Here is a 72,089-nt window from a genome sequence, read left to right as displayed (position 1 = left end):
AGATGTAGATACAGTGAGAGAAACAGATGTAGAGGCTGCGAGAGAAACAGATATAGAGACAGCGAGAGAAGCAAATGTAGAGACAGCGAGAGAAACAGATGTGGAGGCTGCGAGAGAAACAGATGTAGAGACAGTGAGAGAAACAGATGTGGAGGAAGTGAGAGAAACAGATGCACAGGCTTTGAGAGAAACAGATGTAGAGACAGTGAGAGAAACAGATGTAGAGGCTGTGAGAGAAACAGATGTAGAGAACGCGAGAGAAACAGATGTAGAGACAGCGAGAGAAACAGATGTAGAGACAGTGACAGAAACAGATGTAGAGGCTGCGAGAGAAACAGATGTAGAGACAGTGAGAGATACAGATGTAGAGACAGTGAGAGAAAAAGATGTAGAGGCTGTGAGAGAAAGAGATGTAGAGACTGCGAGAGAAACAGATGTAGAGACTGCGAGAGAACCAGGTGTAGAGACTGCGAGAGAACCAGGTGTAGAGGCTGCAAGAGAAACAGATGTAGATACAGTGAGAGAAACAGATGTAGAGGCTGCGAGAGAAACAGATGTAGAGACAGTGAGAGAAACAGATGTGGAGGAAGTGAGAGAAACAGATGCACAGGCTTTGAGGGAAACAGATGTAGAGGCTGAGAGAGAAACAGATGTAGAGACAGTGAGAGAAACAGATATAGAGACAGTGAGAGAAACAGATGTAGAGGCTCCGAGAGAAACAGATGTAGAGACAGTGAGAGAAACAGATGTAGAGACAGTGAGAGAAACAGATGTAGCGGCTGCGAGAGAAACAGATGTAGAGGCTGCGAGAGACACAAATGTAGAGGCTGCGAGAGAAACAGATGTAGAGGCTGTGAGAGAAACAGATGTAGAGGCTGCGATGGAAACAGATGTAGAGGCTTTGAGAGAAACGGATGTAGAGGGTGCGAGAGAAACAGAGGTAGAGACAGTGAGAGAAACAGATGTAGAGGCTGCGAGAGAAACAGATGTAGAGGCTGCGAGAGAAACAGATGTAGAGGCCGTGAGAGAAACAGGTGTACAGACAATGAGAGAAACAGATGTAGAGACAATGAGAGAAATAGATGTAGAGGCTGCGAGAGAAACAGATGTAGAGACAGTGAGAGAAACAGATGTAGAGACAGTGAGAGAAACAGATGTAGAGGCTGCGTGAGAAACAGACGTAGAGGCTGCGAGAGAAACAGACGTAGAGGCTGCGAGAGAAACAGATGTAGAGACAGTGAGAGAAACAGATGTAGAGGCTGCGAGAGAAACAGATGTAGAGACAGTGAGAGAAACAGATGTAGAGGCAGCGAGAGAAACAGATGTAGAGGCTGCGAGAGAAACAGATGCAGAGACAGTGAGAGAAACAGATGTAGAGGCAGCGAGAGAAACAGATGTAGAGGCTGCGAGAGAATCAGATGTAGAGACAGTGAGAGAAAGAGTTGTAGAGACAGTGAGAGAAACAGATGTAGAGGCAGTGAGAGAAACAGATGTAGAGACAGTGAGAGAAACAGATGTAGAGGCTGCGAGAGAAACAGACGTAAAGGCTGCGAGAGAAACAGATGTAGAGGCTGCGAGAGAAAAAGATGTAGAGGCTGCGAGAGAAACAGATGTTGAGGCTGCGAGAGAAACAGACGTAGAGCCTGCGAGGGAAACAGATGTAGAGGCTGCGAGAGCAACAGATGTAGAGGCTGCGAGAGAAACAGATGTAGAGGCTGCGAGAGAAACAGATGTAGAGGCTGCAAGAGAAACAGATGTCGAGGCTGTGAGAAAAACGGATGTAGAGACAGTGCGAAAAACAGAGAGCGACAGTGAGAGTAACAGATTTAGAAAGCGAGAGAAACAGATTAAGAGTAAATAAGAGAAATAGAGAGAGACCATGAGAGAAGAATTGTCTATGAATTTCGGGAAAAAAACAAATTACGTAAATAAATAACGTAGCACGTGATATGGAAAGGAGTTAATGCAGAAAATAACTTAAATTAAACAGTGGCAGTAGGACAAGTGTGCACAGGTTCAACTAGTAAATCGTAACTTTAGGACTGAGATGAAGAGATTGTTGATCACACAGAGAGCGATCGACACTTGGAATGGACTCTGGGCAAAGCGACAGAATCCAACATCAAGGGATGTGTATAGTAACAAATAAAGGAAATTGTCGGCCTGGGGTTTTCTGGAAGGATAAATTAAAATGGGATGAACGGCGTTCCTCATCCGCGAGTGCCATGTAATCTTGCGATGAATCTGCCGCAATGAACACGACCAGGGAGCTCCTTCTGGTGGCGATATGAGGTCATCGGCCCTCAGCCTGGGAAATCGTTTATTTCCCAAAATTACTGATGGATGTTCTTGTGCATGATTACCTCACATTTTTCTTCTTATTACTAATATTAATAGACACTTTAATGCAGACAGTCATATACACGGTGTTAATGACAACTTCAGTGTAAATCTCGGTGATTCCCTGTGTTTATTTTTAATATCCAAGACATAACTGATGAACGAAGCTCGCTCAAAACGATATGAAACCACACAGATTCCAACTCTGAGGTACCGCGTCTCATGATTCCTGCCTGTCTAATATACTGAGAGATTTGTTAAGTAACTGCTGCCATTTCAAACATGTCTCTGAGCTGCAGTAATCATATATTATCTATTATAACTGAAAATATTAATTGAGAATTTTGTTGTGTTGAAACGGGAGATTGAGACAAATTGGTTTTCTACACATTGCAACTTCATGGAACACGATAGAGAGAGAGAGCGACAGAGAGAATGGCAGAAAGAAAGAGACAGACAGGCGAACACCAGAGACAAAGAGAGAGAGAGATGGAGAAACAGAGAAAGCCAGCGAGACAGAAAGGGAAACAGACAGAAAAAGTAATTGGACCACAACTAATACTAATTGGTGCCCAACTGCGATACGCCCCTCAGTTTTCCAACAAGTGAAGCCTGCCCCTGACCTGAGATTACCCTATAATATCAAACTAGAAGGATCAACATATTTAAAACATTCTCTGATTTCCTGTCGAACTCTAAACCAGACACCATGTGCTCCCCGTGTTCCTTACTGATAGTAATGGTCGTGCTGCCCGGGGAGTCTATGTTTAAAGGGTCAGTGTGTGGTTCACGGATTATATTCACTCCCAGACTTTTGACATATTCTGTGTTTTGTTACAGGAACGAGTGGGAAAGCTTCAATGTCCCAGGATCCGCCTGAATTAACGGTTCAGGAAGGTCAAACCGTAATACTGAACTGTAGTTACTCGACAACCAACACAGCTCCAACTCTCTTCTGGTACATCCAATATCCCGGGAAGCTCCACGATATTTGCTGAGGAGATATAACCCGGTTACGGGAGATAAGGCTCCAGATTTCACAGGGAGGTTCTCTGCTGTTTTGCACAAAGAAAACAAAACGGTTCCGTTAAATATCGCCGCGGCTTTTGTCTCCGACAGCGCGGTATATTTCTGTGCCATGAAGCCCACACTGCTGCAGAGATACAGCGGATCCCGTACAAAAATCCACACTGAGAGTTCCAGTTAGTGCTCACCAGAGGGCGCTCTCACACCAACAAGCAACAATTCAGCCTCCACAGTGACAGCAACAAAACACAACACTCAACAGGAACAGGTGAGGTCCACTTGCGGAATTATATTAGTTTGTGATTTCAACTCGCATTTATAATAAATTTAACTTCACCAATCATGTCTGTGGAGCCTTAAATCCCCTTTTATACTTTAAAAAAGAATGAAAGACTTGCATTTGTATAGCGCCATTAAAGACCACCGGACGTCCCAAAGCGCTTTACAGCCAATGAAGTACATTTTGAAGTGTTGTCACTGTTGTAATGTAGGAAACGCGGCAGCTAATTTGCGCACAGCAAGCTCCCACTAAAACCAATGAGATAATGACCAGATAATCTACTTCAGTGATGCTGGTTGAGGGATAAATGTTGGCCAGGACACAGGGGATAAGTTCCCTGCTCTTCTTCGAATAGTGCCATGGGATCTTTTACATCCACCTAAGGGAGCGGACTGGGCCTCGGTTTAACGACTCATCTGAAAGACTTTCCAGTGCCTGTCTGCAATATTGTGCAGCCCTTTACACAGGGTTTATTTGATCAGAGTATGTTGCTGGGTCAGAGACAGTTTATACACAATGAACAGATTTCACAAGGTAGTGATTGTGCTCTATAAAACAGGCCCCAAGCACAGAGTTCCCCCAATGTCCATTGTCCTTCAGAATGTCTCTTTAGTGCCGGAATGTTTTCTGTCACCATCTACAATCCCGAGTTTCCGGTCACAATAAGCAGACAAGAGTTTCATTCCCACCCCGGGTCTGTAAAAGCGGAACCATTCCTCTATAAGGACACTGACTGTAGCCCAGCTCGGGGTGTTTCCATTTACTGGCAGCCAGCTCACCACCTACCGGCCTCACAGAACCACTGGGGAAACAAGGAAGTGAGGTCAGAGCATCCTGAGACACGAATGCTGTTTATTGAGGGCGGGGTTTAGAACTGGTGTCTTCAAATATCCAAACCCCCTTTTACAGAGCGGACAGCGACAATGCGGCTACTCAGCATTTGGGCTGTGTGGGGGAATTTCTGGCCGTTAATTATGGATCAAACGCATTTAATCTGCTTTAATTTCCAACAGAGGCACTGGAGCCGCGCAGAGATCTCGGGGGTGTGGGGTTGGAGGAGATCACAGAGATAGGGAGGGGCGAGGCCATGGAGTGATTTGAAAACAAGGATGAGAATTTTAAAATCGAGGCGTTGTCAGACAGGTAGCCCATGTAGGTCAGCGAGCACAGATGTGATGGGTCAAAGCCTCCTTGAAAACTGTAACATCACCACTGATACCTGGGAATCCCTGGCCCAAGACCGCACAAAGTGCAAGAGAAGCATCCGCGAAGGCGCTGAACACCTCGAGTCTCTTCGCTGGGAGCAAGCGGAAGCCAAGCACAGACAGCGCAAGGAGCGCACATCAACCCAAGCACCCCACCCACCCGCCCCTTCAACCACCGTCTGCCCCACCTGTGACAGAGACTGTAGGTCCTGCATTGGACTCATCAGTCACCTGAGAACTCATTTTTAATGTGGAAACAAGTCATCCTCGGTTCCGAGAAGAAGAAGCAGAAGGGTGAACAGGACTTGGAAGGAGTTCGGATACAGGTATCAGAGTTATAAATGTGCTCAAGTTTACAGAGGGTGCAAGGTGGGACACCGGCCAGGAGAACGTTGGAACAGTCGAGTCTCGAGGTAACAAGGACACGGATGGTGGTTTCAGCAGAAGGTGAGCTAAAGTAGGGGCGGATTTAAAATGCTGTTACCCAATTAAAGCTTTTGGTCCCTTTTACTAGGAACAGAATTGCACGAGATACTTCCTCACCTTCTGTTATACTTTCCTTTAGAACAGTGTCTTACTTTACTCAGTGTAACTTATTGCAACTGGAAATAGAACTGCTATTCTAAGGGATTGTTTGTGAAGATATAATAGAGCCCACGTCGCACCGTCACCTCATTATATTGTGGCAGGTGTTCGATAGGTTTGACCATGCCTTGTGTCTGTTTGCACTAACGTGATGTTAATAGACTTTCTATCTCAGTATTGTATTCTACTCTCAATTTACTTTTATTCAGGGGAGATTCAAGCAATTTCAGTATCACTGAAGGAGATGGTGTGAAAATAAACTGTAGCTGCACAACAAAGCTCAATAACCCCGATCTGCACTGGTACCAGCAGCAGGGGAACAACGTTCCATGTTTTATTTTGTATCGGGATAAGAGTGCAAAACTAAGGCGTATTTTGAGAAGGGAAGGTACGAGGCCGGCCAAACCAATACAGAAAGTAACTTATTTAACGATCACTTGAGCAGAAATCCAGGATTTTTGACGGCTGAGCAGCACAGAGTTTAAAATTAATCTGTCGCTGTTGAAAACCTCGGCGAAATAAAACTGCCACAGACAAATCCTCCAGTTCAAGGGAACCCACCCTTGTCAATAAGAATCATGCACACACCTATACACACACACACACACACATATGACCATACAAAAAAAAACACACACACGGCCACACATATACTCACACACAGGCAATATAACCCAAGATAAACACAAATGGTTGACAGGTTGTGGAGGATCTTTATTTATATTCAGCTGTGTTGTTTGAGACGGAAGATCTTTAAGAATTGTTCAGACAGCGCCCTCCTGTGTTCCTACAACCCTCACATCGAGCATTGGAACAACAAACACAGAGAAACACACATACTGACATAGACACAGAAACTCAGGCAAATAAACATACACAGACAAACAAACACAGATAAACACAGACACACACACTGAGACACAGACAGAGACAGATAAACACACACTGAAAAACATGCAGAGATAAACACAAACAGCCAGATAAACACATAGAGAAACACAGACTGACACGTTCGAGAGTAAACTGCGGTTAATGGGAAATTCTGAGGTTGTGATATTGTGACAATATCGCGTTCGATTTTCATTTCTACAAAAGGAACTTTTCTCATCAACAAGAAAACCCTAAAATCGATTCCTCATTAACTGTCCGCATCGCGTTCAAAACACGGGTAAAATGGGAAATCTTTTGAAGAATTAACTTTAATCGAAGGGATTTCTTCCTGCTGAGGCGTAGTTCCGGGAGGTGCCTAGTACATTGTGGGTGAGGCCGGTAACGGTCAGACTGAATCCTCACTCATTCCCGGGATCAGATGATCAGATGTCAGGGACAAAGCAGAACAGCACAGGGAGCCGGTGTGCCGGGGCTGCAGGCAGTGAAACATTTGCAGGGATTTGGGCAAAGAGCTGGGGAGTGGGACCAATTGATTGCTCTTTTAAAGAGCGAGTTAGACGCGATGGGCCGAATGGCCTCCTTCTGTGCTGTATCACCTATAATTCTATAAGTCACTCGCCATCCGGAATTTGACATATATCGCCGTTCCATTTTTGTCCCTGGGTCCAAATCCTCGAACTCGCCACCTAACAGCACTGTGGGAGTACCTTCACCACACGGACTGCAGTGGTTCAAGGAGAAGGCCCACCACCACCTTCTCAAGGGCAGCTAGGGATGGGCAATAAATGCCGGCCTTGACATCGACGCCCAGATCTCAAGAATGGATACAGAAAACTAAGAGCAACGGCGGGTACATTAGGACAATCACCATGTGAAATCTTTCTTGGCTTCTGTCATTCGTTCTTTCATTCACTGTGACTTTATTTTTCTCTTCCGTTTCTTGTTCTTTCTCTATTTCATTCTTTCTCTCCTCTCTCCCACGTTCTATCGTTCACTCAATTTCATTACTTCAATTTCTACTTTCGCAATATTAAAAACGTTCAATAGTTAAATTGCATCACGCGAATATTTTCTTTTTTGAACAAGCTGAGTGAGTTTTGAAGGGAGGGGTGAATTACCAAAGAGAAAACCCGCCCAGAACAATATTCTTCCTCTCCTCCTTTACTCGACTGAGTGACATTCTGAGTGATGCGGCTAGGTGACGTAGGACGAAGTAGAGAAACTACATCTGAAGAGTCATCGCTCCTGTTAAACTGCTCTTCCCCAATTAATGCATTCGGTACCTTGACTGGGCAAAGAATTACACGAGATACTTCCCTCACCTTCTTTTATACCTTCCAGTCGAACACTTGCTCACTTTACTCCATATAACAGATTGCAACAGGAAATATAAATGCTGTCCCAAGGATTGTTTGTGAATACACAATAGAACCCATGTCGTACCGTCACCTTGTTATATTGTGGCTGGTGATCGGTAGGTATGGCCAAGCCTTGTATCTGTTTGCATAAATATGATGTAATAGACTTTCTAACCGAGCAGGAACGTGCGAATTGATACATTTTGGCGGGAAGAACGAGGAGAGGCAATATAAACTAAATAGCACAATTCTAAAGGGGGTGCATGAACATAGAGACCTGGGGGTATATGTGCACAAATCGTTGAAGGTGGCGGTTGAGAAAAGGGTTAAAAAAGCATACGGGATACTGGGCTTCATAAATAGAGGTACAGAGTACAAAAGCAAGGAAGCTATGATGAACCTTTAAAAAACACTGGTTCGGCCTCAACTGGAGTATTGTTTCCAATTCTGGGCACCGCACTTTATGAAGGATGTGAAGGCCTTAGAGAGGGTGCAGAAAAGATTCACAAGAATCGTTCCAGGGAGGAGGGACTTCAGTTACGTGGATAGACTGGAGAAGCTGGGGTGCTTCTCCTTAGAGCAGAGAAGGTTGAGAGGAGATCTGATAGAAGTGTTCAAAATCATGAGGGGTCTAGACAGAGTAGATAGGGAGAAACTGTTCCCATTGGTGGAAGGGTCGAGAAGCAGAGGACTCAGATTTAAGATGATTGGCAGAAGAACCAAAGGCGACATGAGGAAAAACTTTTTTACGCAGCGAGTGGTTAGGATCTGGAATTCACTGCCTGAGAGGGTGGTGGAGGCAGATTCAATCACGGCTTTCAAAAGGGAATTGGATAAGTACCTGAGGGAAAAAAATGTAGGGCTACGGAGCAAGGGCGGGGGAGTGGGACTAGCTGAAGTGGTCTTGCAGAGAGACGGCACGGGCTCGATGGTCCGAACGGCCTCCTTCTGTGCTGTAACCATTCTATGATTCTATTTGCATTCAAAGTTAACTTTTATTTCAGGGGAGATTCAGGCAGATTCGGTGTCACAACCTCAGGCCACGCTCTTTGTGACTGAAGGAGATGCTGTGAAAACAGACTATAGTTACAAAACAAGCCGCAGTGACCCCGGCCTGTACTGGTACCGACAGCACACGAACCAGGCTCCGCGATTTATTTTGTACCGGAATAACAAGAGAAAAGACGAGGCTGATTTTGCCACGGGAAGCTTCGAGGCCGGCCAGGTCAACGCAGAAAAGAAGTTTCCTTTAATTATTGCTCTGGCGGAAATCCAGGACTCCGCTGTATATTTCTGCGGGCTAAGAATCACAGAGTTTTAAAACTCATTTATCGCTGTACAAGCAACTCAGCGAAATAAAACTGCCACAAACGGTGCCTTCAGTTCAAGGGAACCCGCCCTTGTTAATAAGTGTCAGCCATGGTTCAGCAATGATAAGCAATACACAGGGGAATAAACTTACAGTTGACTGTTAAATTGAATGTGGAAACCAATGGAATTAAGCTACAGTTTAATATTAAATTGTCTATGGTAACTAATACACCCGGCTTATCTCTACAGTTAATTGGTAAAATTAATATGGTTCCTAATACACTAGGCAACACAGTTATAGTTAATTTTAATTTAAACATGATAGCTAAAATACAGGGGAGCAATGTTACAGTTAATTAGTTAATTGGATATGAAAAATAATACACTGGCATTAAAGATACAGTTAATTGTTAAATTTGACATGGTAAGTAATACACCGGGCAAAACGATACAATTAATTGTTCAATTGGCTATGCTAACTGGCACACAGAGGAATAGTATTACACTGTCAAGTTGGACATGATTACTAATAAAAGAGGAATAAAACTACAGTTAATAGTTAAAAGTATTATGATAACTAATACCCAGGGGAAGAAAGTTAGTTACTTGATAAATTGGACACATAACCAATGCACGGGTTCAAATAATGTTACAGTTATCTATTAAATTATATATGAAAACCAACACACTGTGGAATACCCTGACAGTTAATGGTTAGATTGGAGATTAAATCTAATAAACAGTGGATTAACGTTACAGTTAATTGTTAAATTAGACACGATAGGGAATAAAGTTACAGTTATTTGCTAAATTGGACATGGTAACCAATACTGAAGGGAATAAAGCTACAGTTAATTGTTGATTTGGACATGGTAACTGATATACATGTGTAAAGAGATGGGGAATTGTTAAATTAGACATGGTAACTAATACACAGGGATAAAGTTACATTTGATTGTTAAATTGGACATGATCATCAATACACAGGGTGTTTAAGCTACAGTTAATTTGTAAATTGGTTATGAATACTGATACTAAGCGCATTGCATAATGGATAATTGTTCAATTGAACATGATAATTAATACACAGGTTATTAGAGATACAGTTAATTTTTAAATTGTTCATGAGAACTAATGCACAGGGTAAAAAAAGATATAGTTAGTTGTTAAACTGGCAATGATAACAAATACAGAGAGTACTAATGGTATAGTTAGTTGTTAAATTGTTCATGTTAACTAATACAGAGGGAAATAGAGTTACTTTTAATTGTTGAATTGGAAATCATAACCAATACACAAGGGAATCAACTTACAGGTAATTGATAAATTGGACATGAGAAACATCACAGGAGGATAAAGCTACAGTTAATTGTTAAATTGGATATGAGAAACAACACAGGGGGATAAAGCTACAATAAGTTGTTAGGTTGGTGTCAGGACATGTGTAGTCGGAATATGTGGAGTCAGAAGTCACCTATACAATTTCCCTGTTATATAATCCATGCAGTTATTTCATATTCTCACCCCTTTCTGTATAAAGAATTGTTTTTCTCACCATATTTTGCTGAGTCGTATTTCACCCTTGGGATTAAATTTATTGCCTCCCTGTTTCCACAGGGACCAGTAGAGTTCCTGCTTTCCTTTTCTTTGATTCAATCCGTCTTTCACCGATTCGGTTGATGAGCGGTCTCCACCTCCTGGGATTTCCGGGATTCGTTGTCCAATCTGCTCAGAGAATCTCTCCGCTCAACAGGACACCCGCAGCCTGTCCGGACCAACAACCCGGGCAGCTCCCGGCAGAAGGAGGTTGGGTTTGGATTCACTCAGTTAGTGACTCGGCCATGGAGGGCTGACAGAACAACACCCCTGTACATCAGACCAATGTGGGAGGGGCTTTCACATCGGGCTTAGAGACCTAAACAGGTTCTTTATTTAAACCTTTCGCTTATTCACACAACACACAACCAGAGATGCGTGCAGCTCATCAATGATCTGCGTAACACTCCACGGGACAAGTCAACTCGACCCCACTAAACTATTTCGGTCCAGGTCTGAGGTACAGTCTCCCAAAACAGCCCAAGGCTGCAGCCTCCAGCTCCCCGTCATATAAACCATCAGCTCCGGGCAGCAGAACGATGGGAATCCTCCTTGTTTTCACCCTGTGTGTCTGTTTCCCCTGTGAGTACCGATCAAACAAGCCGACATTGTGTAGATTTAATATAAAGCTGGCCGGGTCCACTGACTGGGTTTTAGCCCCGTTGTGTGGTTCGGCTCTGATGGCCCATTAAACGCTCTCTGTTTAATTTCCAGGCTCTTTCAGTCAATCAGTGGTACAGACCCCGCCAGCGGTGACCAGGGAGGAGTGTCAGTCTCTCACCATCACCTGCGTTTTCTATGGTTGGACTTATACTTTAACGAGTGGGGATTTCTTCAAACAAACCCAGACCGGGACAGAGTGGGAGCGGATCTCGAGCGGAGAGCGATTTGTTGTGAGGACGAATAAGCCAGAAAAGACATTTTCTTTGGAAATTCGGGATCTGCGAGTTGAAGACAGCGCCACCTATTACTGTAAAGCTCAGTACCAGTACCATAACCACACAGTGATGGGCCTCGGCTTCCCGCGGTACAAAAACTCTCGCTGCAGATTGTGACAGAAACCAGTGAAGAAGCGGAGTCAATCTGCCGTTAAACCCACAGTTCTGCCTCGCACCGCCTGCCCCGCAGTCTACTTTATAATCAGATCGGATGATTGCAATTAACACCTTGAGTTTTGTAAATGCTGAGTGTGTGCGGGCGGTGACGTCTTTCCCGGGTTTGGTGTCAATGAATGGCGATTGGGAATGACTGATCCCAGTTACAAGTCCCGAACACCAGATGGGATCCTGTTCTAACAGCTGGAACCGGAAACCGCGTTTCCCGCCGTGTAACTAATGTCCCCCCATCTCACCGAGTCCCGGGGGATTTGATGCTGACTTGAAACACTGTGTTTACTGGGACCATCACAGTGGATGAGACCTGAGCAAATACCTGTGTTCAATTAAAATATAAATTCCCCGGGCCCGGAACCAGAATTGTGGGTTTGATCTTATTATCGCTGTAATCTGGTTTAATTTCATTGTAATTCCCTGCTTTCAGTTATCTTTCTTTGCTATTTTCTCCGTTTATATGAAGCGCCCATCTCCGGCCCGTGTTGCTGGGCCTTTTTATTGAGAGCTCAGAGTCTCACAAAGAACAGTTTGAACCGAGGGGGACTGTGGAACACGGAATATTGTTTATTGATCCCTGGAATAATTGGGCAGCGCCGACTGTCTGGTGATGTGTGTCCGCCAGACTGAGGTGTCGGTGTTCTTGTACCGGGGTGACTGAGAGCGGTGTCACTGTGGTGGACTAAATATGTGGATGGATCCGGGACGGAGGTGACTGTCACAGCCGGTAAGTGACTCCAAACCCCGCCGTGTTACTGACTCTCCCGTTTAATGTTCATCGTCAGTTTATTATTGTGATCAATATCCCCTCAAACCCCTTCAAAATCAAACGGAGCAGTTTTCTAATGGCGGGGGGGGGGTTCATTGCAGTTTTAGATTGGGAAGCAGAATATGAACCGGGGTCGGGTCCGGGTGTGAGTCCGGAGCCAGAAGGTGTGAGACCCCAACGGAGCAGGCAGTCTGGGGGTTTCACCCCCAACTGGACCAGAATTTGTTTACCGGAGACTTCGGGGGTCCCATGAACATCCCGGACACTCTCTCACTCTGATCCCCAGTTGGTTTAAATGAGCGCAGATTGTCGACACTCCGGCCTCCGTTATCGATGTTAACTGTGGCAGAGGGACCTCTCCATCCCTGTGAGCGGGGCAGGTGATAACAGAGCTCCCGCCGGGACAGGAGATGCCAGTTTGAGCCGGGCAGTGTGAATGAGGTACCGGGAGAGTGAGCCCAACACTCGAGCGGGCTCCGATACCTGGAGCGGCCCATCCGATACCTGCAGCGGCAGAAATACTGGAGCACAACACGGCGGGGCTTCAGATACAAGAGATCCGCTTGTAGGTTTAGAGGACATTTCATTATTGGGCACTCATTGACTTAAATTAGTTGTATTTAGCTGACATTTTTTCCAATTGCTTTTATATAATCAATTATTTTTCCTCCATGTCTCACGTAAGTCGAAATGTAAAAGCTCCGAACTACAGATACTTTTCTATATTATTTATATTGTTCAATATTCTTTACCCCGCGAGTGGTTACAATGTGGAACTCGCTGCCACAGGGAGTGGTTGAACCGAATAACATCGATACATTTAAGGGGAATCTAGATAAGTAAGTAAAGAAGAAAGGGATAGAAGGATAGATTGATGGGGTGAGATGGAGTAGGGGTGGGAGGAGGCTCGTGTGGAGCAGTGACACCGGCACGGACCGATTGGGCCGAATGGTCTGTTTCTGTGCTCGACATTCTGTGTAATTCTCTGTAATATTTAATGTTCATGTTTGAGAGATCGGATTGCAGTAATTTATCTGTTTCCCTGATTACTGTTAACTGAAACAACGCTGGGCAGTGAGCGAGTGAGGGCGAGGTTCTAATGTTCTTTTAAAAGAGAACATGAACACCCGAGGGAACAAGTACTGACTGGAGGGAAGCCCATTTAGAACCAGCAAGAAATCATTCACCGAAAGGGAGTTCACCGGCCGGGCGGGGGTGTGGAGATACCCGTCTCTGGGCCGTTCAAAGCGCAGTCCGACACCGGGGCAGTGAGATTTACTGGAGGGATGGGCTGCGATTGGACTCCTGGCCATTTCTCAGCTTTGGATTTCTTACACTCCTGAGAAAAGACAGCAGCAGCAATCCACACATTGCTGGAAAGATTGAACAGGCGGGGACTTTTCTTTGGAAAAGAGAAGAAAACGAGGAGACCTGATGGAGGTGATTAAATTGATGAAGGGGTTAGATAGGGTGTACGTGGGGAAACTGTTTCCATTGTGGGTGAGTCCAGAACAAGGGGCCACAAATATAAGACAGTCACTAACAACAAATAAATACATTGGGAAGAATTTATTCACACAAAGAGGCGTCAGAATGTGGAACTCGCTGCCACACGGAGCGGTTGGAGCAGATAGCGTTGATGCATTTAAATGGAGGCTTGAAAAATACAGGAGGGAGAAAGGAATCGAGGGACTCAGGGGTCTGGTTGGGAAGAGGTAATTACAGAGGGAGGCGGCTCGTGTGGAGTATAAACACCGGCACAGCCCAGTTGGGCCGAATGGCCTGCTCCTGTTCTGCAGATTCTGTATAATGTAAAACTCAGAGAAAACTCCGCCCGGAGAACACGGGAGAGAATCAGCCAATGGGCTGGAGGAATTGAAGTTGTCAGAGAGCCGGAAGGGCCAGTTTCCAGTGAGTAACAGTAAAACCACTGCGGAAACTGCACAGACTGAACCCAACCGACAACCGAGAGACTGTGGGACAAGTTCTCAGGCTGGCAAAAAACCACAAACAGCACAAAGTGAGCGACCCAGATGTAGAAATAAAATGAAACTTACTGTAAATAATTCAAATTAAAGTGATATGGAACAAACGTGGACCCCAGTGATGGAAGAATATTGAAAAATAGAGCGAGAGACAGACAGCTCCCGTGAACTGTTAAACTGCAGTAAAAGATTGACCTGTGACCCACAGATGTTCAGTGTCAGTTTGGCTCCATCGGTGCTGATGAATCTCACTGCTTTCTGTTGGATCTTGCTGTGCGCAGTGACATGACACAGCTGGGTTACTCTCGGTCAAACATCATTGGAATGTGCTTGTCTCAGTGAGGAGGAGAATGGACTATTATGTTTTTCGGGTTTGTCTTCCACCAAGAAAAATAATAACAGAAATTCAATAGAAATCAGAGAATCATACAGCAGAGAATGAGGTCATTCGGCCCACCTTGCCTGTGCGGCTCTTTGAAGGAGCTTTTCAATTAGTCCCATTCGCCTCGCTCTTTCCCCACAGCCCCGACACATTTTCCCTTTCCAGCATTGATCCAATTTCCTGCTGAAAGTTATTATTGAACCTGCTCCCACCATCCTTTCAGGCAGTGCACTCCAGATCATAACGACTCACTGTGGAAGTACATTTCTCCTCAGCGACACCCCCCCCCGCTCCCCCCCCACTTCCACCACCCCTCCCCCACTTCCCCCCCCACTCCCCCCCTCCCCCCTTCCCCCCCCCACTCCCCCCCCCACTCGCCCTCCCCACTCCCCCCCCACTCCCCCACTCTCCCCACCCCCCCCACTCCCCCCCCACTCACCCCCCCCTCCCCCCCTCCCCCCCTACTAACTCCCCCCCCGCACTCCCCCCCCCACTCACCCCCCCCACTCCCCCCCCCACTACCCCCCACTCCCACTCACCCCCCTCCCCCACTCACCCCCCTCCCCCCCACTAACTCCCCCCACTCCCCCCCACTCCCCCCCCACTCCCCCCCCACCACTCCCCCCCCACTCCCCCCCCACTCCCCCCCCACCACTCCCCCCCCCCACTCCCCCAACCACCCCCCCCACCACTCCCCCCCTCCCCACTCCCCCACTCCCCCACCCCCCCGCCACTACCCCCCCCCCGCCCCACGCTCCCCGCCTCTGGTTCTTTTACCAATGACAGTGAACAAAGTCGGAACAGCTTCAAATGAAGTACCACATTAGCGAGAGAGGCAGAACTATTCCTGTGATTGACAAGTGTTCCCGGGTAACCAACAGCCAAATAAATAACATTTCCCCATTATAATCCCGCAGATTCAAGTTCCCACTCACCCCCCTCCCCCACTCACCCCCCTCCCCCCCACTAACTCCCCCCCACTCCCCCCCACTCCCACCCCCCCACCCCCACTCCCCCCCACCCCCCCCACTCCACCACCCCCCCCACCCCCCCCACTCCCCCACCCCCCCCACTACCCACCCACTCCCCACCCCCACCCCCCCACTCCCCCCCACCCCCCCACACCCCCCACTCCTCCCACACCACCACCCCCACCGCCCCCACCCCCCCACACACCCACCGCCCCCACCACCCCCCCCACCCCCCCACCCCCACTCCCCCCCACTCCCCCACCCCCCACACTCCCCCACCCCCCCCACTACCCCCCCCACTCCCCCACCCCCCACTCCCCCCCACACCCCCCACACCCCCACACCCCCCACCCCCCCACCACCCCCCCCACCCCCCAACCCCCCCACACCCCCACCCCCCCCACCAACCCCCCCACCCCACCCCCCCACCCAACCCCCCCCCACCCCACCCCCCCACCCCAACCCCACCCCCCCCACTCCCACCCCCACCCCCCCACTCCCCCCCCACTCCCCCCCACCCCCCCCACCCCCCCCACCACCCCCCCCACTCCCCCCCACCCCACTCCCCCCCCCACTCCCCCCCCACTCCCCCCCCACTCCCCCCCCACCACTCCCCCCCCACTCCCCCACCCACCCCCCCCACCACTCCCCCCCTCCCCACTCCCCCACTCCCCCACGCCCCCCGCCACTACCCCCCCGCCCCCGCCCCACGCTCCCCGCCTCTGGTTCTTTTACCAATGACAGTGAACAAAGTCGGAACAGCTTCAAATGAAGTACCGCATTAGCGAGAGAGGCAGAACTATTCCTGTGATTGACAAGTGTTCCCGGGTAACCAACAGCCAAATAAATAACATTTCCCCATTATAATCCCGCAGATTCAAGTTCCCCGCTGTCCCAGAGTCCGACTCTACAAACCTCTGCTGTCGGTGACACCGTTACTTTAAGCTGCGAATATTCAGGGTTCTGTCAGTACACAGTACACTGGTACCGTCAGTCCCCAGGGCAGGCACCGAAATACCTGCTTCAGAGACACACTTCAGGAGAGGGGAATAAAGAAAACGCTGTCGGGGGCCGAATTTCTGCTTCTGTCGATGGTGCGCAGAAAATCAGCCGGTTAAACATCGCGAAAATGCAACTGAGTGACACCGCTGTGTATTACTGTGCACTGAGTCCACGCACAGCACAGTGATACAGAGCACGGAATGAGCCGTACAAAAACCTGACATGGTGGGGATTACAGACACGCAGTGATACAGAGCACGGAGAGAGTTGACAAACCTGAACATGGTGGGGATTATAGACACAGAGTGATACAGAGCACGGAGAGTGTTCACAAACCTGAACATGGCGGATATTACAGACACACAGTGATACAGAGCACGGAGAGTGTTCACAAACCTGAACATGGTGGGGATTACAGACACACTGTGATGCAGAGCACGGAGAGAGTTGACAAACCTGAACATGGTGGGGATTACAGACACACTGTGATGCAGAGCACGGAGAGAGTTGACAAACCTGAACATGGTGGGAATTACAGACACTGTGATACAGAGCACAGAGAGTGTTCACAAACCTGAACATGGTGGGGATTACAGACACACAGTGATACAGAGCATGGAGAGAGTTCACAAACCTGAACATGGTGGGGATTACAGACACACAGTGATACAGAGCACGGAGAGGGTTCACAAAACTGAACATGGTGGGAATTACAGACACTGTGATACAGAGCACAGAGAGTGTTCACAAACCTGAACATGGTGGGGATTACAGACACACAGTGATACAGAGCACGGAGAGAGTTCACAAACCTGAACACGGTGGGGATTACAGACACAGTGATACAGAGCACGGAGAGAGTTCACAATCCCGAACATGGTGGGGATTACAGACACACAGTGATACAGAGCACGGAGAGAGTTAACAAACCTGAACACGGTGGGGATTACAGACACAGTGATACAGAGCACGGAGAGAGTTCACAATCCTGAACATGGTGGGGATTACAGACACACAGTGATACAGAGCACAGAGAGAGAAGGTGTAAAAATATTCTGCGCCAATGTATTCTCAGTTAATCTTAGAATTTTACCGCACAGCAACAAGTGATAATCCCATCAAATCTGCACTATCCTTCCAGCTCTTCACGCTCTTTAATAGTTATATCTTTCGAGCCCCCTATCCAATTAGCCAGTTAAAACAATTCATGCAGATATTCCACATTTTCACCTCCTTCTCTGTAAACAATTGATTTTTCCCATAAAAATGTATATTTTGCCGAGTCATATTTCACACTCGGGGTTATATTGATTGATCCGCCTGTTTCCACAGGGACCAGTAGAGTTTCTTCTTTCCTTTTCTTTGGTTCAATCGGTCTTTCACCGATTAGGTTGATGAGCGGTCTCCACCTCCTGGGATTTCCCGGATTCGGAGTCCAATCTGCTCAGAGATTCTCTCCGCTCAGCAGGGCACCCTCAGTCTGTCCGGACCAACAACCCGGCCAGCTCCCGGCTGAAGGATGTTGGGTTTGGATTCACTGAGTTAAGGACTCGGCCATGGAGGGCTGCGGCTCCCACACTTCATAGCGGCAGAGAAAAGCCCCATTGTGACACGGGCCGCGCTGCACTCTGGGAGACCTGTCCAAACATGCGCAGCTTCAACAGCAACGTTTTTATTCTCTCGCCCGCCAAACTTTCATTTTTATCGATTAAGATCGAGCAGTTATTTTGATGGAAACTGGAGTAAATATTCTTTTCAATGGAGCCGTTTTACTACAATAAACGACAGACACGCGAAGCGTTTTACGTCACACAAACTTGGCCGACTGTCCGTCTCACCAACATGGCCGCCGCCGGTTTGTGCAGCAGTTGATGACGCCACAATCCATCACCACGTCACAGCACGTTATTGGCTGTTTCTCCCATTGGTTCAGCGTCAGGAAATCAACGGCCGTCTCCAGCTTCCGCTCAGCGCTGAAGAGCCCCAGTTTGCTGCCCCTGAGACTCCTGATCAGTCCTATGTTGTGGGTAGGGGCAGCACGGAGGCTCTTAAACGGGCCCTGCACTCCATGAGAATCACCGAGCCCGGAGTCAGTGAGAGCCTGCGAACAGGGCAGAGAGACGAGGGTGACATTAGAGCGGATGGCGGCCGCTGATATATGGAGGGGTGAAAGATTGTAGTAGAGGCTGAGTTTAAACACCAACTCCATACATTCCCAATCTCCCTTCTTCCCTCTCTTAACCCGATGTCATATTCAACTACAGAAGGCCTCACGCCTGATTTGCGGGAGTTTCTCGGAAAAGCAAAACCGCATAAGAAGGATAATGCCGGAAGACACTCGGGCCTCGCCAGAAACCTCTGGAGATGTTCGCGTGACCGGGAGCCACCGAACTAATTTGATGAGACGGTGAAGGACGTGGACCGAAATTTCAATGAAATAGGGAGCAAAGATCGGGAGGTCACTGCGGTTCCCGGAGGTGATGTCCATTGAGTTCGGGTCGATGGTATGAGAGGGGATGAAGCAGAGCTGGGAGAACGGATCGCTGGGGTGATGTTCAGAGAGTTCTGGGAGATGATATGAGAGGGACTGGAGTAACATAGAAACATAGAAACATAGAGATAGGAACAGGAGTAGGCCATTCGGCCCTTCGAGCCTGCTCCGCCATTCAATGAGATCATGGCTGATCTTCGTCTGAGATCATAGCTGATCTTACCAGTTCAGTACCCCGTCCCCGCCTTTTCTCCGTAACCCTTAATCCCCTTAGCCTTCAGAAATATATCCAATTCTCTCTTGAAAATATTTATTGAATTAGCCTTCACAGCCCTCTGTGGCAGGGAATTCCACAGGCTCACCACTCTTTGAGTGAAGAAATTCTTCCTCATCTCTGTTTTAAATGATTTGCCCGCTATTTTTAGACTGTGGCCCCTGGTTCTGTGCTCCCCGGCCATTGGAAACATTCTCTCTGAATTCAGCCTGTCCAGGCCTGCCATAATTTTATATGTTTCGATGAGATCCCCTCTCAATCTTCTAAACTCCAGTGAGTACAAGCCCAAACTATTTAATCTCTCTTCGTAGGTCATTCCCGCCATTCCAGGTATCAGCCTGGTGAATCGCCGTTGCACTCTTTCCATGGCAAGAACATCCTTCCGCAGATGGGGCGACCAAAACTGTACACAATACTCCAGATGCGGTCTCACCAGCACCTTGTACAGCTGTAGTAAGGTATCCCTATTCCTATACTCGAACCCCCTTGATATGAAGGCCAACATACCATTTGCCTTCTTGATCGCCTGTTGCACCTGCATGCTCTCCTTCAGTGACTGGTGCACAAGAACACCCAGGTCCCTCTGCACTTCCCCATCTCCCAATCTATTGCCATTTAGATAATAATCTACCCTCCTGTTTTTACCCCCAAAGTGGATAACCTCGCATTTATCCACATTATAGTGCATCTGCCACGTATCTGCCCATTCCCCCAACCTGTCCAAATCGCACTGTAGCCTCCTGACATCCTCATCAGAGCCCACCCCTCCTCCTAGTTTAGTGTCGTCAGCGAATTTGGAAATATTGCATCCAATTCCCTGATCCAGATCATTTATATATATTGTGAACAGCTGGGGTCCCAGGACAGATCCTTGCGGCACCCCGCTGGTCACTGCCTGCCACTCCGAAAACGAGCCGTTTATTCCAACTCTCTGTTTTCTATCCGCCAGCCAGTTCTCTATCCACGTTAATACTTTGCCCCCAATCCCATGAGCCTTAATTTTGCATGATAATCTTTTGTGTGGAACCTTATCGAAGGCTTTCTGGAAGTCAAGGTACACCACATCCACTGGCTCTCCCCCATCTATTTTACCAGTTACTTCCTCAAAAAATTCCAGCAGATTAGTCAAACACGATTTACCCTTTGTAAATCCATGTTGACTCTGTCCGATCCTTTCCCCATTTGTCAAGTGCTCCGCTATTTTATCCTTAATAATGGACTCTAGCATTTTGCCCACAACCGATGTAAGGCTTACTGGTCTATAATTCCCTGCTTTCTCTCTACCCCCCTTTTTAAATATTGGGGTAACATTAGCTACCCTCCAATCCACGGGTACTGTTCCCGAGTCAATGGAGTTCCGGAAGATGATCCTTAGAGCATCTGCTATCTCCAGGGCCACCTCCTTAAGTACCCTAGGATGTAGTTTATCAGGCCCCGGGGATTTGTCGGCCTTCAGTCCCCTCAACTTACCCAACACCATATCCCTAGAGATACTAATTTCTGTCAGCTCCTCCCTCTCATTAGTCCCTATGTTTGCCGATATTCCTGGGAGGTTATTTGTGTCCTCCTTTGTGAATACAGAACCAAAGTATGAGTTTAATTGGTCTGCCATTTCCTTATTCTCCATTATATATTCTCCCGAATCGGACTGCAAGGGACCGACTTGGGATTTTACCAGTCTTTTCCTCCTGATATACCGATAAAAGCTTTTGCAGTCTGTCTTTATGTTTGCTGCAAGTTTACTTTCGTATTCTATTTTCCCCTTCCTGATTAATCCCTTTGTCCTCTTTTGCTGTATCCTGTACTGCCCCCAATCTTCCGGTCTGGTGCTTTTTTTTGCCAGTTGATATGCCCTTTTTTTTGATTTTATGCTGTCCCTAATTTCCCTCGTTATCCACGGTTGAGCCACCTTTTTAGGTTTATTTTTATGCCAAACCGGTATAAACATGTTCTGGAATTCTTCCATTCTATCTTTGAATGCTTGCCATTGTCTCTCCACTGTCAATCCCCCCAGAAACACCACCCAATCAATCTTACCCAATTCCCGTCTCAGACCCTCGTAATTCCCTTTATTTAAGTTCTGGACCTTAGTCTCTGATTCAATTTCCTCACTCTCCATCTCGACTGAGAGCTCGATCATATTATGATCGCTCTGACCCAAGGGGCCTCGTACAAGAGTAGAACAGGGAGAAATGTCGTCAGGGAAACAGGAGACAGAGAGTCAGGGTTAATGGGTATAGATGAGATTGGAGCAGGTTTGGCAGTGGTTACACCAGTGCTGGGCCGACTATTCTCCTTGGTCCGTGTGGACCATTTGAACTCGTGACTCCTTTAAAGGGGCTAATCCAAAACCACAAATACATCCCACTAATGCCCACCCGAGAGGAGGGCTCCAGTCGCACACTTGGCCTGAACAAAACTAACATTATATTCCATTAGAATTTTATTTTATCACAATCTTTATTTAGTTGTGCCCACCGGGCGCAGAAGGCTCCAAATGTGTCTGTGGACACCGCGAGATCCCTCATCTCCTCTCCCTCAAATACTGTCTAAAAGCAGGAGAGCGTGTGTATAACAGAACAGGAGGAGAGATGCTGTGTGTCAGATAGGCCCCAGATTCTAGGAATCATCCCCAGGGTTTGTGCTCCCTGGTGAGTCTGTGTCAGATATCTAACCCGTGATGTACCTGCCCTGGGAGTGTTTGAGGGGACAGTGTAGAGGGAGCTTTACTCTGTATCTAACCTGTGCTGTACCTGCCCTGGGAGAGTTTGATGGGACAGTGTAGAGGGAGGTTGAATCTGTATCTAACCCGTGCTGTACCTGCCCTGGGAGTGTTTGATGGGACAGTGTAGAGGGAGCTTTACTCTGTATCTAACCTGTGCTGTACCTGCCCTGGGAGAGTTTGAAGGGACAGTGTAGAGGGAGCTTTACGCGTATCTAACCCGTGCTATACCTGCCCTGGGAGTGTTTGATGCGACAGTGGAGAGGGAGCTTTACTCTGTATCTAACCCGTGCTGTACCTGCCCCGGGAGTGTATGATGGGACAGTGTAGAGGGAGCTTTACTCTGTATCTAACCTGTGCTGTACCTGCCCTGGGAGCGTTTGATGGGACAGTGTAGAGGGAGCTTTACTCTTTATCTAACCCACGTTGTACCTGCCCTGGGAGTGTTTGATGGGACAGTGTAGAGGGATCTTTACTCTGTATCTAACCCGTGCTGTACCTGCCCTGGGAGTGTTTGATGGGACAGTGTAGAGGGAACTTTACTCTGTATCTATCCTGTGCTGTACCTGACCTGGGAGTGTTTGATGGGACAGTGTAGAGGGAGCTTTACTCTGTATCTAACCCACGTTGTACCTGCCCTGGGAGTGTTTGATGGGACAGTGTAGAGGGAGCTTTACTCTGTATCTAACCCATGCTGTACCTTCCCTGGGAGTGTTTGATGGGACAGTGTAGAGGGAGTTTTACTCTGTATCTAACCCGTGCTGTACCTGCCCTGGGAGTGTTTAATGGGACAGTATAGAGGGAGCTTTCCTCTGTATCTAACCCATGCTGTTCCTGCCCTGGGAGTGTTTGATGGGACATGTTGATGGAGCTTTTTTTCTGTATCTAACCCATGCTGTTTCTGCCCTGGGAGTGTTTGATGGGTCAGTGTACATGGAGCTTTACTCTGTATCTATCCCGTGCTGCATCTGCCCTGGGAGTGTTTGATCGGACAGTGTGGAGGGAGCTTTACTCCGTATCTATCCCGTACTATACCTGCCCTGGGAGTATTTGGTGGGACAGAGTAGAGGGAGTTTTACTCTGTGTCTAACTTGTGCTGTTCCTGCCCTGGGAGTGTTTGATGGGACATGTTGATGGAGATTTTTATTCTGTATCCAACCCATGCTGTTTCTGCCCTGGGAGTGTTTGATGGGACAGTGTAGATGGACCTTTACTCTGTATCAATCCCGTGCTGCATCTGCCCTGGGAGTGTTTGATGGGACAGAGTAGAGGGAGTTTTACTCTGTGTCTAACTTGTGCTGTTCCTGCCGTGGGAGTGTTTGATCGGACATGTTGATGGAGATTTTTTTTCTGTATCCAACCCATGCTGTTTCTGCCCTGGGAGTGTTTGATGGGACAGTGTAGATGGACCTTTACTCTGTATCAATCCCGTGCTGCATCTGCCCTGGGAGTGTTTGATGGGACAGAGTCGAGGGAGCTTTACTCTGAATCTAAACCATGCTGTATCTGCCCCGGTGTGTTTGATGGGGCAGTGCAGAGGAAGCTTTACTCTGTATCTAACCCGTACTTTACTTGACCTGGGAGTGTTTGATGGGACATTGTAGAGGGAGCTTTACTCGGTATCTAACCCGTGCTGCATCTCCCTTTCGAGTGTTTCATGGGACAGTGTAGAGGGAGCTTTACTCTGTATCTAACCCGTGCTGTACTTGCCCTGGCAGTGTATGATGGGACAGTGTAGAGGGACGTTTCCTCTGTATCTAACCCATGCTGTTCCTGCCCTGGGAATGTTTGATGGGACATGTAAATGGAGCTTTTTTTCTGTATCTAACCCATGCTGTTTCTGTCCTGGGAGTGTTTAATGGGACAGTGTAGAGGGAGTTTTACTCTGTATCTAACCCGTGCTGTACCTGCCCTGGGAGTGTTTGATGGGTCAGTGAAGAGGGATTTTTACTCTGCCATGTCCTGCACTCTATCAGGCTGAGAAGGTGCAGAACGTGTTACTAGAACCTGTCATGTCTGTCATGTGACTGTGACAGACCATAATATTGGAGGGGACAGCGAGGTGCGCCTGGTCGCTGTGCAGTCATTCCGCCTCTGGGGCTTGACATAAAAAGGCAGGGGTAAAGGTGCCTTTACTCTGATAGTGCACTAGGTGGCGCAGTGGCTCCTTAACCGAAGGGACTTGGGTTCAAACACAACCCAGACTGGACGGGTGAGAAATACCTGTCAGGGAAATAAAACAAAGTGTGATTGGGAAAATGGAGCGGTGTGGAGGAGCCTTCGAGAAAGGAATTCAGAAAAGCCCAAGTTAGCCAATTGTCATTCTAGATTTATTAACAATTTCACTGAGAACAACTTACAGTGAAGTTCTTAAAAATTTAGCACAAAGTGAATATAACAACAGAGCGTCACATTGAGACCAGAACACAGACGGCCTGAGCTATCATCTATCTGTACAACAGTAACAGACATCAGAGAGAGAAAACAGGGGCTCTACATAAAGGGAAGGGAACAATTGTAAATTAGGAAGCAGAAAAGTGACTTAGTTACACAGGAAGTATTCAAACAACAGTGAAACTCTAAGATACATTTACATTATAGCCACGATGATCTCACACATTTCCAAACAGAGAGACGGAAATCCCGGTATTGATTTTTTCAGCTATAGATTCAGATCTATTAACTGAAGGCATTTGACTCTGAGAATCACCAAGAGGACAATTTTTATTTTCAGGACACAGAGACGTTAATAAACAGATGAGGAAAGTCCACGGCGTCCGAAATTCAACCGATCACTTGACCTGTAAAAGAGGGATAAAAGAATGAAGCAGAGATTTCGTGGTTTGGGGCATTTATCTCAGGTTTTTATCAATGAAACTTTTAGAGATTTGTCAAACCGCTTCAGTCAGATCGAAGTGTGAGTGGATTGAATCTTCTCACCTTCACTAGAGTGACGGCAGCGCTGTAAGAAATGCTCAGGAAGAACAGGATGATGAATGTGGAAGCGGTTGTCCAGATGTTTCCGTGCTCTTCCGCATAGTCTTCAATCAAGATGTGATCTGAGGAATCTACGGGGATGTAGAGGAGGAAATATATTCAGATCGTCTATTAATCCAAGATAGCATTTATTATATTCTCTTTTCTTTTCCTTAAGGTATTAGATTGTTCTCTAATTTAATTTTCAATATATACCTTGTGTTAAGTTAATCACTCTCAGCAATCTATCTCTGCTCCTAACTCCACAGTCGATCATCCTTTATGGTCCTCCTATATTCCGTGTTGGAAAATATGACATTTTATTTCTTCAGTGTCACACGCTAATTGATTTTGCATCAATTGCGTATGATCTATCATTCGGGAATAATATGATGAAATATCGTGGGAGGTTTACTGATTGATATTGATTATTTTAACGATAGGTTTAGATAGTTACTTATTTGGAGACTGTCAAGGGGGCTGGGTAAGAGATCAGATGTGAGTTATAATTCTGATTATTTATTTGTTATGGCAATGCTCTGAATATAATTAACTTGTATCAGTTTCCAACAAGAACAATGATTCAGTGTATGTGTAGGACCAGAATAGAGAAATGTGAGATTTTATGGTATCAGTAATTATTTATTTAGTACATCGGTTGGAGACTGCGTCCGTAAAAAAGTGCATTTTAATTCTACATCCGTTTATAACCTGACTTTTTGTGCGCATAAGTGTTTGCGTTTGTGTGTATGACGACCGCTTGTTTTGGCTCCGACTGTGTCTGTGTGTTAATGTGTGTGTTTATGTGTAAGTGCATGTGCATGTTTTTGTGTAAGTGTGTGTGTTTATATATACATATGCTTTAGGGGCAATTGTGTGTGTTAATGTTTAAGTGTGTGTGTGTTTTTGTATTTGTGTATGGCTATGTGTAATTTGAGTATATGCACGTCTAACTGTGTGTGTTTTGCATCTAAGTGTGTGCGTATTTGTGTGTGTTTTGTGCAAGTGCTTTTGTGTTGGTGTGTGTGTTTATGCGTGTGAAAGTGAGTATGTGTTAATGTGTGTGTTTGTGTATGTTTTGTTTAAGTGTATGTGTGTGTATTTTTGCTATTGTTCAAAGTTTCAGGGTTACCAATAACTGGATCTGACAATGACGGTGTGTATTATATTCTAGGTATTTCTAATATTCTGTGTCAGTGTGTTAATACGTGTGTTTGTGTGTAAGTCTGTGTGTGTTTAGTGTAGTTGTTCGCTTACACAAAAACACACACTTACACAATAAACAGACACATTTACACATAAACACACTCACTTTTAAACGCATCCTTCCCCGCTCTGTGTAAATGTGTTCTGTATGAGACACAATGTGACGTCAGCCGATGGAAGGCAACAATTCAACCGACGGGCCTCAGAACCATCAGGGACACAACCGTGAGAAACTCACAGAGGGTTCAATCACCAGTTTAGATTTGGACTATTAAAAGTCAGTCTGTTAGTTTACGAATAGCAGGGTCAGATTTACCCCAAACACTAGTTAAAGATAATTCGTTGAATAAATATTTATTTTATAATATGATTACCATGCGGTAAGTGACGTTTTCGGGCAGTGAGTTGGAGGCGGACTTTTTACTGATGGCAACTGAGTTCATATAATAGAGCTTGGTGAACCTCCGCTCCCTTTGGTGGGGGAGTGGGGGTACAGTGGGTTAACAATTGCCCTTTCCCCTCTCTCTGGTGGGGGAGTGGGAGGTACAGTGGGTTAACAATTGCCCTTTCCCCTCTCTCTGGTGGGGAGTGGGGGTACAGTGGGTTAACAATTGCCCTTTCCCCTCTCTCTGGTGGGGAGTGGGGGTACAGTGGGTTAACAATTGCCCTTTCACCTCTCTCTGGTGGGGAGTGGGGGTACAGTGGGTTAACAATTGCCCTTTCACCTCTCTCTGGTGGGGAGTGGGGGTACAGTGGGTTAACAATTGCCCTATCCCCTCTCTCTGGTGGGGAGTTGGGGTACAGTGGGTTAACAATTGCCCTTTCCCCTCTCTCTGGTGGGGAGTTGGGGTACAGTGGGTTAACAATTGCCCTTTCCCCTCTCTCTGGTGGGGAGTGGGAGTACAGTGGGTTAACAATTGCCCTTTCCCCTCTCTCTGGTGGGGAGTTGGGGTACTGTGGGTTAATAATTGCCCTTTCCCCTCTCTCTGGTGGGGAGTTGGGATACAGTGGGTTAACAATTGCCCTTTCCCCTCTCTCTGGTGGGGAGTTGGGGTACAGTGGGTTAACAATTGCCCTTTCCCCTCTCTCTGGTGGGGAGTTGGAGTACAGTGGGTTAACAATTGCTCTTTCCCCTCTCTCTGGTGGGGAGTTGGGGTACAGGGGGTTAACAATTGCCCTTTCCCCTCTCTCTGGTGGGGGAGTGGTGGTACAGTGGGTTTACAATTGCCCTTCCCCTCTCTCTGGTGGGGAGTTGGGGTACAGTGGGTTAACAATTGCCCTTTCCCCTCTCTCTGGTGGGGTGTTGGGGTACAGTGGGTTAACAATTGCCCTTTCCCCTCTCTCTGGTGGGGAGTGGGGTACAGTGGGTTAACAATTGCTCTTTCCCCTCTCTCTGGTGGGGAGTTGGGGTACAGGGGGTTAACAATTGCCCTTTCCCCTCTCTCTGGTGGGGGAGTGGAGGTACAGTGGGTTTACAATTGCCCTCCCCTCCTTCTGGTGGGGAAGTGGGGTTACAGTGGTTTAATAATTGCCCTTTCCCCTCTCTCTGGTGGGGAGTTGGGGTACAGGGGGTTAACAATTGCCCTTTTCCCTCTCTCTGGTGGGGGAGTGGGGGTACAGTGAGTTAACAATTGCCCTTTCCCCTCTCTCTGGTGGGGGAGTGGGAGGTACAGTGGGTTAACAATTGCTCTTTCCCCTCTCTCTGGTGGGGAGTGGGGGTACAGTGGTTTACAATTACCCCTTCCCCTCTCTCTGGTGGGGAGTGGGGGGTACAGTGGGTTAACAATTGCCCTATCCCCTCTCTCTGGTGGGGGAGTGGGAAGTACAGGGGGTTAACAATTGCCCTTTCCCCTCTCTCTGGTGGGGGAGTGAGAGGTTCGTGTGTGGACTTCATTTCAGATCCCAGAGGGTGCGATGCTGCAAATATAACTGTTCCCATTTCTGAAGGGATGGACAGCATGAGAAACGGGGACACCGAGATCTAAATGTGCGGCGTTTGTTCGGGGGCGGCAGCAAGGCGAGGAGGAGCTCGGGAGAAAAGCCGGTGCAAGCAGCGAGGCCCGACCAGTTTGGGGGCGGCAGCGAGGCGAGGAGGAGCTCGGGAGAAAAGCCGGCGCAAGCAGCGAGGCCCGACCAGTTCGAGGGCGGCAGCGAGGCGAGGAGGAGCTCGGGAGAAAAGCCAGCGCAAGCAGCGAGGCCCGACCAGTTCGGGGGCGGCAGCGAGGCGAGGAGGAGCTCGGGAGAAAAGCCGGCGCAAGCAGAGAGGCCCGACCAGTTCGGGGGCGGCAGCGAGGCGAGGAGGAGCTCGGGAGAAAAGCCGGCGCAAGCAGCGAGACCCGACCAGTTCGGGGGCGGCAGCGAGGCGAGGAGGAGCTCGGGAGAAAAGCCGGAGCAAGCAGCGAGGCCCGACCAGTTCGGGGGCGGCAGCGAGGCGAGGAGGAGCTCGGGAGAAAAGCCGGCGCAAGCAGCGAGGCCCGACCAGTTCGGGGGCGGCAGCGAGGCGAGGAGGAGCTCGGGAGAAAAGCCGGCGCAAGCAGCGAGGCCCGGCCAGTTCGGGGGCGGCAGCGAGGCGAGGAGGAGCTCGGGAGAAAAGCCGGCGCAAGCAGCGAGGCCCGACCAGTTTGGGGGCGGCAGCGAGGCAAGGAGGAGCTCGGGAGAAAAGCCGGCGCAAGCAGCGAGGCCCGACCAGTTCGGGGGCGGCAGCGAGGCGAGGAGGAGCTCGGGAGAAAAGCCGGCGCAAGCAGCGAGGCCCGACCAGTTCGGGGGCGGCAGCGAGGCGAGGAGGAGCTCGGGAGAAAAGCCGGCGCAAGCAGCGAGGCCCGACCAGTTCGGGGGCGGCAGCGAGGCGAGGAGGAGCTCGGGAGAAAAGCCGGCGCAAGCAGCGAGGCCCGACCAGTTCGGGGGCGGCAGCGAGGCGAGGAGGAGCTCGGGAGAAAAGCCGGCGCAAGCAGCGAGGCCCGACCAACTCAGCAGCGGGGAGAGAGGTAAAAAGTAATCAGTGTGTGACGTCACCAGGGAGCAGGTAGGTGATTGGTTGGTGAGTATTTCACTTTTTTCAATACAAGCTTGAATTCTGTGGTGTTAAATTTCTGTGGTGTAGTGGGGATAGTTGGTAAATAAAGCGCCCTAGTGTATACCTGTAACTGGGGTATTGAATAAATGTTTTAATTAATTAAAGGAGTAAGTCATGGCAGGAGAGTTCAGACCCGTGTTCTGCTCCTCTTGCTCCATGTGGGAAGTCAGGGATGCTGCCAGTGTCCCTGACGACCATGTGTGCGGGAAATGCATCCAGCTGCAGCTACTTGTAGACCGCATTGCGGCGCTCGAGCTGCGGGTGGATGAATTTTGGAGCATGCACGATGCTGAGAGGCTCCTGGATAGCACGTTTAGCGAGTTGTTCACGCCTCAGGGTAGGGCAGCACAGGGGGTGACCACCAGGTGGAGCAACAAAGGCAGGCAGGGAGTGCAGGGAACCCCTGCGGACATCCACCTTTCAAACAAGTATACCGCTTTGGATACTGTTGAGGGGGATGACTCACCAGGGGAAGGCAGCAGCAGCCAACTTCCTGGCACTGGGGGTGCTCCTGCTGCCCAGGAAGGGGGGAAAAAGAGTGGGAGAGCAATAGTGGTAGGGGATTCTATAGTAAGGGGAACAGATAGGCGTTTCTGTGGCCGTAGACGTGAATCCAGGATGGTTTGTTGCCTCCCTGGTGCCAGTGTCAAGGATGTCACTGAGCAGCTGCAGGGCATTCTGGAGGGGGAGGGTGAACAGCCAATGGTCGTGGTCCACATTGGTACCAACGACATAGGTAAAAAGAGGGATGAGGTCCTGCAGCAAGAATTTAGGGAGCTAGGTGAAGGATTAAAGAGCAGGACCTCAAGGGTTGTAATCTCTGGATTACTCCCGGTGCCACGTGCTAGTGAGTATAGGAATGGGAGGATAGAACAGATGAATGCGTGGCTAAAGGGATGGTGCAGGAGGGAGGGCTTTAGTTTCCTGGATCACTGGGTCTCCTTCTGGGACAGGTGGGACTTGTACAAGTCGGACGGTTTACACCTGAACCAGAGGGGAACCAATATCCTTGCGGGGAGGTTTGCTGGCACTGCTGGGGGGGTTTAAACTAACTCGGCAGGGGGATGGGATACAGAGTGGAGCTATAGTAGGGGGTGATGTACAGCCAAATACGGAGGAAAAAACAAGTCAGCAGGGAAGGCAGAGCAAAGTTGTGAAGGCAAAAGGGAATATGGCAGGGCTGGAAGGCATTTATTTTAATGCAAGGAGTCTTGCAAATAAGGTGGATGAACTGAAGTTGTTGTTGAACACATGGGAGTACGATATTGTTGCTATCACGGAGACATGGTTGAGGGAGGGTCAGGACTGGCAGCTGATTGTTCCGGGGTATAGAATCTTCAGGCGAGACAGAGGGGGTGTAAAAGGGGAGGGGGTGTTGCAATATTAATTAAGGAGTCAATTACTGCTGTAAGGAGGGATGATATATTAGCGGGTTCCTCTAATGAGGCCATATGGGTAGAACTTAAAAACAAAAAGGGGTCAAGCACTTTGCTGGGAGTGTACTATAGGCCCCCAAACAGTCAGGGGGAGATAGAGGAACAGATATGTAGGCAAATCTCAGAAAAGTGTGAAAATAATAGGGTAATAATAGTGGGGGATTTCAACTTCCCCAATATAAATTGGGATAGTCAGAGTGTGAAAGGCTTAGAGGGTGCAGAATTCTTAAAGTGCATCCAGGAGAGCTTTTTGAGCCAACATGTAGAAAGTCCTACAAGAGAGGGGGCGGTACTGGACCTAATTCTAGGGAATGTAGCCGGGCAGGTAGTGGAAGTGTCTGTAGGAGAGCATTTTGGCGATAGTGACCATAATTCGGTGAGATTTAAGGTGGTCATGGAAAAAGACAAAGACGGCCCGGAAATAAGGGTTCTAAATTGGGGGAAGGCCGATTTTAATAAGATAAGGCAGGATCTGGCCAAAGTGGACTGGGAGCAGCTACTTATAGGAAAATCCACATCAAAACAGTGGGAGGCTTTCAGAAGGGAAATAGAGAGAGTACAACACCAACATGTTCCTGTAAAGGTCAAGGGTGGGACCAACAAGCAAAGGGAACCTTGGATGACAAGGGATATACAAAAATGCATTAGGAAAAAAAGGGGGGCTTTTGGCAGTTGCAAAAGACAAAAGACGGAGGAAGCCCTAGAGGAGTATAAAAGGTGCAGGGGCATACTTAAAAAGGAAATTAGGAGGGTGAGGAGGGGCCATGAAATAACACTGGCGAGCAAAATAAAGGAAAATCCTAAGATGTTTTATAAGTATATTAAGGGCAAGAGGATAACCAGGGAAAGGGTAGGGCCCATTAGGGACCAAAGTGGCAAGCTGTGTGTAGAGCCAGATGAAGTAGGTGGGGTTTTAAATGAATTTTTTGCCTCTGTGTTCACTATGGAGAAAGACGATGTAGACATAGAAGTCGGGCAAGGGGACTGTGACATACTTGAACATATTAGCATCGAGAGGGAAGAGGTACTAGCGGTTTTAGCAGGCCAAAAAGTGGATAAATCCCCAGGCCCGGACGAGATGTATCCCAGGCTGTTGTGTGAGGCAAAGGAGGAGATTGCAGGGGCTCTGACACAAATTTTCAGAACCTCTCTGGCCACAGGGGATGTACCAGAGGACTGGAGAACAGCTAACGTAGTACCATTATTCAAGAAGGGTAGCAGGGATAAACCAGGCAATTACAGGCCAGTGAGCCTAACATCTGTGGTAGGGAAATTATTGGAAAAAATTCTGAGGGACAAAATTAGTCTCCACTTGGAGAGGCAAGGATTAATCGGGGTTAGTCAGCATGGCTTTGTCAAGGGTAAATCATGTCTGACCAATCTGATTGAATTTTTCGAGGGGGTGACTTGGTGTGTGGATGAGGGAAATGCTGTGGATGTGGTTTACATGGACTTCAGTAAAGCTTTTGACAAAGTCCCGCATAGGTGACTGGTCAAGAAGATAAGAGCCCATGGGATCCAGGGGGCCTTGGCGCGTTGGATCCTAAACTGGCTGAGTGGCAGGAGGCAGAGGGTGATGGTCGAAGGTTGCTTTTGTGACTGGAAGCCTGTGTCCAGTGGGGTACCTCAGGGATCGGTGCTGGGTCCCTTGCTGTTTGTGATCTACATTAATGATTTGGATGAGAATGTAAAGGGTATGATCAGTAAGTTCACGGATGACACGGAAATTGGTGGGGTGGTAAATTGCGAGGAGGAAAGCCTCAGGCTACAGGATGATATTAACGGGTTGGTCAGATGGGCGGAAAAGTGGCAAATGGAGTTTAACCCTGAAAAGTGCGAGGTGATGCATTTTGGACGGACAAATAAGGCAAGGGAATACACAATGAGTGGTAGGACCCTAGGAAGTACAGAGGGTCAGAGGGACCTTGGTGTACATGTACATAGATCCCTGAAGGCAGCGGAACAGGTAGATAAGGTGGTTAAAAAGGCATATGGGATACTTGCCTTCATTAGCAGAGGCATAGAATATAAGAGCAGGGAGGTTATGATGGAGCTGTACAAAACGCTGGTGAGGCCACAGCTGGAGTACTGTGTGCAGTTCTGGTTGCCTCACTATAGGAGGGATGTGATTGCTTTGGAGAGGGTGCAGAGGAGATTCACCAGGATGTTACCTGGGATGGAGCGCCTCAGCTATGAAGAAAGACTAAACAGGCTGGGGTTGTTTTCCTTGGAGCAAAGGAGGCTGAGGGGGGACCTGATTGAGGTGTACAAAATGATGAGGGGCATAGATAGGGTAGATAAAGAGGAACTTTTCCCCTTAGTAGGGGGGTCAATAACAAGGGGGCATAGATTCAGGGTAAGGGGCAGGCGATTTAGAGGGGATTTGAGGAGGAACTTTTTCATCCAGAGGGTGGTTGGAAGCTGGAACTCACTGCCTGAAAGGGTGGTAGAGGCAGGAACCCTCACAACATTCAAGAAGCATTTGGATGGGCACTTGAAATGCCATTGCATACAAGGCTATGGACCAAATGCTGGAAAATGGGGTTAGACTGGACAGGGATTGATGGACGGCGCAGACACGATGGGCCGAAGGGCCTCTTTCTGCGCTGTAAAACTCTATGACTCTATGACTCTATGAAATGGGAACTTTTCAGATTCCCCCCAGCGGGAGGAAAGTTGCTGAAGTGACTTCGAGGAATCCTGTCATGAAAGAGCTTCACTCTGTCTCTAACCCGTGGTGTATCTGAGCTGGGAGCGCTGGCTGTACAAGTCTTGGGGCCGAGTCCGGCAACTATCCTGCTTCAGATTAACAGCCCTCCCTTTGGCAAAAATAGGAAACAAAATTAATTGAGAGGCTGTGTGTGTAACTGACGATTGGAAGAAAAGGCCTTTATTGGTTTTATTCAAGAACTGAAATGCAATCGAGAGATTCTCATTGACAAGAATTGACGGTGTCCATCAGAACCAGGGAAATGTTGACAAAACTGGGTTTACCGCTGGATTTATTAACCGTTCTGTTGATGATCTTCAGGGGGGTCGCTTCATGTCCCACCACACAGGAGTAGGAAGCGCCGCTGGCCCACTCCTCCGCTGCAATGGATAACAGGCTGTACATAAAGAAGGAACTGCTGCCGTTCTCCGCCATCACCTCGGTGTTCTTGTAGTTGCCGGAATTCACCGTCTTGTCATTGACGGTCCACTTGACGAAGATCTCTCGGGGGGAGAAACCTCTCACTAAGCAGGTGAGGGTGACGAACCTCTGAGCGGAGACTTCTTCTGCCGGGGGCAGGAGGACAGACACGGACGGTTCCCGCGGATCTTTAGCTGCGGAACAATCACAATAAAGGTCAATAAACTGGAGAATTCCAGAGACAGTGAAACCGGCGGTTAGATGTGAGAGAAATGGGCTTTGTGCTGAATATTAAAGGTTTCCCTTTTCCCCTCTGTGTCTTGTCCGGTTTTCCAGCCCAGAGCAGAGGGGGATACAATCCTTCTCTCTGGGAGCTTCAAGAGTTGGACTGGGAAATGATATAGAATTTACATCATAGAAACAGACCATCCGGCCCGACTGGTCAATGCCGCTGTTTATGCTCCACACGAGCCTCCACCCACCACTCTTCATCTAACCCAAATAACATATCCTTCTATTCCTTTTTCTCTCATTGACTTATCCAGCTTCCATTTAAATGCATCATCTCTGGTCCCAGTGTGTCTAGAAAGTGGAATTACCCATTGAATTAAAAGAGTAGCCCATTAACAACAACAACAAAAACCACAACCTGTATTTATATAGCGCCTTCAACGGAGGAAAACGTCCCAACGCGCTGCACAGGAGTATTTCAAGACAATAAATTTGACACCGATCCACATAAGGATAAATTAGGGCAGGTGACCAAAAGCTTGGTCAAAGAAGTAGGTTTTAAGCAGCGTCTTAAAGGCGGAAAGAGAGGTAGCGAGGCAGACATGTTTAGGCAGAGAATTCCAGAACTTAGGGCAGAGGCAACAGAAGGCACGGCCACCAATGGTTGAGCGACTTTAATCAGGGATCCTCAAGAGGGCCGAACTAGAGGAGCGCAGATATCTCGGGGGCTGTGGGGCTGAAGGAGATTACAGATATAGGGAGGGGTGAGGCCATGGAGGGGTTTGAATACAAGGATGAGAATTTTGCAACCGAGGCGCTGCTTAACCGGGTGCCAATGTAGGTCAGCGAGCACAGGGGTGAAAACACTTACTGGAACGAATTGGGCCGTGCACCATCACCGGAAATAGTCACAGCGTCTCACTTATTGCTACAATCTCACCGCTCACCTTTTCCCTTGTGGATGGAATCTCTTATAGGAGTCGGCATATCCTGATGGCTCACCACGCAGGTGAACTCATCCCCTCTCAGCCAGGCTTGTGTCGAGATGTTTAAGTTGCTGATCACGCTGTGGGGAACCTCTCCGGGTTCGACGGCAATCTCTGATTTCAACGTCTCCTTTTCTCGGGTCCAGGACACGTTGACTCCACAAGGAGCATTAGAAACGACGCAGGTTAAGGTCACCGTCGCCTCCAGTAAGACCTGTTCCAGTGACGGTTGGGGAAGAGTGATTTCTGGATCGTTGCATGAGGAATCAGCTGTGAACAGAAATGAAAGTCAGGCAAAGCTTCATCTTCAGAATCAGGACCCCAGTATTCAGTCTTCACTCTCTCAGGGAGAATAAATCACCTTTGAGATTTCAACCTCTCGTTGTTGCTTGAACACCATCGTTATTGGAAGGACAACGAATTGACAACGATTCCGGGAGACTCTTTAACATTTCCTGTGTATTTGCTCACAGAGCCACCTGGAATGTGCTGTGAAGCAAATAACCGGCGTAAAAAATGAATAACTCCGGGCGCAATAGTGTTACGCACTGAATAGCGCTCTTCCTGAAATCAATTGCTACGTTACGCCCGTCTATAGATCCTTGAGCCCGAACTTCCCGCTCATTATAATGGCCCCCAGGCTCAAGAGCTCCACACGAAAATTACACTGGTGCGAAAGGAGTGTCGCATGAAATCCAGGGTTTTAAGTGCAACAGGACACAAAGTTAATTTTCTGGTGCCTTGTTGCGATTTTGGGGGCGATGAAAATGTGTAGGAACCAGTTGCAGCCCCCGTCAGAGGAGAAGTGAAAGGTCGGGAGAATTGAGTTCCAAAGGGTCTTTGTGGTGGTGAATAATGTGTAATGCCGATGTGAAGTAGCTTGTTCATTTCTGTCATTAGTGAGCCTTTCTCATGTCTGGTGAGAGAGAGAAGGAAATATGAGCACAGGGCAGGAATATCAACAGAGGGACATGAGTAGGCCATTCAGCCCATCCAGCCTGTTCCGCCATTCAGTGCGATCATGGCTGATCTACACCTCAACACCATCTACCCGCCTTGTTTCTGTAACCCTTGATACACTTGACTTACAAAAATCTATCAATCGCAGTTTTGAAATGTTCATTTGACCCCCAGCCTCAACAGTTTTTGCAGGGAGAGAGTTCCAGATTTCCACTGTCCTTTGTGTGAAGAAATGCTTCCTGACATCACCGCTGAACGGTTCAGTTCTAATTTTAATGTTATGCCCCTTGTACTGGACTCCCCCACCAAAGGAAATAGTTTCTCTCTATCTCCCCTATCAATTCCATTTATCAACTTAAACACCTCAATTAGATCACCTCTTAATATTCTATAATCAGAGCAATACAAGCCTATTCTTTGCAACCTGTCTTCATAATTTATCCCTTTCAGCCCCGGTATGATTCAGGTGAATTTGCGTTGCAGCCCCTCTAAATCCAGAGTATCCATCCTGATGTGCGGTGCCCAGAATTGCACGCAGTTCTCTAAATAGGGTAGATGTCCTTTCTAGCAGTGGGTCCCGAGACAGTTACCAGTAAAGTGTTCCAGACACCTACTGCCGCTCCGACTATGATCAACAACTGAGGATAAACTTGAGACTGAGGACACCTCACTCACTGTCTGACATCAGAGCAGAGGGAAACCTTTGGCGAAGTGATGGAATCCTGAAAGGTCAGGAACTCTGAGTCAGCACTGACATCGGAAGGAAACACAAACTGTGTGATTGGAAATTAGAAATAGTTCTGCGCTTTTTACTAATTCCAGTAAAAGTCCTGACTGAGATCAGCGCTCAGAATGATCTGGGATTTCTCGGGGTTGTGTCTCTTACCCTGAGATCTGGTGATGTTTTGGCTTTGGGTGACCCCTTGATGAGAGACCCGGCAGGTATAGACCGAGCCGGCGAACCACTCCCCGGCGGGGAATGACAGCCGACTGGTCGCCGAGAAGTTCCCGTTCACTTCAAAGACGGGAGAGGTGACGAATCCCGAATCCACGAGTTGTCCATTCTTCAGCCAATTCACGGTCACTGACTTTGGATGGAAATCGATGATTGAACACACGGCGGTTGAAGACCTGCTGATGATGATTTCTTCACTGGAACTCAGGGTGAGGATCACAGTTGGATGATGTACCACACGATCTGCAAGAAAACACATTTTATTGGGATTATGTGTTACAATCCAGACAATTAAGAAATGTAAAGCGGTTTTTTACACAGAATCTACAACACAGAAGCAGGCCAATCGGCCCAACAGGTCGGTGTTTATGCTCCACATGAGCCTCCTCTCTCCCTACTTCATCTCTCCATCAACACAACCTCCTATTCCTTTCTCCCTCCTGTACTTATCTGGATTCCCCTGAAACGCATCTCTGCTATTCGCCTCAACTCCTCCCTGTGGTAGCGAGTTCCACATTCTACCCACTCTCTGGGTAAAGAAGTTTCTCCTGAATTCCCCTTTGGATTTATTAGTGATTATCTTATATTTATGGCCCCTAGTATCGGGCTCCTCCTCAAGCAGAAATATTGTCTCTACATCTATCCTTTCAACCCACTTCATAATTCTAAAGACCTCTATTCGGTCATCCCTCATGCTTCTCTTTTCTAGAGAAAAGATCCCAAGCCCGTTCAATCATTCTGGACAGTTACAATCTTTCAGTTCTGGTATCGTCCTTGTAAATCTTTTTTCGCACTTCTCCAGTGCCTCTATCATTCTTGTAACATGGAAACCAGACCTGTACACAGTACACTAAGTGTGATACGGAGACCAGACCTGTACACAGCACTCTGAGGATGATATGGAGACCAGAACTCTGGACAGTACAGTAAGTGTGATATGGATCCCAGACCTGTACACAGTACTCTAAGGATGATATGGAGACCAGAACTCTGGACAGTACATTAAGTGAGATATGGAGACCAGACCTGTACACAACACACTAAGTGTGATATGGAGACCAGACCTGTACACAGTACACTAAGTGTGATATGGAGACCAGACCTGTACTCAGTACTCTACGCCTGGTCTAACCAAGGTTGTATAGAAATTGAGCATAACTTTTCTGCCTTTCACATCCCCCTCCCCCGCACCACACCCTGTATCGGGACCTCCACTAGCTCTTGATCCCCTGTTATGGAACACACTCCTCATTCCCCACCCACTTTCACATTAGATTCTTTCACATTCTGTCCACTGAGCTCCTCCCTACATCCTTTTGCTGTCAGCCTCTTATTATCAGCACAGAATCAGACTATTCCGTGATATCAAAGTGACGTCATCTCCCCATTGTAAGATGCTGCCTTAAAACCTGCCACTTTGACGAAGCTTTTGATCAAATGTCAGAGTAACTACCAACCATACTAAAGAAATATGACATTTGTTGCGTGGCTTGGTGTCATATTTTATCTCTTGGGCGTTGTACTCCGTTAAAGGCGCTATATAAATGCAAGTTGTTGTTCTCAGGGGATAGACTTGTTTGAATAGCGGTGGGATTAGTTTTCATAATCACACAACTCCTACAGGTAGATCTACTAATTGTAATACCTTTAAAACAAATCCCAGCATGTTTATAGAGCATGAACCAGAATTATAAAATAATACAACTTTATAGCACAGAAGGAGGCCGTTCGGCCAATCACGCCGCTGAAAAATATCTCCTCCAATCCCGTGCAACTTCCAATTTCCAATCTTTTTCTCAAATGTTCTATTTTATCGAGCTATTATGGAGTCTGCGTGCAGCCCTCTTTCAGATCGGACATCCCATGCCTAACAGCCCCCTATGTAGAAAACTGGAATAATACCCTCTCCCTTCATTCTGTTGCTGCTGATTTCAATCAGTGCCATTTACTCACCAACTCACCGACCTGGAGAAATATGTGTCCCGAATCCCTTCATAAAACCCTTCATAATTCCAAAACCCCTCTATCAGGCCTCATCTAAATCTTCCTTTTTCCCATGACAATAAAGGACATTTGCAATAAATGGTTGAAGTCTCCTTTAAAATGTGAACGGAATAATTCAGCGCACCAATTTGAATAGGGAACTTTTGCACAGCCTGGTTTTATAAGATTCAAGCTTTAGATGCATCGGGATTGATTCGAGCCTCTCTCTTTCCTTCTCAGAATTGGAGGGAGAGCGATGCAGTGTGACTTGTGCTCTAGCCCAATCTATTGAATGGATGTCTCCTGACATTCCTCCTCCCACTCACTCAATTAAATAATCCGAAATAAATACAATTCCCAAAGCAGGTTATATGGAACGATGCTCTTTAAATGCTCCATTTTATTTCCAAACTACTTTCCAACCTCCCACCAGTGAGAACAGGCGCTACTTTCTGGGTCGTTACAGTCACTTCTTGTTGCTGTTTGTACCGAAAATAATCTAAATCATTGGGACAGGTTTCTTCACCAAATATCTAATCGATTGGTTATCAGCGGGTTCTATGCAAGGAAGGACAAAAATAACTAATGTGCTGACTGCTAATATGGCCAACTCTCGCTTCTGGTTTGTGCAGATAACTCAAACACCTGCTGCTTATTGGTCAGATACTGAAAGCTCGGTCTACAGTGTGAAGTAACAGAGAGGGTTGATGATGGTGTTGCAGTAGATATTGTACACACAATTTATCAAATGCAATTTGAAAGTCTATGTCATAAAAGGCGTATTCGGAAAATTGAAGTACATGGGATTAAAGGGATGGAGGTAACTTGGGTATGTAACTGGCTAAGGGAGAGGAGGCAGAGTGTCATGGCTACGTATGTTTTTCTTACTGGAGAGATGTATGCAATGGGGTCCCCTTTGGGTCGGTATTAGGACCATTGCTTTTCCTGTTTGATATAAACATTACCTGGACTTGTTTATAGGGTGTACAATATCCAAGTTCATGGAAAATGCAAAACTTGGCAGTGTAGAGGGAGCTTTACTCCCAGGGCAGATGCAGCAGGTGATAGATACAGAGTAAAGCTCGATCTACATTGTCCCATCAAACACTCCCAGGGCAGGAACAACATGGGTTTGATACAGAGGAAAGGTCCCTCTACACTGTCCCATCATACACTGCCAGGGCAAGTTCAGCACGGGTTAGATACAGAGTAAAGCTCCCTCCACACTTTCCCATGAAACACTCGAAAGGGAGATGCAGCACGGGTTAGATACCGAGTAAAGCTCCCTCTACAATGTCCCATCAAGCACTCCCAGGGCAAGTAAAGTACGGGTTAGATACAGAGTAAAGCTTCCTCTGCACTGCCCCATCAAACACTCTCGGGGCAGATACAGCACGGTTTAGATTCAGAGTAAAGCTCCCTCGACTCTGTCCCATCAAACACTCCCAGGGCAGATGCAGCACGGGATAGATACAGAGTATAGCTCCATCTACACTGTCCCATCAAACATTCCCAGGGCAGGAACAACATGGGTTAGATACAGAGGAAAGCTCCATCTACACTGTCCCATTAAACACATCCAGGGCAGGTACAGCACGGGTTAGATACAGAGTAAAGCTCCCTCTACACTGTCCCATTAAACACTACCAGGGCAGGTACAGCACGGGTTAGATACAGAGTAAAGCTTCCTCTACACTGTCCCATTAAACACTACCAGGGCAGGTACTACATGGTTTAGGTACAGAGTAAAGCTCCATCTACACTGTCCCATTAAACACTACCAGGGCAGGTACAGCACGGGTTAGATACAGAGTAAAGTTACCTCTACACTGTCCCATCAGCACTCCCAGGGCAGAGGCAGCACGGGTTAGATACAGAGTAAAGTTCCCTCGACACTGTCCCATCAAACACTCCCGTGGTAGATACAGCACGGCTTAGATACAGAGTAAAACTCCCTCTACTCTGTCCCATCAAACACTCCCAGGGCAGGTACAGCACGGGTTAGATACAGAGTAATCCCCCATCTACACTGTCCCATCAAACACTCCCAGGGCAGAAGCAGTCCGGGTTAGATACAGAGTAAAGTTCCCTCTACACTCTCCCACCAAACACTCCCAGGGCAGGTATAGCACGGGATAGTTACGGAGTAAAGCTCCCTCTACACTGTCCCATCAAACATTCCCAGTGCAGATGCAGCACGGGATAGATACAGAGTAAAGCTGCCTCTACACAGTCCCATTAAGCACTACCAGTGCAGGTACAACATGGGTTAGATACAGAGTAAAGCTCCCTCTACACTGTCCCATCAAACACTCCCAGGACAAATACAGCACGGGTTAGATACAGAGTAAATCTCCATCTACATTGTCCCATTAAACACAACAAGGGCAGGTACAACATGAGTTAGATAGAGAGTAAAGCTCCCTCTGCACTGTCCCATCAAACACTCCCAGGGCAGGAAAATCTCGGGTTAGATACAGATTAAACTACCTCTACACTGTCCCATCAAACACTCCCCGGGCAAGTACAGCACGGCTTAGATACAGAGTAAAACTCCCTCTACTCTGTCCCATCAAACACTCCCAGGGCAGGTACAGCACGTGTTAGATACAGAGTAATGCTCCATCTACACTGTCCCATCAAACACTCCCAGGGCAGAAGCAGCACGGGTTAGATACAGAGTAAAGTTCCCTTTACACTGTCCCTTCAAACACACGCAGGGCAGCTACAGCACGGATTAGATACAGAGTAAAGCTTCCTCTACACTCTCCCACCAAACACTCCCAGGGCAGGTATAGCACGGGATAGTTACGGAGTAAAGCTCCCTCTACACTCTCCCACCAAACACTCCCAGGGCAGGTATAGCACGGGATAGTTACGGAGTAAAGCTCCCTCTACACTCTCCCACCAAACACTCCCAGGGCAGGTATAGCACGGGATAGTTACGGAGTAAAGCTCCCTCTACACTGTCCCATCAAACACTCCCAGGGCAGATGCAGCACGGGATAGATACAGAGTAAAGCTCCCTCGACACTGTCCCATCAAACACTCCCAGGGCAGATGCAGCACGGGATAGATACAGAGTAAAGCTCCCTCTACACTGTCCCATTAAACACTCCCAAGGCAGAAACAGCATGGGTTCGATACAGAAAAAAAGCTCCATCTACATGTCCCATCAAACACTCCCAGGGCAGGAACAGCATGGGTTAGATACAGAGGAAAGGTCCCTCTACACTGTCCCATCATACACTGCCAGGGCAAGTACAGCAGGGGTTAGATACATAGTAAAGTTCCCTCTACACTGTCCCATCAAACACTACCAGGGCACGTTCAACACGGGTTAGATACAGAGTAAAGCTCCCTCTACACTGTCCCATGAAACACTCGAAAGGGAGATGCAGCACGGGTTAGATACCGAGTAAAGCTCCCTCTACAATGTCCCATCAAACACTCCCAGGGCAAGTAAAGTACGGGTTAGACACAGAAGTAAAGCTTCCTCTGCACTGCCCCATCGAAGACACCGGGGCAGATACAGCACGGTTTAGATTCAGAGTAAAGCTCCCTCGACTCTGTCCCATCAAACACTCCCAGGGCAGATGCAGCACGGGATAGATACAGAGTAAAGCTCCATCTACACTGTCCCATCAAACACTCCCAGGGCAGGTATAGCCCGGGATAGATACGGAGTAAAGCTCCCTCTACACTGTCCCATCAAACACTCCCAGGGCAGATGCAGCAGGTGATAGATACAGAGTAAAGCTCCATCTACATTGTCCCACCAAACACTCCCAGGGCAGGAACAACATGGGTTAGATACAGAAAAAAACTCCATCTACATGTCCCATTAAACACTCCCAGGGCAGGAACAGCACGGGTTAGATACAGAGTAAAGCTCCATCTACACTGTCCCATCAAACACTCCCAGGGCAGGTATAGCCCGGGATAGATACGGAGTAAAGCTCCCTCTACACTGTCCCATCAAACACTCCCAGGGCAGATGCAGCAGGTGATAGATACAGAGTAAAGCTCCATCTACATTGTCCCATCAAACACTCCCAGGGCAGGAACAACATGGGTTAGATACAGAAAAAAACTCCATCTACATGTCCCATCAAACACTCCCAGGGCAGGAACAGCATGGGTTAGATACAGAGGAAAGGTCCCTCTACACTGTCCAATCATACACTGCCAGGGCAAGTTCAGCACGGGTTAGATACAGAGTAAAGCTCCCTCCACACTGTCCCATGAAACACTCGAAAGGGAGATGCAGCACGGGTTAGATACCGAGTAAAGCTCCCTCTACACTGTCCCACCAAGCACTCACAGGGCAGGTACAGCACGGGTAGGATACAGAGTAAAGCTTCCTCTACACTGTCCCATCAAACACTCCCAGGACAAATACAGCACGGGTTAGATACAGATTAAAGCTCCATCTACATTGTCCCATTAAACACAACAAGGGCAGGTACAACATGAGTTAGATACAGAGTAAAGCTCCCTCTGCACTGTCCCAGCAAACACTCCCAGGGCAGGAAAATCTCGGGTTAGATACAGAGTAAAGCTACCTCTACACTGTCCCATCAAACACTCCCCGGGCAAGTACAGCACGGGTTAGATACACAGTAAAGCTCCCGCTACACTGCCTCATCAAACACTCCCGTGGTAGATACAGCACGGCTTAGATACAGAGTAAAACTCCCTCTACTCTGTCCCATCAAACACTCCCAGGGCAGAAGCAGCACGGGTTAGATACAGAGTAAAGTTCCCTCTACACTGTCCCTTCAAACACACGCAGGGCAGCTACAGCACGGATTAGATACAGAGTAAAGCTTCCTCTACACTCTCCCACCAAACACTCCCAGGGCAGGGATAGCACGGGATAGTTACGGAGTAAAGCTCCCTCTACACTGTCCCATCAAACACTCCCAGGGCAGGTATAGCACGGGATAGTTACGGAGTAAAGCTCCCTCTACACTGTCCCATCAAACACTCCCAGGGCAGGTATAGCACGGGATAGTTACGGAGTAAAGCTCCCTCTACACTGTCCCATCAAACACTCCCAGGGCAGATGCAGCACGGGATAGATACAGAGTAAAGCTCCCTCTACACTGTCCCATTAAACACTCCCAGGCCAGAAACAGCATGGGTTAGATACAGAAAAAAACTCCATCTACATGTCCCATCAAACACTCCCAGGGCAGGAACAGCATGGGTTAGATACAGAGGAAAGGTCCCTCTACACTGTCACATCATACATTGCCAGGGCAAGTTCAGCACCGGTTAGATACAGAGTAAAGCTCCCTCTACACTGTCCCATGAGACACTCGAAAGGGAGATGCAGCACGGGTTAGGTACCGAGTAAAGCTCCCTCTAAAATGTCCCATCAAACACTCCCAGGGCAAGTAAAGTACGGGTTAGATACAGAGTAAAGCTTCCTCTGCACTGCCCCATCAAACACTCCCGGGGCAGATACAGCACGGTTTAGATTCAGAGTAAAGCTCCCTCGACTCTGTCCCATCAAACACTCCCTGGGCAGATGCAGCACGGGATAGATACAGAGTAAAGCTGCATCTACACTGTCCCATCAAACATTCCCAGGGCAGGAACAACATGGGTTAGATACAGATTAAGCTCCCTCTACACTGTCCCATCAAACACTCCCAGGGCAGAAACAGCATGGGTTAGATACAGAAAAAAAGCTCCATCAACATGTCCCATCAAACACTCCCAGGGCAGGAACAGCATGGGTTAGATACAGAGGAAAGGTCCCTCTACACTGTCCCATCATACACTGCCAGGGCAAGTTCAGCACGGGTTAGATACAGTGTAAAGCTCCCTTCACACTGTCCCATGAAACACTCGAAAGGGAGATGCAGCACGGGTTAGATACCGAGTAAAGCTCCCTCTACAATGTCCCATCAAACACTCCCAGGGCAAGTAAAGTACGGGTTAGATACAGAGTAAAGCTTCCTCTGCACTGCCCCATCAAACACTCCCGGGGCAGATACAGCACGGTTTAGATTCAGAGTAAAGCTCCCTCGACTCTGTCCCATCAAACACTCCCAGGGCAGATGCAGCACGGGATAGATACAGAGTAAAGCTCCATCTACACTGTCCCATCAAACATTCCCAGGGCAGGAACAACATGGGTTAGATACAGATTAAAGCTCCCTCTACACTGTCCCATCAAACACTCCCAGGGCAGAAACAGCATGGATTAGATACAGAAAGAAAGCTCCATCAACATGTCCCATCAAACACTCCCAGGGCAGGAACAGCATGGGTTAGATACAGAGGAAAGCTCCATCTACACTGTCCCATCAAACACACCCAGGGCAGGTACAGCACGGGTAACATACAGAGTAAAGCTCCATCTACACTGTCCCATTAAACACTACCAGGGCAGGTACAGCACGGGTTAGATACAGAGTAAAGCTTCCTCTACACTCTCCCATTAAACACTACCAGGGCAGTTACTACATGGTTTATGTACAGAGTAAATCTCCCTCTACACTGTCCCATCAGCACTCCCAGGGCAGAGGCAGCACGGGTTAGATACAGAGTAAAGTTCCCTCTACACTGTCCCTTCAAACACATGCAGGGCAGCTATAGCACGGATTAGATACAGAGTAAAGCTCCATCTACGCTGTCCCATCAAACCCACTCCCAGTGCAGGTACACCACAGGTTAGATACAGAGTAAATCTCCCTCTACACTGTCCCATCAAACACTCCCAGGGCAGGTACAGCACGGGTTAGATACAGAGTAAAGCTCCCTCTACACTGCCCCATCAAACACTCCCAGGGCAGGTACAGCACTGGTTAGATACAGAGTAAAGCTCTCTCTACACTGCAGCATCAAGCACTCCCAGGGCAGGTACAGCACTGGTTAGATAAAGAGTAAAGCTCCCTCTACACTGTCCCGTCAAACACTCTCAGTGCAGGAACAGCGTGGCTTAGATACAGAGTAAAACTCCTTCTTGATACAAGCTTCTGAAATAAATGAGTCGAATTATACTCCATGAAACACAAGAGAACAAACCAGCAGGTTTGCAACCAGTCAGGAGGACTCCTGATTCTCACACAGTGGGCATGCGCACAGAAGCAGAACGATCACAAACGGTGCAACAATCGCGCTCTCGGCAGATAGATCTCTTCAATCTGTCAATTTCAGTGAATCTGATTTCTAATTGATCTCTTATCAATTCCGACCACCTCAAGTCCGCATGTTTTCTGAAATTAAACTGATATTAATTTGAAGAACTGTTTTCGATTTCCAACCATTTCTCCTTCCCTGTCTACAATCTTAGAAACCGAGTAAGGTTTAGTTTCCCTGAAAACAAGTTTACTGAAATAATTCACATTCCAGGGTAATTTGCTGCATAAAACAGGGACTCCGTGACAGAGTAAGAATATAACAAACCAGGAGTCAATTAAATTGAAGACCGGTTACTCACTGGTTTAATATAATTTCATAATTAAATATAACCTGGAAAATCATCGAGACAAAACATTAAAATCTGCGACGACACGTTCTCGAGCTGAGCACAGCTGAGTAAGACGATAGCAGAATACTGCAGATGCTGGAACCCGAAATAACAACAGAAAATGCTGGAAAAACTCAGCAGGCCAGGCCACATCCGTGGAGGGAAATTAGAGTCGACGGTTTGGGTCTAGTCCTTTTTCAAACTGGAAAGGAAATGAAATAGATCGAAAGGCAGGGCTGGGACAGGACAAAAGAAGTGAAGCGACATTAAGAGGTATTCAAAACGAGACCAGATGGTGATAGGACTAGTGGAGACATGAGACGGCTCAGATTAGGTGTGAAATGTTCTGGCAGAATGAGAGACATATATTGTTTCTAAATACATTTTTGACATAATGAAAGACATATATTGTTTCTAAATACATTTTTGACATAATGAAAGACATATATTGTTTCTAAATACATTTTACACATAATTTAAAATTCTCTCCAACTCTTGAGATTTTGCAATAACTGTAATCCTGTCCAGTATACAACGCAATTTTGGGAGGTCATTTATGTTTAATAAATTCACACTGGTATTAAACTCTAAGTTAATATTGATTTTATCTGGTGTTATGCTGCATTATAAGATTAGTTAATATTAATTTTAATCCTGTTTCTGCCTAGTAACTCATAGGGGTCCAATTTCATTGAAATGGCACTTGTCAATATTAAAATATTAAAAATTATATTAAGAGGTAAAGACATTCAGACAAATATTATTTTGACTTAAATCAAATCACATTTGAATAAGTTAAAATGGTGACTAACTGCTAATATATTCCCGCTCTCTATCTACACACTTGTAAACTCTGCATGTTTCTGAACTCTCTGATACAACATAAAATCCATCTTTTCTCAGAGTGGATCTCACATGATGGATTCAGGAGTGGACTATTTTAAATAGTTCAAAGTCTGGCCGTGGTCACATCTCACTAACTACCGATGGACTGTAACACCGTGTGTTTACTAAAGCAGGGCTCTCGAGTTTAAACATTGTCCTCAATCTTAACTGTAAAAGAATAATTTTATGAATTAAAAGACAAGCAGCTAGATTGCAGTCAATATCAGAACCTCCGCTGTTTAATAACAACACAGACAATCTTTTTATATTTTACTTCTGTAATTCACACAATGCCCGTAAATTAATTATTAAATATATTCTGCTATTTATTGAACATCAGTTCCAGAATGATCAGTGTAAAACTGGCGGAGAACAAATCAATCAGACCATCTGCGACACTGAAATTTAATGAGCAAATGGAGGCGAGATTTTGTTGATCAATTTAACATTAATGAGAATTAAACATAACTCTTAGATGTAATCTGTTCACTCTTTATAATTCTACCCCGTATACAACACAGCTATGGGAGACAGGATTTTGTTATTACATTCAAAAATAATATTAATCTTTTGTAATTAAATTAATCTGCTTGAATGTCAGTGGGTTATTTGTCTGTCTCCAGCCTTATGCAGTCTGCACCTTCCTTGAATTTAAATAGAATCATATGAACAATTCTTTGACTGCCTGCAACCACTCAACCTAAGATCTTACAAACTGTTTAAGGTCAGTTTAGTGATAATTGTCTCGCTATCAAACAACAAAAAATATTGAAGGAATAACATGGTTTCTGCTGCACAGCAATAATTTAATAACCTGGCAGATTATTTCATTTACAAACTGCAATTTATAATTCGCATTTAATGCATAATTAAATAAAATCTGTGTTTCATCTGTGTAAAATTGGGAGATCACAATTAATGTCAAACCCTCATTGAACTGAAGACTGTGGTGGAATCAATCTCCTGTTATTAAAATAATTTCAGACATCATCAGAAATTGTCTCCAGCATCTAACATTCTCCGCTCACGTTAATTGTGACCAGAGCTCAGCAGAATTGTGGAAGGCGAATAATGTTTTATACATTAATATTAATACTCCAGCATATTTAGTGATATAGGGCAATATTGCCGCATTATAATTGTTTGAGTTATATTAATTTAGCTCTCCTTCAACCTGCAAATTGCTAATTATATAATTGGTAATTACAGTAACATTTCACATATTAAATCTGAGCACCGTAAACCATAGATTAATAGTTGAATCTGTAATTCTCACTTAAATTAAACATGCATTAAATTATTTTTGATTTATTAAATCTACATGTTGTCTTCCGACAATCATCTTTCAAAGATCAGAAAACCTGCAGCAGTTCGATGTCACCGAGATTAAACATTGCAGAAACTCCAAAGTTTCACAAACATTACTTATTCAAAGTAACCCAGGCCCACACTCTCCTCAGCAGATAAACAGCAAATCACATCACTGAGGGTCTGAATTCCGCAACAGGACGTTCTGTGGAGGAGCAGCTTAATTCTCTAAACCCTTTCAGCAGAATCAAATGTAACATTACAAAAAAATCTCAATACAGAATCCAGCGAACCCATCTATCACTGTATGAATTAATTATTAAAATAAACATAAATATAAAATAATGACAGCAGAATTGTGAGTAGACTGATCATGTTTAATACATTAATATTGATATAGAATATTGTTGTGATATTGAGTGATAATACCACAGTATAATAATTTAATTTATATTAATTTAAATCTGATTCAGGCAACAAATGTGCAAATTATTTAGTTATTAATTGCAATAACATTTCACTTATTGAATATGACCGTTGGTGAATATTAGCTTAATAGATGACAATGTAAATATCACAAATAGAAATACATTAAAATATCTGCAGATTATTTTTGACGGCTAATGCTTTCTGCTTTCTGCATAAAATTTTATTTCAAACACATTTATTCACATAATGTTTACATTTGATCAGAAAATCCGCAACTATTAGATGTCACCGAGATTTAAAATTGTAGAAACGCCAAACAGTTTAACAACTGTTATGTACTTAAAGCAATCCAGGCGTACAGTCTCATCCGCCAATAAATACCAATCACAGCAACCAGGGGCTCAATCCCTCAACAACACTTTTTTCCTGGAGAAGCAGTTCAATTCTATGAACCCTTTGCAGCAGAATCAAATGAAACGTTGCAAAACATCTCAATACAGAATCCACCGAACCCAAGTGTCAGTGAATGGATGAATTATTGAAATAAACGGATGTATAAAATAAAGACACAGGTACAACAGTTACTGAAAGTGAATGTTTCTTACCTGCAGCCACCGTCACAATGGTGCCTTGCCCCCAGTAGTCCATAGTGTCACAGTGTTACATTCCCCGGGCTGGGTCACACAATAACCGGCTCTGCGTAAAACAGAGAGAAATCCAACATTAGTTTAAATATTCACATCCCAGAGGCAAAGAAATGTCACGATGGATCTTCATAAAATGATAAATGTGTTAATGGATACTTTTCACTCTTTATAAAATGCCCTGATGTTTTATATTTCACAGAGTAACCCATGGTCATTTAATGAAATCACCAACTGATCAATGATTAATTATCACAGTTTATCCATATTAAGCTGTGCTAGTAGACAGTGCTGGACACAAATAGGACTTCACTGCATCTACAGTTGGATTGTGAAAGCGAGCACTGACCAAGACTCTCACAGTTAGTGCTGAGGGGTTTTGTATTGACAGTAACTGCTGTGCCAACCCAGTATACTACCCCCTGTTGTACCACAGTGACAGGAACCCGCACAGATACTGCACTCACTCCCTGTTCAGTGCCGCCTCTCAACATTCACTTCAAATAGACATTCCCTTCTGATCTAGTTTAGAATTTATCCAACAGTTTACACAACGTAATAGAAAGTGAACACAGTCCCAACCAACTCCCTCCAGGTATCAATCATATTGAGACGAGCATTAAATCCAGCTCTGCCATGGCTGACACTGTGAACAGTAAACGTGAGCACAGCCAAAACCTCTCCTCAGTACATCGGTTACTGCGCTAGATTTTTACCATTGAATTTTCAGTGTAGTAAGAAGCGGCGTGTGGACTGGTTTTGAACAATGCTATTAAGATCGCGTTTAATACAATTACTGACCGTCAGATTATGATGGAAGTTGTTGAATGTCCGCTCGTTCTGTTCTTGTACGGGTCCAGCCCTGGTTCCTCTCGCTGTGACTCTCTTGCACAGTAATAGATGGCGGTGTCTTCGGTCTTCAGGTTCTTCATGTCCAAAGCGAAGATGCTGTTTGAAGTGTCTTTGGACGCAGTAAATCGGCTCTGAATCCCTGGGGCGTAGCCGTTGTTGGATGAACTGTAGTATTGAGCCACGAACTCCATCCCCTGTCGGGGAACCTGTCGGACCCAATACATCCGATAGCTGCCAAGATTGAACCCGCTGGTTTTACAGGTCAGCCTCAGGGAGCCTCCGGGACTCCCGGTCTCTGCCTCTGGCTGAGTCAACACGACATCCGCCTGGACACCTGTAAAATCAATCAAAACCCCGAGGATTAATCCTGGTGAAATTATTCCTGACGGTGCAGCATTCCAGAGAGAGACTGACACTGAGACAGTAACAATGAGAGACTTGGACAATAAAAACTACTCACCGGATAAGAAAGCCAGCAACAGACTGAGAGAAATCGCCGACCTCATCCTCCTGGCAATGTGTGGGAAATGGTTCTGACAAGAACTCACTGAGCAAACCCACTCCCGGACTGTTGTATTACGGTCCCAGTGACCGGCAGTTAAATACCCGGTAGGATGGGGCGAGATTACAGGCGCCGCCTATTGATCCCCTGATAGAGGCTGCTACTGGACCCACGTCACACATTCCACATCACCAACAGAATGGACTTATATCGTTACACTAGTTTATTGTTAAAGGTGGACCCTGTATCTGTATCCAGGGATAGTTATTTGTCTGTATGGTTACAATGCAATATGTTAGTTGGTACTAAATGGTGATATGGCTGTCGAGAGTGTGTTTAGTAATAATTAATTACATCGTGGATTGTAAATTAAATCCCTTTATTTCCACACATTCTTTCAGAGGGGATGTGAATCTCTAAGATGAAATTACATTATTGGAGTCTAAATTACCTACCAGTACGTGCTTCTCTATCTCCCGCTATCTTTCCCCGCACTCTGTATCAGTACAGTATGACCTATATTATGAATTGTTGTCGATTTATGTAACTGAGCGCGGGAGATGGGTAATGTGATTCTACTTACAATGAGGATGGCGATAGCTACACGGTTTGGGTCCGGAGAGGGGTAGAAAGCCCGCACATTATACAAGTGTCTCTGATTGTATTTCTCTAACTGCCCCTGAGTCTGTGACCCAGTCCTTTGAAAATTAGCTGTAAAATTAGTCCGCTTGCCTGATAATTAAGGAGTGAGGTGACAGAGAAACATAAAAATGTGGGGTCCGCCCGCTTCAGATCAGCTTTTGGTAAAAAGAAGCTGGTGAAACAGCACCTATAACGTGATCAGCAAACTCCGACAACCAAATCATTGCAGCGAACATTAATCGCGACCGACTATGTAACATACACTGGTATCAGGAACACAGTATATCAGTACATAGCGGTATGTTGCAGAATATCACAAGAATAAATGCTTCATCTTCCGCTGAAACAGATCACAAACTGTATATTTCTCTGCCCATTGGTAGCCGGACTCTGAGAGGGGTTGTTTAGGAATTCAAATTAGCACAAATTAAACTGCACAGTGCGCGGTTGCTAATCAGTAATACGGGAGCCCTGAGTTTCAATCAGGCCCACAACTCTGAGAATATTCAAGGAAGTGAAGCGGGTTCGAGGCAATTCCACCTGTTGTTTTATTTACTTTGCGATTCCCACTGATCACATTACACTCTGGGTGTGGAGTCATTAACATCCCTCTCCAACACTTCGTGCAGTGCTGAATAAACCGACTGAATTATCTGGAAGTATCTTTATTAGGAATTTTTAATTAATTAGTATATGGATCAATTTACTTTTTTCTGATCCTATTTTATAATATTGTGAGCAAGAAATGTACCGAAAATCATTCTTTAGATGTTATACCATGTTAAATGTTTCTTTCTTGTGAGAGCGCTGCTGAATAATTGAATGTTCAAATAGTTAAATCCCATCTTGTTTCCCAACTCATATTCACGCCAACCTGCCCCTCACAGTATTTGGCAGCAGCCCAACCGACTGCCGTCAGTGAGGCTCGAAAACCCGATGTCATTTACAGGAAGCATCTGGGTTTCTGTGCAGTGAATCAAAGATCTGTTTCCTCACTACTGACTGCTTGGCTGAAAGCCAACTTCAAATCCTCAACATTGTGAGTGAGGCCGATTGTTAGGGGGATTAAATACGTGGGGTTACGGGGATAGGGTGGGATATGTGTTGGTGTAGGGGTTACGGGGATCGGGTGGGATATGTGTCGATGCAGGCTCGATGGGCCGAAATGGCCTCTATCTGCACTGTGGGGTTTCTGTGATTTCTGTGATAAAAAAAAGGAGTTTGCACATTCTCCCCGTGTTTGCGTGGGTTTCCTCCGGGTGCTCCGGTTTCCTCCCACAGTCCAAAGATGTGCAGGTTAGGTTGATTGGCCATGATAAAAAAAAATTGGCCCTTAGTGTTAGGGGGGATTAAATATGTGGGGTTATGGGGTTACGGGGATAGGGCTTGGGTGGGATGGCTGTCGGTGTAGGGACCGGGTGCTAGGGTTTGGATGATCAGCCATGATCTCGTTGAATGGCGGAGCAGGCTCGAAGGGCCGAATGGCCTACTCCTGCTCCTAGTTTCTATGTTTCTATGTTTCTATTGATAAGCAAGTCCATCCAGCAACAGTACTGGAGTCAATTTAATTATTTAGTTGTGTAACTGTGCGTAACTGTTCCCATCTCTCAGGAAAGGAAATATATCCAGCGTCTGAGACAGACATACAGACAGATAGAGAGATAGACAGACAGATAGATAGATAGATAGACAGATAGATAGATAGATAGATAGATATAGATGGATAGATGGATAGATAGACAGATATAGATAGATAGATAGATAGATAGGAAGATAGAGAGATAGATAAATAGATGGATGGATAGATAGATAGATAGATAGATAGGTAGATAGATAGATAGATAGATAGATAGATAGATAGATAGATAGATAGATAGATAGATAGATAGATAGATAGATAGATAGATAGATAGGACCCATTGTGAAATAAGTAAGTATGCGTGTTTTCGTGGATGGATAGGTGAATGTAGTGATGCAGGAATAGATGGATAATTAGATGTCTAAATTTTTATTAATGGGTCGATGAACAGATTAATGGGTGGATGAATGGATGGATGGATACGCCTGCAAGTTGCTGTTAGTACATAAGAACATAATAAATAGTAGCAGGAGTGGGCCTTTCAGCCCTCGAGCCTGCCGCACCATTCAATAAGATCATGGCAGATCTGATCTTGGCCTCAACACCAATTTCCCGCACGCTCCCCATAACTTTTGACTCCCCTACAGCTCAAATATATGCCTAGATTCTCATCTTTGTGAGTCTCTACTTCCTAACCCGATGCAGCCCCTTTACATTTGTGTCAGTATGGCGCCTTCAGTCCTTCCTGATTTTCTGTATCATTTCACTCCATACAGTGTCCATTTCTACCGAGCTGAACATCACGAAGAGAATGCAGAAGGTATCCATGCGGTACCGATGGTTCTTCTGTGGTGATGGGGAATCTCCATCTCAGAGATATAAAGCGAGCACAGGTCTGGGTTGAGAAGAGACAAGTGTAACATGTGGTCCTTTCATGTACAACAAAGCACTCAGCCTATCCGCACCCGAATTATTTCAATTAATATGGAAACACAGCAGATCAGCGGGTACATATTTTTCCCCTTCCCTACCTAAATCCTTGCTCCCCTGTGAACCTGGTGCAGTCACACCATTCTGAACACAGGGATAAAAGGAGCATGAATTGAGACTTTCTTTACCGCCCTATAGTCATTGTAAGTCATTGCCACAGTGAAATATGGCCCGTGGGTGTTGCACATTGTGGTCGCAAATTTAAATGCCCTTAACTCCTTTAACCACACTCCCCAGAGCCTTTCCATTCAGTGCATTCATACATTGAATGAATTGTTCACCAGTTGGGCGGGTAAGCTCAGTACATCACTGAGATGTGCTCAGGTTGATGGGGTCACCGTGATGGAGATATATGGTTAGAGTGGACATGGTACATCTTGCAGACAGAGTTGAGTCGGTCAAGTTGCCGAATTTGGTGATTTGAATGACAATGTTGGAAAAGATTATAGGCTCAGTGCTCTATGGCACGAGGTTAAAGCAGACTCTTATTTCTCAGAAGGTTGTACTTTTTTGTTCGACTTGTTTAGGTTCGTGGAGAGCTGGTGTAGGGATATAAAGACTGGAATAATGTGCTATTACGGCAATATTTAGAACTTACTTATCCACGTAAATTTCAGGTCCAGATTTATAGCTTCAACTCCTATCTTAATGTCCCAAAGTGCTTTAAAATGAATGGTTAATATTGAAGTGTTATTGGTGATGTGAGTTTCCGCGAATGGCTCCAAGGTGACTGATTCCTGATTGACCCCCCTCCCCATTGTATAAGAGGTGCTCTCCCATAATCGACGGATTATTAATGTGGTTTGTGTACAGTTCTCATTCCCGCTCAATACCCCACACTCAGGAGTAACAAACTGTCCCTGCACCAACTAACAGAAATAGCGACAGATGGACGGAGAGAGATCTCCGGGTCCATTGATATTTCCCAGGCTGTCATATTACTAAACAAATGATATTTTTCAATACTGTCGAATTTCATCATGTTTTCCAAACCACAGATGTTTCTCAATCCATTGATGGGTTCAATCTGTTGATAGTTCCCCAACCATCAACTTTCTCAAACAATTGATAGATTACAATCGATTGACGTTTCTCGACCAATCAATGATTCCCAAACTTTTCAGGACTCCCAATAGATTGACGTTTAGCAATCTATTAATGATCACCAATCCCGTAACGATTCATAATCCATTGATGTTTCGTTTAATAACATAAGTGAGTTCGCCCACATATCCTTTGGAATTTTTCTTTTACCTGTGACCATTCTGCTTTGCCTACTAAGCGGTCGGACTATTAGTAAAATTCCCAGAATGGCCTTGTGATTCCGGTGACGGATTCAGGGTCACACCTGCAGTCAGTGTCTGTACTGCCGGCCGTACTGTACAACTGCAGTGAATATCTGAGCGGTCCGGACTCAGTCTGAGTTGCCTCTCTGTCTACAATGGAAGTTGAACCGTTGAATGCCTGGGCTACTGTTTACCTATTTCTTGTTGATCTATTTGTTAATTAGTAACGGGCATTGATCATTAGTAATTGGTGTAAATAAGGGAGTGTTGGATTGAGCCGGTAAATCCTAGAATGATACAGCTGAGAAGGAGGCCATTCAGTCCTTCATGACTTCACCAGCGCTTTGAAAGATCTATCCAATTAGTCCCACTCCCCACTGCTGATTCCCCAGAGTCCTGGAATTTTTTCCATTTGAAGTAATTATCCAATTCCCTTTGAATGTTACTATTGAATCTCATCCCACCACCTATCAGGCAGTGCATTCCAAATCACAACACCTCACTCCTTAATTGCCCCACCCTCAGATCGCCATTGGTTCATGATCTTGAATATCTCTATCAAATCTCCCCTTAATCTTCTCTGTTCTCAGAAGAACAACCCCAGTTTCCCCATCTCTCCACCTAACCGAAGTATTTCATCCCTGGTACCATGATAGAAAATTTCTTCTGCACCCTCTACAATACCTTGATACCCGTCCTAAAACCTAGTATCCAGAATCACACAGGACTCCAGCTGGGGCCTAACCAAGTGTTTAACAAAGGTTTAGCACAGCTTCGTTGCTTTTGTACTCTATGCCTTTATTTATAAAGCCAAGAATCCGGTTTCCCTTTAAACTGCCCATGAACTTACTCCCCATGTACCTCTGATCCTGCACCCCATTAAAATTGTGACAATTAGTTTAGATTGTCAGGGTCTAGTGTAACACACCAGATACATGAACTGGTGCAAAACAAACGGAGACATGGGCTTGTGTAATATAAACAGAAACATGGTCTAGTATAATATAAACAGAGACAGCGTCTAGTGTAATATAAACAGAGACAGGGTCTAGTGTAATATAAACAGAGACAGGGTCTAGTGTAATATAAACAGAGACAGGGTCTAGTGTAATATAAACAGAGACAGGGTCTGGTGTAATATATACAAACACAGGGTTTAGTGTAATATAAACAGAGACAGGGTCTGGTGTAATATAAACAGAGACAGGGTTTAGTGTAATATAAACAGAGACAGGGTCTAGTATAATATAAACAGAGACAGGGTCTAGTGTAATATAAACAGAGACAGGGTCTAGTGTAATATAAACAGAGACAGGGTCTAGTGTAATATAAACAGAGACAGGGTCTAGTGTAATATAAACAGAGACAGGGTCGAGTGTAATATAAACAGAGACAGGGTCGAGTGTTAAATAAACAGAGACAGGGCCCAGTGAAATATAAACAGAGACAGGGTTTAGTGTATTATAAACAGAGACAGGGTCTGGTGCAATATAAACAGAGGCAGGTTTTAGTGTAATATAAACAGAGACAGGGTCTGGTGTAATATAAACAGAGACAGGGTTTAGTGTAATATAAACAGAGACAGGATCTAGTGTAATATAAACAGAGACAGCGTCTAGTGTAATATAAACAGAGACAGGGTCTAGTGTAATATAAATAGAGACACGGTCTAGTGTAATATTAACAGAGACAGGGCCTAGTGTAATATAAACAGAGACAGGGTCTAGTGTAATATAAACAAAGACAGGGTCCAGTGTAATATAAACAGAGACAGGGTCTAGTGTAATATAAACAGAGATAGGGTCTAGTGTAATATCAACAGAGACAGGGTCTAGTGTAATATAAACAGAGACAGGGTCTAGTGTAATATAAACAGAGACAGGGTCTAGCGTAATATAAACAGAGATAGGGTCTAGTGTAATATAAACAGTGACAGGGTCTAGTGTAATACAAACAGAGGCAGGGTCTCGTGTAATATAAGCAGAAACAGGGTCTAGTATAGTATAAACAGAGACAGGGTCTAGTATAATATAAACAGAAACAGGGTCTCGTGTAATTTAAACAGAGACAGCGTCAAGTGTAATATAAACAGAGACAGGGACTAATGTAATATAAACAGAGGCAGGGCCTCGTGTAATATAAACAGAGACAGGGTCTAGTGTAATATAAGCAGAACCAGGGTCTAGTGTAATATAAACAGAGACAGGGTCTGGTGCAGTATAAACAGAGACAGAGTTTAGTGTAATATAAAGAGAAAAAGGGTCTAGTGTAATATAAACAGAGACAGGATCTAGTGTAATATAAACAGAGACAGGGTCTAGTGTAATATAAACAGAACCAGGGTCTAGTGTATTATAAACAGAGACAGGGTCTGGTGCAGTAATAACTGAGACAGGTTCTCGTGTAATATAAACAGAGACTGGGTCTAGTGTAATATAAACAGAGACAGGGCCTAGTGTAATATAAACAGAAACCAGTCCTTGTGTAATATAAACAGAGACAGGGTCTAGTGCAGTAAAAACTGAGACATGGCCTTGTGTAGTTGATACGCTTATCAATTACTCCATAAAAGACGATGAATCAGGAAGGTGATGAAAAGGCTTTTATTAACTAGAGAACAGAGCATGCCTCTCGTGGGTGGCTGGTTCCAAGAAGGAAGTGAGTCGGCGAAACCCCCACCTTTATACCTGGTCATGTGGGCGGAGTCAGCTGAGGCATGCCTTGGTACACAGCGCCACCCAGAGGTAACAATATACAATAACAGTGGTTTACCACATTCACCCCTTGTTTAAAATTAAGTCCGGCGGGGTGAAGGGTACTACAAGTTCGTGTGGTTAAGTCTATCAGGAGGCCTTGTCTGACGTCCTGATCGTCGTGGTGGCGGCGGCGGTGTTGCAGCATCCAACGTCGGATCTGGTGTCTGGGTGGTCAACGAAGGGTCCTGGGGCTCCGGCATGTCGTCTACAGGGGTTGGATTGGGAGGGGTGGTGGGGGATAACGGTGGTAGTTCAGGGGTACCCGAGGGTGCGAGATCTCGTATGGAGACCGTGTCCTCCCGCCCGTCTGGGTATGTCACCCAGGCATACTGGGGGTTGGCGTGTAGGAGGTGCACCCTCTCGACCAGGGGGTCCGTTTTATGGGTCCTTACGTGCCTCCGCAGTAGGACGGGCCCAGGAGAAGTCAGCCATGCCGGTAGCGAGGTTCCCGATGTGGACTTCCTGGGGAAAACGAACATTTGCTCATGAGGGGTGGCATTAGTGGCAGTACAAAGCAGTGACCGGATGGAGTGGAGCACCGCAGGGAGGACCTCCTGCCAGCGAGAGGTCGGAAGGCCCTTAGATTTTAAGGCTAAGAGGACGGCCTTCCAAACCGTCGCGTTCTCTCTTTCCACCTGGCCGTTCCCCCGGGGGTTGTAGCTGGTGGTTCTGCTCGTAGCAATACCTCTCGCTAGCAGGTACTGCCGAAGTTCGTCGCTCATGAAAGATGAGCCCCTGTCGCTATGTATATAGCTAGGGAACCCGAACAAGGCGAAGAGGTCATTCAGACATTTGATGACCGTGGTACTGGTCATGTCTGGGCAAGGGATGGCAAACGGGAAACGGGAGTACTCATCAATTATGTTGAGGAAGTACACATTGCGGTCAGAGGAGGGGAGGGGCCCTTTAAAATCGATGCTCAGGCGCTCGAAGGGGCGAGTGGCCTTGATCAGGCTTGCTCTGTCCGGCCTATAAAAGTGCGGTTTGCACTCGGCACAGATTTGGCAGTTCCTGGTCATGGTCCTGACCTCCTCGATGGAGTAGGGCAGGTTACGGGATTTGATGAAATGGAAGAACCTGGTGACCCCCGGGTGGCAGAGGTCATTGTGGAGGGTCTGCAGTCTATCAACCTGCGCGTTGGCGCATGTACCACGTGATAGGGCGTCTGGGGGCTCATTTAGTTTCCCGGGCCGGTACAAGATATCATAATTGTAGGTGGAGAGTTCGATTCTCCATCTCAAGATCTTGTCGTTCTTGATTTTGCCCCTCTGCTTATTATTAAACATAAAAGCTACTGAACGCTGGTCAGTGAGCAGGGTAAACCGTTTTCCGGCCAGGTAATGCCTCCAGTGACGCACCGCTTCCACAATAGCCTGGGCCTCCTTTTCGACAGAGGAGTGTCGGGTCTCGGGGCCCTGGAGGGTCCTTGAGAAAAAGGCCACGGGTCTGCCCGCCTGGTTAAGGGTCGCAGCTAGGGCGAAGTCGGATGCATCGCTCTCCACTTGGAAGGGGATCGACTCATCCACTGCGTGCATTGTGGCCTTCGCGATATCGCTCTTGATAAGAGTGAAGGCTGCACACGCCTCTGGTGTCAGGGGGAAGGAGGTGGATTTGATGAGGGGTCTAGCTTTGTCTGCATAGTGGGGAACCCACTGGGCATAGTAGGAGAAAAACCCCAGGCATCTCTTCAGTGCTTTTTGGCAGTGGGGGAGGGGTAGCTCCATTAGGGGGCGCATTCTGTCGGGGTCGGGCCCGATGACTCCGTTCTCCACCATGCAGCCGAGAATGGCGAGGCGTTTGGTGCGAAACATACATTTCTCTTTATTGTACGTTAGGTTCAGCCGTTGGGCCGTACGGAGGAATTTTTCTAGATTAACGTCATGGTCCTGCTTGTCGTGGCCACAGATGGTGACGTTATCCAGATAGGGAAAGGTGGCCTGCAGCGCGTTCTCGTCAACCATCCGGTCCATCTCCCTTTGGAAGACCGAAACCCCGTTGGTGACGCCGAAGGGAACCCTAAGGAAGTGGTAGAGGCGGCCGTTCGCCTCGAAGGCAGTATACTGGCGGTCCTCATGGCAGATGGGGAGCTGGTGGTATGCTGACTTAAGGTCAATGGTGGTGAATACTTTGTATTGCGCAATCTGGTTGACCATATCAGATATGCGAGGAAGGGGGTATGCGTCCAGCTGAGTGTACCGGTTTATGGTTTGGCTGTAGTCAATGACCAGGCGGCGTTTATCAGTGGTTTTAACGACTACAACCTGGGCTCGCCAGGGGCTAGTGCTCCCTTCGATAATGCCCTCCTTCAAGAGCCGCTCCACCTCAGAGCTAATGAAAGCTCTGTCCCCGGCGCTGTACCACCTGCTCTTGGTAGCGATGGGTTTACAGTCGTGGGTGAGGTTAGCGAACAAGGGAGGGGGGGGGACTTTTAGTGTGGAAAGGCTGCAGGTGGTTTGCGGCGGGCGATTTAAAAGGTGTTGGTTGCAGACTGTGAGTGGGGGGAGGGGTCCACCGTATGCTAATGTGACACTTTTAAGGTGGCACTGAAAATCCAACCCTAGCAGCACGGCAGCGCAGAGACGGGGCAGGACTAGAAGTTTAAAATTTTTATATTCTGTGCCCCCAACCGAAAGGGTCACCACACAGTAGCCGCCGACGTCCATTGAATGGGACTTGGACGCCATAGAAATCCGATGGCGCATCGGCAGGACCGTGAGGGAGTGGCTACGTACCGTGTCTGGGTGAATAAAACTCTCTGTGCTCCCGCTGTCGATTAGGCAAGTGGTGGCGCGGCCGTTTACCGTGATATCCATCATGGAGCTGGATAGGTGATGAGGGAGGGCTTGATCCAGCGTAACGGAGGCCAGTGTATGGCTTAGTGAGTCGGTATGGTCGTCCGACGAGACGGTGGTCGAGTCCGGAGACGAAGTGGCGGTTGAGTGCGGCGAATAAAATGGCGGCGGCCATGCGGCCGGAGGTGCACAAAATGGCGGATAAGATGGCTGCCCCCATGGTTCGCACGCGGCGCTGCTGGCGTTCGCTGGTTTCCCCCTGCAGGCATTGGCGTAATGGCCTTTCTTCCCGCAGCCCGAGCAGGTAGCGGTCTTAGCCGGGCAGTGCGCTCTCGGGTGTTTTAACTGGCCACAGAAATAGCATTTTTGGGCCTGGTTACGGGGCATCGCTGCGGTTCTTACCGGGGGCGGCTGTCCCAGTTGATTTCGGGACATCGCTGCAGCAGTTGGTGCCGGGGGCAGCAGTCCCATGTCCCACGGTCGCGATGGCCATGGCGCGGCGCCATTACGTGAGTATGCTTCGAGGTTTCGGTGGGCCGCATCTAGCGAGAGCGCAAGGGCTACGGTCATCTTCAGGTCGAGCTCCTTGCTTTCGAGCAGTCTCTGCCGGGAGTAGTCGGACTGGAGGCCCCTGACGAAGGCATCACAAGTAAGTCCCTCCGCGTGCCCCGCAGCCGTTACCTCCTTACAGTCGCAGTCTCTGCAGAGTGTCTGTAACGCCCGTAAAAATGCCTCTACCGATTCCCCCGGTTGCTGCCTGCGGGATCCCAAGGGGTGTCTGGCGTAAATCGTGTTCACTCGGCGCGTGTATTGCCCTTTTAGTAGTTCGAGGGCCGCCGTGTACGTAGTAGCATCCCGGATGAGCGTATATACTTGAGGGCTCACCTGGGCGGTCAAAACTTTTAGTTTGTTCTCCTCCGATGTCACGGCGGAGGCTCCTAGGAAGGATTCAAAGCAGCTCAGCCAGTGTTCAAAATTGGTTGATGAACCCGCTGCTTGAGGGTCGAGGTCCAGGCATGCCGGTCTGAGGGCTCGCAGCAACGCCTGCAGCTGTTGCTGTTCAGGTGTCGCCATTTTACTTCTAGTTAATAAAATTGATACGCTTATCAATTACTCCATAAAAGACGATGAATCAGGAAGGTGATGAAAAGGCTTTTATTAACTAGAGAACAGAGCATGCCTCTCGTGGGTGGCTGGTTCCAAGAAGGAAGTGAGTCGGCGAAACCCCCACCTTTATACCTGGTCATGTGGGCGGAGTCAGCTGAGGCATGCCTTGGTACACAGCGCCACCCAGAGGTAACAATATACAATAACAGTGGTTTACCACAGTAGTACAAACAGAATCATGGCTTGGTGCAGTAATAACCGAGGCAGGGACTAGTGCAATATAATCAGAGACAGGGCCTAGTGCAATATAAACAGAGACAGGGTCTAGTGTAATATAAACAGAGAGAGCGTCTAGTGTAATATAAACAGAGACCAGTCCTTGTGTAATATAAACAGAGACAGGGTCCAGTGTAATATAAACAGAGACAGGGTCTAGTGTAATATAAACAGAGACAGGGTCCAGTGTAATATAAACAGAGACAGGGCCGAGTGCAATATAAACAGAGACAGGGTCTAGTGCAGTAATAACTGAGACAGGACCTAATGTAATATAGGCAGAAACATGGTCTAGTGTAGTAGTAACTGAGACACGGCCTTGTGTAATATAAACAGTGACAGAGTTTGGTGCAGTATTAACTGAGACAGGGCCTACTGTAATTTAAGTAGAAGCATGGTCTAGTGACATAGAAACATAGAAGATAGGAGCAGGAGTAGGCCATTCGGCCCCTTGAGCCCGCTCCACCATTTAATGAGATCACGGCTGATCATTCAAATTCAGTACCCTGTCCCTGCCAACTCCCCATATCCCTTGATCCCTTTAGTCTCAAGAACTTTATCCAACTCCTTCTTGAATATATTTAAAGAATTAGCCTCAACAGTCCTAAATGGCTTACCACTTATCCTTAGACTGTAACCCGTAGTTCTGGACTCCAACTCCATCAGGAACACCTTTCCTGCATCTAGTCTGTCTAGTCCTGTTAGAATTTTATAAGTTTCAATGAGATCCCCTCTCATTCTTCTAAACTCTAGCGACTATAAGCCTAATAATCGACCCAATCTCTCCTCATACATCATTCCTGCCATCCCAGGTATCAGTCTGGTGAATCTTCGGTGCACTCTCTCCATGGCAAGAACATCCTTCCTCAGATAAGGCGACCAAAACTGCGCACAATACTCAAAGTGTGGTCTCACCAAGGCCTTGTACAACTGTAGCAAGACATCCTTGCTCCTGTAGCCAAATCCTCTCGCTATGAAGGCCAACATACCATTTGCCTTCTTAAGCGCCTGCTGCATCTGCATGCTTACCTTCAGCGGCTGGTGCACAAGGACACCCAGATCTCGTTGCACTTCCCCTTTTCCCAATCGATTGCCGTTCAGATAATAATCTGTCTTCCTGTTTTTGCCACCGAAGTGGATACCCTCGCATTTATCCAAATTATACTTCATTTGCCATGCATCTGCCCAAATTGTACTGGAGTTTCTCTGCATTCTCCTCACAGCACACTCGCCTATCCAGCTTTGTGTCGTCTGCAAACTTGGAGATATTACATCTAGTTCCCTCGTCTAGATCATTTATATCTATTGTGAATAGCTGGGGTCCTAGCACCGATCCCTTTGGTACCCCACGAATCACTGCCTGCCACTCGGAAAAAGTCCCATTTAATCCAACTCTTTGCTTCCTGTCTGCCAAACAGTTCTCTATCCAAGACAGTACCTTAACCCCATCCCATGTGCTTTAACTTTGTATGCTAATCTCTTATGCGGGACATTATCGAAAGCCTTCTGTAAGTCCAAATACACCACATCCACTGATTCTTCCTTATCTATTCTACCAGTTACATCCTCAAAAAATTCCAGTAGATTAGTCAAGCATGATTTAAATTTTGTAAATCCATGTTGACTTTGTCCGATACTGTCACTGTTTTCCAAGTGCTCTGCTATTACACCTTTTATAATGGACTCTAACATTTTTCTCACTACTGATGTCAGGCTTACTTGTCTATTATTCCCTGTTTTCTCTCTACCACCCTTTTTAAATAGTGGGTTTACATTAGCTATACTCCAATCCATGGGAACTGTTCCAGAGGCTATGGAATTTTGGAAGATGATCAGCAATGCATCTACTCTTTCTATGGCCCCTTCCTTAAGTACCCTAGGATGTGGATTATCAGACCCTGGGTATTTATCGGACATCAATCCCATCAATTTCCCTAACACCATTTCCCTACAAATACTGATTTCATTCAATTCCTCACTCTCAGTAGACCCTATGTTCCCCGACATCTCTGGGTGTTTTTTTTCTCCTCCTTTGTGAAGACAGAACCAAAGTATGTATTTAATTTGTCTGCCATTACTTTGTTTCCCATTATAGTATAGTGGAGTAGTAACTGAGACAGTGCCTTGTGTAATATAAACAGAGACATGGTCTAGTGCAGTAATAACTGAGACAGGGCCTTGTGTAATATAAACAGAGACATGGTCTAGTGCAGTAATAACTGAGACAGGGCCTTGTGTAATATAAACAGAGACATGGTCTAGTGCAGTAATAACTGAGACAGGGCCTTGTGTAATATAAACAGAGACATGGTCTAGTGCAGTAGTAACTGAGACAGGGCCTTGTGTAATAAAAACAGAGACATGGTCTAGTGCAGTAATAACTGAGACAGTGCCTTGTGTAATATAAACAGAGACATGGTCTAGTGCAGTAATAACTGAGACAGGGCCTTGTGTAATATAAACAGAGACATGGTCTAGTGCAGTAATAACTGAGACAGGGCCTTGTGTAATATAAACAGAGACATGGTCTAGTGCAGTAATAACTGAGACAGGGCCTTGTGTAATATAAACAGAGACATGGTCTAGTGCAGTAATAACTGAGACAGGGCCTTGTGTAATATAAACAGAGACATGGTCTAGTGCAGTAATAACTGAGACAGTGCCTTGTGTAATATAAACAGAGACAGGGTCTAGTGCAGTAATAACTGAGACAGGGCCTTGTGTAATATAAACAGAGACAGGGTCTAGTGCAGTAATAACTGAGACAGGGCCTTGTGTAATATAAACAGAGACATGGCCTAGTGCAGTAATAACTGAGACAGGGCCTTGTGTAATATAAACAGAGACAGTGTCTAGTGCAGTATGTAAAAAGGAAAAGAGTAGCATAAGTCCCTTAGAGGCAGAGACAGGATAAATTATTATGGGGAATAAGGAAATGGCAGAAAGGTTAAACAAATATTTTGTATCTGTCTTCACATTAGAAGACACAAAAAGCATACCAACAATTGTGGAGAAACAAGGGTCTACTGAGGGTGAGGAACTTAACGTAATTAATATAAGTAGAGAAAAGTACTAGAGAAACCAATGGGACTAAAGGCCGACAAATGTGCTGGACATGACGGTCTACATCCTAGGGTTCCAAAAAAGGTGGCTGAAGGGATATTGGATGCAATGGTTTTGACCTTCCCAAAATCCCTAGATTCTGGAGAGATTCCAGCGGATTGCAAGTTCGCAAATGTAACACCGCTTTCAAGAAAGGAAGGAAAGAAAAAACAGGGAACTACAGGCCAGTTAGCCTGACATCAGTCGTCAGGAAAATGCTGGAATCCATTGTTTATGAAGTGGTATCAAGTCACTTAGAAAATCAAAGCATGATTAGGCAGAGGTAACATGATTTGATGAAAGGGAAATCAAGTTTGACAAATTTATTAGAGTTTTTTGAGGATGCATCTAGCAGGGTAGATAAAGGGGAAGAAGTTGATGTAGTATATTTGGATGTCCAAAATGCATTCAATAAGGTGCCACATAAAAGATTATTGCACAAGAGTAGGGCTCATGGGGTTGGGGGTAATACAGTAGCATGGATAGAGGATTGGTTAACGGACAGACAACAGAGAGTAGGGACAAACGGGTCTTTTTCCAGTTGTCAGGCTGTAACTAGTGGGGTGCTGCAAGGATCAGTGTTGGGGCCTCAGCTATTTACAATCTATATTAATGACCTAGATGAAGGGACCGAGTGTAATGTATCCATGTTTGCTGATGATACAAAGCTAGGCGGGACAGTAAGCTGTGAGGAGAACACAAAGAGTCTGCAAAGGGATATAGATAGACTGAGTGAGTGGGCAGTAAGGTGGCAGATGGGTATAATGTAGGGAAATGTGAGTTTATTCACTTTGGTAGGAAGAATAGAAAAACAGAATGACATGAATCAGTAATTCATGAAAGAAAGACTTATGAAATAATACTGCATGGCCTACGGGTGGCGCTGTCCAGGGAGAGTATAAATACTCGGGCACGGGCCCAGCTTCAACAGGACATTCTTAACAGGATCTAGTGAAGGACACAACTAGACCTCCATGTTGTAAAACAGTTGATTAAAGCTTTGTTTAATGCTTAGACCAAGTGCCTAGTAGTTTTCTTACATCACAGAATATTTTTTAAATGGTGAGAAACTTTCAAATGTTGGTGTTCAGAGAGATTTGGGTGTCCTCGTGCAAGAAACACAGAAATCTAGCATGCAGGTGCAGCAAGCAATAAGGAAGGAAAATGGCACGTTGGCCCTTATTGCAAGCGGTTTGGAGCATAGGAGTAAGGAAGTCTTGCTGCAGTCCTTATCTGAGGAAGGATGTTCTTGCCATGGAGGGAGTGCAGTGAAGATTCACCAGACTGATACCTGGGATGGCAGGAATGACGTATGAGGAGAGATTGGGTCGATTGGGCTTATACTCGCTGGAGTTTAGAAGAATGAGAGGGGATCTCATTGAAACTTATAAAATTCTAACAGGACTAGACAGATTAGATGCAGGAAGGATGTTCCCGGTGGCGAGGGAGTCCAGAACCAGGGGTCACAGTCTAAGGATAAGGGGTAAGCCATTTAGGACAGAGATGAGGAGGAATTTCTTCACCCAGAGAGTGGTGAACCTGTGGCATTCTCTACCACAGAAGGCAGTTGAGGCCAATTCGTTAAATATATTCAAGAAGGAGTTAGATAAATTTCTTAAGGCTAAAGGGATCAAGGGATATTGGGAGAAGGCAGGGACAGGGTACTGAGTTTGGATGATCAGCCATGATCTCATTGAATGGCAGAGCAGGCTCGAGGGGCTCCTATCATCTATGTTTCTCTGTTTAATTGTACAGGGCCTTGGTGATACCACATCTGGAGAACTCTGCACAGTTTTGGTCTCCTTATCGAAGGAACGATATACTTGCCTTGGAGGTGGTGCATCGAAAGTTCACTGGATTGATTCTTGGGATGAGAGGGCTGTCCTGTGATGAGAGATTGTGTAGATTGGGCCGATACTCTCTGGAGTTTAGAAGCATGAGAGGTGATCGCATTGAAGCATACACGATTCTGAAGGGGATTGACAGGGTAGATGCTGAGAGGTTGTTTCCCCTGGCTGGAGTGTCTAGAAGTAGGGGGCATAGTCTCAGGATAAGGGGTTGGCCATTTAGGACTGAGATAAGGAGGAATTTCTTCACTCAGAGGGTTGTGAATCTTTGGAATTCTCTGCCCCAGAGGGCTGTGAATGCTGAGTCTTTGAGTATATTCAAGGCTGAGATAGAAAGATTTTTGGACTCTAGGTGAATCGAGGGATATGGGGATCGGGCGGGAAAGTGCAGTTGAGGTCGATGATCAGCCATGATCTCATTGAATGGTGGAGCAGGCTTGAGGGGCCGTATGGCCCACTCCTGCTCCTATTTCTTATGTTCTTACATGGTCTAGTGCAGCAATAACTGAGACAGGGCCTAGTGCAATCTAAGGAGAGACATGGTCTAATGTAGTAGTAACTGAGGCAGGGGCTTCTGTAATGCAAATAGAGACATAGTCTGGTGCAGTAATAACTGTGACAGTGCCTGGTTTAATATAAATCGAGACAGGTTCCAGTGTAGTAATAACTGAGACAGGACCTAGTATAATATAAACAGATATATTGTCTAGTGCAGTAATAACGAAGAGAGGGCCTAGTGTAATATAAACAGATATTGTCTAGTGCAGTAATAACTAAGGGAGGGCCTTGTGTAATATAAACAGAGACAGGGTCTGGTGTAATATAAACAGAGACAGGGTTTAGTGTAATATAAACAGAGACAGGATCTAGTGTAATATAAACAGAGACAGCGTCTAGTGTAATATAAACAGAGACAGGGTCTAGTGTAATATAAATAGAGACACGGTCTAGTGTAATATTAACAGAGACAGGGCCTAGTGTAATATAAACAGAGACAGGGTCTAGTGTAATATAAACAAAGACAGGGTCCAGTGTAATATAAACAGAGACAGGGTCTAGTGTAATATAAACAGAGATAGGGTCTAGTGTAATATCAACAGAGACAGGGTCTAGTGTAATATAAACAGAGACAGGGTCTAGTGTAATATAAACAGAGACAGGGTCTAGCGTAATATAAACAGAGATAGGGTCTAGTGTAATATAAACAGAGACAGGGACTAATGTAATATAAACAGAGGCAGGGCCTCGTGTAATATAAACAGAGACAGGGTCTAGTGTAATATAAACAGAACCAGGGTCTAGTGTAATATAAACAGAGACAGGGTCTGGTGCAGTATAAACAGAGACAGAGTTTAGTGTAATATAAAGAGAAAAAGGGTCTAGTGTAATATAAACAGAGACAGGATCTAGTGTAATATAAACAGAGACAGGGTCTAGTGTAATATAAACAGAACCAGGGTCTAGTGTATTATAAACAGAGACAGCGTCTGGTGCAGTAATAACTGAGACAGGTTCTCGTGTAATATAAACAGAGACTGGGTCTAGTGTAATATAAACAGAGACAGGGCCTAGTGTAATATAAACAGAAACCAGTCCTTGTGTAATATAAACAGAGACAGGGTCTAGTGCAGTAAAAACTGAGACATGGCCTTGTGTAGTTGATACGCTTATCAATTACTCCATAAAAGATGATGAATCAGGAAGGTGATGAAAAGGCTTTTATTAACTAGAGAACAGAGCATGCCTCTCGTGGGTGGCTGGTTCCAAGAAGGAAGTGAGTCGGCGAAACCCCCACCTTTATACCTGGTCATGTGGGCGGAGTCAGCTGAGGCATGCCTTGGTACACAGCGCCACCCAGAGGTAACAATATACAATAACAGTGGTTTACCACATTCACCCCTTGTTTAAAATTAAGTCCGGCGGGGTGAAGGGTACTACAAGTTCGTGTGGTTAAGTCTATCAGGAGGCCTTGTCTGACGTCCTGATCGTCGTGGTGGCGGCGGCGGTGTTGCAGCATCCAACGTCGGATCTGGTGTCTGGGTGGTCAACGAAGGGTCCTGGGGCTCCGGCATGTCGTCTACAGGGGTTGGATTGGGAGGGGTGGTGGGGGATAACGGTGGTAGTTCAGGGGTACCCGAGGGTGCGAGATCTCGTATGGAGACCGTGTCCTCCCGCCCGTCTGGGTATGTCACCCAGGCATACTGGGGGTTGGCGTGTAGGAGGTGCACCCTCTCGACCAGGGGGTCCGTTTTATGGGTCCTTACGTGCCTCCGCAGTAGGACGGGCCCAGGAGAAGTCAGCCATGCCGGTAGCGAGGTTCCCGATGTGGACTTCCTGGGGAAAACGAACATTTGCTCATGAGGGGTGGCATTAGTGGCAGTACAAAGCAGTGACCGGATGGAGTGGAGCGCCGCAGGGAGGACCTCCTGCCAGCGAGAGGTCGGAAGGCCCTTAGATTTTAAGGCTAAGAGGACGGCCTTCCAAACCGTCGCGTTCTCTCTTTCCACCTGGCCGTTCCCCCGGGGGTTGTAGCTGGTGGTTCTGCTCATAGCAATACCTCTCGCTAGCAGGTACTGCCGAAGTTCGTCGCGAAAGATGAGCCCCTGTCGCTATGTATATAGCTAGGGAACCCGAACAAGGCGAAGAGGTCATTCAGACATTTGATGACCGTGGTACTGGTCATGTCTGGGCAAGGGATGGCAAACGGGAAACGGGAGTACTCATCAATTATGTTGAGGAAGTACACATTGCGGTCAGAGGAGGGGAGGGGCCCTTTAAAATCGATGCTCAGGCGCTCGAAGGGGCGAGTGGCCTTGATCAGGCTTGCTCTGTCCGGCCTATAAAAGTGCGGTTTGCACTCGGCACAGATTTGGCAGTTCCTGGTCATGGTCCTGACCTCCTCGATGGAGTAGGGCAGGTTACGGGATTTGATGAAATGGAAGAACCTGGTGACCCCCGGGTGGCAGAGGTCATTGTGGAGGGTCTGCAGTCTATCAACCTGCGCGTTGGCGCATGTACCACGTGATAGGGCGTCTGGGGGCTCATTTAGTTTCCCGGGCCGGTACAAGATATCATAATTGTAGGTGAAGAGTTCGATTCTCCATCTCAAGATCTTGTCGTTCTTGATTTTGCCCCTCTGCTTATTATTAAACATAAAAGCTACTGAACGCTGGTCAGTGAGCAGGGTAAACCGTTTTCCGGCCAGGTAATGCCTCCAGTGACGCACCGCTTCCACAATAGCCTGGGCCTCCTTTTCGACAGAGGAGTGTCGGGTCTCGGGGCCCTGGAGGGTCCTTGAGAAAAAGGCCACGGGTCTGCCCGCCTGGTTAAGGGTCGCAGCTAGGGTGAAGTTGGATGCATCGCTCTCCACTTGGAAGGGGATCGACTCATCCACTGCGTGCATTGTGGCCTTCGCGATATCGCTCTTGATAAGAGTGAAGGCTGCACACGCCTCTGGTGTCAGGGGGAAGGAGGTGGATTTGATGAGGGGTCTAGCTTTGTCTGCATAGTGGGGAACCCACTGGGCATAGTAGGAGAAAAACCCCAGGCATCTCTTCAGTGCTTTTTGGCAGTGGGGGAGGGGTAGCTCCATTAGGGGGCGCATTCTGTCGGGGTCGGGCCCGATGACTCCGTTCTCCACCACGCAGCCGAGAATGGCGAGGCGTTTGGTGCGAAACATACATTTCTCTTTATTGTACGTTAGGTTCAGCCGTTGGGCCGTACGGAGGAATTTTTCTAGATTAACGTCATGGTCCTGCTTGTCGTGGCCACAGATGGTGACGTTATCCAGATAGGGAAAGGTGGCCTGCAGCGCGTTCTCGTCAACCATCCGGTCCATCTCCCTTTGGAAGACCGAAACCCCGTTGGTGACGCCGAAGGGAACCCTAAGGAAGTGGTAGAGGCGGCCGTTCGCCTCGAAGGCAGTATACTGGCGGTCCTCATGGCAGATGGGGAGCTGGTGGTATGCTGACTTAAGGTCAATGGTGGTGAATACTTTGTATTGCGCAATCTGGTTGACCATATCAGATATGCGAGGAAGGGGGTATGCGTCCAGCTGAGTGTACCGGTTTATGGTTTGGCTGTAGTCAATGACCAGGCGGCGTTTATCAGTGGTTTTAACGACTACAACCTGGGCTCGCCAGGGGCTAGTGCTCCCTTCGATAATGCCCTCCTTCAAGAGCCGCTCCACCTCAGAGCTAATGAAAGCTCTGTCCCCGGCGCTGTACCACCTGCTCTTGGTAGCGATGGGTTTACAGTCGTGGGTGAGGTTAGCGAACAAGGGAGGGGGGGGGACTTTTAGTGTGGAAAGGCTGCAGGTGGTTTGCGGCGGGCGATTTAAAAGGTGTTGGTTGCAGACTGTGAGTGGGGGGAGG

The 72,089-nt window shown here is 46.7% G+C and overlaps 1 protein-coding gene and 1 gene segment (V, D, J or C); one reads left to right on the top strand and one right to left on the bottom strand.

Moving 5' to 3' along the window:
• The first annotated feature begins 10,982 nt into the window (after nucleotides 1-10,982).
• Nucleotides 10,983-16,997, top strand: LOC147118375 (immunoglobulin iota chain-like). Its single transcript, XM_085983898.1, has 4 exons — nucleotides 10,983-11,174; nucleotides 11,307-11,580; nucleotides 12,364-12,428; nucleotides 16,684-16,997. The coding sequence occupies exons 1-4, from the start codon at nucleotides 11,132-11,134 to the stop codon at nucleotides 16,995-16,997; spliced, it is 696 nt and encodes a 231-aa protein (XP_085840024.1). The 5' UTR covers nucleotides 10,983-11,131.
• A 16,859-nt stretch (nucleotides 16,998-33,856) lies between these two features.
• On the bottom strand, nucleotides 33,857-50,032 carry LOC147118374 (Ig heavy chain C region-like). The segment is given in 4 exon segments: nucleotides 33,857-34,312; nucleotides 35,297-35,605; nucleotides 37,182-37,493; nucleotides 49,947-50,032. Coding segments are annotated over 4 exon segments (1,056 nt in total).
• Between the last annotated feature and the right edge of the window lie 22,057 nt (nucleotides 50,033-72,089).

This window comes from Somniosus microcephalus, chromosome 4 (genome assembly GCF_052327205.1).
Source record: "Somniosus microcephalus isolate GS21.2 chromosome 4, FLI_Smic_1.0, whole genome shotgun sequence".
NCBI classification, from domain to species: Eukaryota; Metazoa; Chordata; class Chondrichthyes; order Squaliformes; family Somniosidae; genus Somniosus; species Somniosus microcephalus.
The sequence above is the reverse complement of the archived record's forward strand: the minus strand, read 5'-3'. Positions and strand labels throughout refer to the sequence as shown.

What these genes read in the sequence shown, in the direction of transcription:
- LOC147118375 (XM_085983898.1), top strand. Translation starts at nt 11,132, where the DNA reads ATGGGAATCCTCCTTGTTTTCACCCTGTGTGTCTGTTTCCCCT. An exon ending in CCTGTGTGTCTGTTTCCCCT is followed by an intron (nt 11,175 to 11,306) that starts GTGAGTACCGAT and finishes TTTAATTTCCAG; the next exon opens with GCTCTTTCAGTCAATCAGTG. An exon ending in TACTGTAAAGCTCAGTACCA is followed by an intron (nt 11,581 to 12,363) that starts GTACCATAACCA and finishes GGGGTGACTGAG; the next exon opens with AGCGGTGTCACTGTGGTGGA.